The sequence below is a fragment of the Heteronotia binoei genome, chromosome 21 (assembly GCF_032191835.1).
Source record: "Heteronotia binoei isolate CCM8104 ecotype False Entrance Well chromosome 21, APGP_CSIRO_Hbin_v1, whole genome shotgun sequence".
Classification (NCBI taxonomy): Eukaryota; Metazoa; Chordata; class Lepidosauria; order Squamata; family Gekkonidae; genus Heteronotia; species Heteronotia binoei.
This window is the reverse complement of record NC_083243.1, coordinates 166,046,296-166,118,384: the sequence shown is the minus strand read 5'-3', so window position 1 is coordinate 166,118,384 and position 72,089 is coordinate 166,046,296. Positions and strand designations below refer to the sequence as shown.

Sequence of the window (72,089 nt, the reverse complement as noted above, 5' to 3'; positions counted from 1 at the left end):
AAAAACAAACCAAAAATGAAGCAAATGAAATGCTAAGGAAGATACCCTGCTTATTTTCCAGTTTGGGCAAGGTGCAATCAAACAAACTAGTTTGGAACAAACAACGAATTGGTCCATTTTGAGCAAGAATCATGATTTGTGGTTTGGTTTGTGCCCATGCCTATTCAGGACAGACAACAGGAAAAGTACCTCTTTACTCAATGACTACTGGTCATGGAGTCCAGAAGTGACATCAACACATCACCAGAGATACTCTAGCATTTGGACAAAATCTCTATGGTTTTACCATAGACTTTTAGTGGAATGCTAGTGGAATGCTAGTATGTCCTGTGTTACTTTTGGTAGACAGTTTGGTGTAGTGGTTAAGAGCACAAACTTTTTTCTGGGAGAACTGGGTTTGATTCCCCACTCCTTCATTTGCAGCTGCCAGAATGGCCTTGTGTCAGCCATAGCTATCTCAGAGCTACTTTTGTGAGAGCAAAAGGTGTCTGTTGTAGGGGTGGGGAAAGGTAAAGAAGACTGTAAGCCGCTTGGAGTCTCTGCAATTCAGTGTGTAGGGTGGGATATAAATCCAATATCTTCTTCTTCTTCTACTAATGTAGGAGCACCGGCACAATACCAGTGCAGTAGGCCTATCCCACCCTCAGTTTCTCCTGCTAGTGCCTTGGGAAAGGGAATCAAAGGGAGGCCTCCTGCTATAGTGGATGGCCTAGCATCTCTACTGCACATGTAGGTTCAGTTCTCTTGCAGCCATGTTCCCTTTTGCTAGTCAGAAACCTGACAGGTTAATAATTAAAGGGCCAAACATTAAAAACAAACTGTAAAATAGATCATAAACCAACACACATGTATTTATTGTAGAAAGCTAAAAGCATTTAAGGGCCCATCATAAGCCTCTATTATATGTACAATCATAAAACCACAATGGGAACCCACTCAACTTGACCTGACGCGTTTCGACCTAGACTGGTCTTCTTCAGAGGTCAGAAAGGTAAGTACACATATTGGCTCATAGTACAGAATAGAATAAAACTATAGAACAATGCTGGACCACAAGGAAATTTCTGTAATATAAAAAAGGAAAATTATGAATTTGTAAAAATTATTTCAACATGCTGTTTAAGGATAATATTCAGAATTAGTTAATTACTTACAATGAAGTGACGAAGGCTTAAAGATTAATTGCAAGTAATTAACTAATATCATGTTGGTTTCTTGCAGGGGATCTTCAAAGTGTCATCGCAGGGCTCTAAGCAACTCTCTGGTGGAATCAGGGCAGGGGAGCGGACTTCGAATAGAGTTATGAACCAGTCCGCTGCCGCTCCGCTCCAAGCAGCTCCCACTATAGGTCACTTTCGACTCCTCCATCATAAAGTTGCATGGCCACATACTGAGGTGGCCCCTCACCAGCACCATAATGTACCCCAGCTTCGCCGGATCCCCATCGAACTTTGCTTCATGGACCCTTGACCCTCCGGGCACTTGTACCGGTTCCTCTGGCACCTCTGGTACTGGGGGAGGAGGTGGTTGGTCACCCCCACCGGTACTTCTCCCCCTGGCACTTCTCCGCCTGGAGCGGCCAGTGGGTCTCATCCAGGAGGCGCCCCAGCAACATCTTGTAGTTGATGAACGAGGCCTCTCATCTCCTGCACCAGGAACTCATTCATCGCCAGCGTCTTGTCTCGCAGTTGCCAGCTTTGCGACACTAGCTCTTCATGAATTCAGTCACCTGAACTTTCGCTTGTCCCACTCCTGCAGGAGTGCTCCACGTCTTCACCCTCGTCGACGAACCCCCATGAGTGGAAGGCTCTGTATAGGCCGGAGGGTCTAGGCCTGAAGGGGGCCCCCCATAGGTGTCTCCAACAATACTCTTCCGGAGACCCCTGGACCTGCACTCCTTTTTCCTGACCGTAACAGAGGAGGGAACTAGTTTCAGTCCCTCTGCTTTCGGTTCCTCCTCTACTGGTTTAGCAGGTTCTTCCTTAGCTTTGTCCTCATCTCCTGACATCTTCGGGGATGGATAGGCAGCTAAGGTAGTAGGTGAGTGTTATCTTAGCAATATGTCAAGACCTTGAGTCAAGGAATAACAGTCCAATAATTCAGCAGTTTATTCCATAAGCATCATAAGACAGTACACCATCTTTGCTAAGAATGACGTCTTAGCTCAATGACTCTCCTTTTAACCCCTCACCCCAACCGTTATAATTCAAGTGCAAAGGCGTGGCAAAGCAAAGCAACAACAACTTCTGGCGGGACCCCCTCCCACCCCAAGTCTTAGAGTCCAGGTGTTTATCTGTGCTTGTTAGCGTCTGACCTTGGGCTGGTGGAAACAGCGTCAATAATAAGTTCCTCAGATAGGCGTGCTGAGCAAGATGAGCTGAGCAGGAATGTACCCAAGCTAAATGATAATGTTACAGCACAAAAAAGCATGGCAAGAGGAATACAGAGAGGATCACCAGGTTGGGAATGATTTATATTATTTATTTTTCAAATGTGTTTCTAAAAACTGTTATATCTATTGATCACTGGGGAGGGACTTTGAGACTTTGTATACAAAATTGTAACAGGTTATGTAAAGCTGGTTCTTTTTCGCTTTTAATTAAACCTTGTATTCAAGTCCTGTGTTCTTAAGTATATTATTGTACACACTATAGAATAAATATATTTCAGAGGGATTCATTCCCACCACTAGCTCCTATTTATCATAATAGCTGCAAAGCTTCTAAGATTCCAGCAGTGATCAGGAAGATTTCATTGCTTGGGGATCCTCCTACTCCCCCTTGCTAGGACAGAACTCTGCAGATAATTGAAGATACCCCTCAGTACTCTTTAGGCACGCCAGCAGACCTGGAAATCCCCCAGAATTATAGCTAATTTCCAGACTACACAGATCAGTTCCTTTGGAGAAAATGGATGTTTTGGAGGGTGCACTCGGTGCAATTATATCCCTCTGAGGTCCCTCTCCTGACAAGATTCCATGCCCAAATTGCCAGGAGTTTCCTAACCTGGATCTGGCACCTCTACTCCCCATCCTCTGGCAGTGGCCAGGGGGAAACTGGCAACCCTAGTCCCCTTCTGGTGTGAGACATATGTTGAAGACAGCTGACATGGTCAGCTACAGGTTATGGGTACTGATCCTTATATACAAACTCCAAGGAAACAGAGACACAGAATAGACCAAACATTCATCCAAGACCATCAGTCATGTTGAATACAAGCCAAATGAATGGGGTTGCCAGTTTTTTTGTTCAAGCAAGGCTCCTCTGCCTTTGAACGCTACACTAACAGTCTAAAACCACAGGTAGGGCTCTAATGCATATTTGTACATGAGACCATTATGTGGGCAGCCCAAATACTGAACTCAGATTCGTAAAATTTGTTACCACCTACAGATTCTAATTGTCTGCTGTAGGCCAGCCAATAACTCTTTCAAATGTAGTTTACATAAGTATGGGAGACAGGGGAAATGATCCTTCCTTTCCACTTTTCTCCCTTAGTTGGTAGAGCTGAGAAGTAGGTGTGTGGGGTAAAATAATCCAGAGAGTCTCTCACAATGAAAGAACAAAAATTGGGGGGGGGGGGGATTATTCTAGGTACACACAAATTAAGCTAATGAGGAAATTTAAGAGATGAAAATAAAGGATACAGAAGGCAAGGGGACTAAAATACAGTTCATTGTTACCAGACACTTGCAAGACTTCACCTTTCTCACTGCAGGCATCTGAAAGAGATTATGGCTAAAGAGTGACAAGGAGTCCCATATTTCAAGGGGTCCTTCAGAAGTAGTACATTTCTTTTGATCCAATCAGAAAGTGAGGTGCTCATTGAAACTTTCTGCCAAAAATGATCTGGACAATAAAGCAGTTCTCCAGGATCATGTGGGTTTTGCAGGTGGGCCCAATAGTCCAGAATGCGAGGGAAGAGGGTGGGGTGTAGGTGGAAACTAATGGATGTCAGACCAGAAATAATTCTCCATTGGTCCAAGCTTGCCAGATGATTTCATTCCCAGAAGATTAGCAAATTCATCACAAGTTGATTGGGGTTCTGTTCTTTCTTCTTGGGGCCAAGATGTAACAAATATTTTACTAACCTAAAGAGCATAACTGGATGGCACTGTCCAGGTGTGATGATAGCAAAATGCAGACATCATCACTGCCACAGCATAGGCTCCCAGATGGTCTCTAGCCTATGATTTGTTGGACAGTCTACATATTCTCTACCTTCACTGTAACTGTTGACCCAGATCCATGTAGATGTATACTCTAAATCAATTTTCTTCAACACCATTTAGAACCTTTGATGTGTTTTACAGGGCTTCCTTCATTCTTATTGCCAAAGTTACTCTGTTCTTGATGGTCAAAATCATAAATGAAATAGTTCATTATATTCAACATACAAAGTCTCTTTCCTCAATAGAGCTACATTGCATATGATGGCATAGGTAGTGATGCTATACTACTTCATGCCTACCAAATTTGGGCTGTGAAGAACACTGATAATTAGTAGTAATGCTGTGTAAATTTGTACTCCCTGTGCTTAGAGTGCGAGTCCTGCTGGCTTGTAATGCTTGGCTTCAATACAGAGGAAAGCATTATGAGCTCTACATCAGTACATTCTGATCCTGCCCTTCCTACAAAGAGCTCAGGAAGTAAACATGGTTTTCTCTTTTCCACTGCGTATTTATATAAGCCAGATAAAATCTCGGACCTAAACTATGTATCCTGTAATATGTGAAAATATGTTTGTACTGTTTCCTAAAACATAAAAGAGTGGCTGCCTTTCTGGCACATTCTTGAAGGCAATTCCACAGTCTGGAATCAACTGATCCCCACCCCCATCATTCTCTCCCTCCCTCCCTCTAGCACTTTGAATGCTGCCACAGAGTATCTCAGGTACCACAGAAATGTGGTTTAATGGCATCTGAGTATATCCTGTGGAGAAATGCCTTCCACTCAAAACCCAAATTTATAGTTCAATAACTGAGTTTACATTGTAGTCATGTACATGATGGGCTTAGGCTCATTATTAGGGTGTTCACCTTTGACATCAAGATTTTAGAAAACATTATTTTACATGCATGTGTGTTTTCCTATAACTGAGCTTGGAGAGAAGTAATACATCCCAAGGCCAATAGAAAAGTGGTGTGATGTGACAAGTGTCCAATACAGATAGTGATGCTATACTCCTTAAATTCTCAACCAGGTGCATAAGATTAATAGGAGAACAACCCACTGCTAACAATAAGTAAGAAGAGATAAATGTGCCATAAGAAAACATGCTTTTAAAAGAAAAATACCTTCAACACAGTGAGAGGCCTGGCTCCAAAGGCAGCTTAGGCACAAGATAAAGAGTAGTACACCACTAACTTCTCAGACTTAGAATGATCTTCTGCAAATGTCATTACAATTCCACCCCTTGGCGTCCACAGTTTCTCCACTGTGCCCCATTACTCTTTCCCCGTATGCCATATCAATGTTTGAACTTTAATATACAGGCATTTAACTCTAACATATAAAATACAAATCAATAAAACCAATACTGTAACTGCTATAAGGAATATTAGCACAGGGTTCCATGCTACTTTGAGGAAGTTTCTCATAGTTGGGCTCTATCTAGAGAGGATATCCCACCAATGATGTATAGTAAGATCTTCCATGTATTGTATAGCCTTGCCTAATTCAACATTTTCCTGTTGGATCTTCAGCATCATTCCTTTGTCATTTCTAGACAGTTTGTTCTATTAAGCCTGAACTCAATCACTGTCCTATAAAGCTTGAGCTACAGATATAATCAAAGCCTAAGGGAAATGTGATGTTCATTGGATGTTCATATTCAATGGACATGTGGGGGTATGAAGCTGGAAACATTACATTCATACATTGGTGGCTAGGATGTGTCTCCATATCCACAGTACACTACATCTAAAGATACAACACAAATGCAGCCTCACCCATTATTAATTACTCAGGGTGCATCATTATTCAGTGGGGTTGACACACATGTAGCACACCTAAAATTATACCTCAAATGGGGATGCAGCATGAGGCAAAGCCTTTGATTAAAACCCTCCAAATGCCCTGTTTTTCCAGACTTATTCTATTCTGTTCCCCAAATTTTTTGAGTTAACTGTCCTGCATGAACTTCTACTTATGATACATTTGTAATCTAACCACAGCCATACTACTGAACTCTTAGCTGTGCTCCAAGGCTCTGTCTCTGGGCTCCAAATACTACTCTGACCCATTCCAGTACTCAGATACAGGAGTGTCCCTATAGGAAGAGTTGGAGAATATAGACTACTTTTACATGGTGGTAATTCTCTATGTAGCTCTGTTAAATAGACCTTGCTGTCAATAAATCCAGTATTGATTCTGGGGAAAGGTCTCATTAATCAAATATCACTTTAGTATGAGGCTCTCAAACATCTCTGAGACCATTTTACCATATTCATAGAAATTCAGATTATTTTCCAGATAAATCTAAACTGAGAATAAATTTAAATTAATAAAATAATCTGTTATTGCCAAAATATTGACAATAAATTATACCTTGAACCATTCTGCTGTTTCTCTGTCATACCTTATCTAATTTCTAAATTACATCACCGTGACAGTACCTCCAGGTTTATCACTATGCTATCCTAATAGATTTATACCCTTCTAAGTCTATTAAAATCAACTAGCGCATGAAGGTGTAGCTTTGTTTGACACTGTTAGACATCTCCAGACTTAAGACTCTCCAGGCGGGGAGCCACATAAACAAACAGGGTTTAAAAGGGGACTGTATATTGTTAAAAAGCTATCATGAAGGTAGAATGCCAGCAGGGGGGTGGGGGCTTTCCAGTGTTTTGCATTGAGTGTCACATGTATGACTATCTGCCCACAGGACAGAAGTCTTAGGTGCGTGCTCGATGCAAGGAGCTCCTGGTCCTCAGGGAACGAGTTTGTACCCTTGAGACCGAGGTGACTGACCTGAAGAAGCAGAGACAGTCAGTTAGGCACTCAGAGAAGACTCTCAGGGACGTGTTAGATGAGCCCCGCTCTGAATGTGGCAGCCCCATTGCTGCCAGGGAGCATGAGGGTAGAGAGGGAACAGGGCACCAGGCTGAGGATAAGGGGAATGTGCCCTCAGAAGGGACCTCTTCTTCAGTTGCTGAGCGGAAATCCTTTCGTGCCAAGGAACCATCCCTGGGCAGGGAGAGAGGGGGGGGTCTTGGTAGTTGGTGATTCGATCCTTAGGCAAGTAGACAGCTGGGTGGCAAAACCGCGTACTGACCGTATGGTAACTTGCCTGCCTGGTGCGAAGGTAGCGGACATTACGCGTGTAGTAGATAGGCTGATAGACAGTGCTGGGGAGGAGCCAGTGGTCATGGTGCATGTTGGCACCAACGATGTGGGGAAATGCAGTTGTGAGGTCCTGGAGGAAAAATTTAGGCTGCTAGGCAGGAGACTTAAGGCCAGGACCTCCAAGGTAGCCTTCACAGAAGTCCTACCTGTTCCACGTGCAGGGCTGGAGAGACAGGCACAAATTAGAAGTCTCAATGTATGGATGAGACGATGGTGTAAGGAGGAAGGGTTTAAGTTTGTTAGGCACTGGGATGCTTTCTGGAACAAGCGGGAGCTGTACAAAAAAGATGGTCTCCATTTGTCCCCGGATGGAACCAGGCTGCTGGCGCTTAAAATCAAAAAGGTGGCAGAGCAGTTTTTAAACGAAATCTTGGGGGAAAGCCAGCAGTAGATAAAATGTCTCTGGTTCGGGAGGACTCATCTCAAAGAGATGAAGGGTTAGCTGTTACTTTTCTACCGGGTAATGGATCAGTTGTCCACTGAGATGGTGACAACAGAATGGACTGCCTGCCAGAGTCTCGAGGCGGCAGGAGGAAGGTGGCAGGCCTAGCTTGTCTGGGAAATTATAGATGTTTGTACACAAATGCTAGAAGTCTTCAAAGTAAAATTGGTGAGTTGGAATGTTTAGTGTTGGGAAAAAACATACATTGTGGGAATTTCAGAAACTTGGTGGAATGAGGAGAATCAGTGGGACACAGTGGGCGTTTTCGCCCTCACCTTCAGCCGGCGCGACCCCCCCTCTTCACCGCGCAGGATCTGCGCGGATTTCGCACTAAACGCCGCGGAGCAGCCTTTTGCGCCGGAAACTCCCGGCGCAAAAGCCGCTCAAACGGAAACTGCTTTTTGGCGGTTTCCGTTTGAGCGGCTTTTGCGCCGGGAGTTTCCGGCGCAAAAGGCTGCTCCGCGGCTTTTAGTGCGAAATCCGCGCAGATCCTGCGCGGTGAAGAGGGGGGTCGCGCTGGCTGAAGGTGAGTGCGAAAACGCCCAGTGATTCCTGGATATATCGGAAGGATAGGGAGGGAAGGGTTGGAGGTGGGGTGGCTCTGTATGTCAGAGAGGCATACGGTCCAGTAAGACTGAGGTCAGAGAATTAGATTCCCTTCTAGAAATGCTTTGGGTTGAAATAGAGGACCCAAAAGGAAATTTAACTATGGGAGTTTGTTATCGCCCACCAAATCAAAAGATAGAGGACGACTATAATATGATGGAAGGCTTAAAGATAGTGACTAGACGTAAAAACTGTGTCATCATAGGTGATTTTAACTACCCGCAGATTGATTGGGTCAATATGTGTTCTGGTCGAGAGAAAGAGATTGAGTTTCTAGATGCTCTCAATGACTGTGCTATGGAGCAGATGGTCTCTGAACCTACCAGGGTTGGGGTGATCCTGGATTTGGTCCTAAGTAATGCCCAAGACTTGGTGAGAGATGTAAAAGGGGTTGCACTGCTTGGGAGCAGTGACCATAACGTTATTGATTTCACCATTTGTATAAATAGAGAGTTGCCCCAAAAGACCAGCAGAACTATGTTTAACTTTAAAAGGGGTAAATTCTCTGAGATGAGGAGGCATGTGAAGAGGAAACTGAAAGGAAAGGTAAATACAGTCAAAACCCTTGGGGAAACTTGGAGGCTATTTAAAACTACAATCCTAGAAGCTCAGATAAAATATATACCACAAGTTAGGAAAGGCACAAACAGGTATAAGAAAAGGCCTGCATGGTTAACAAACAAAGTAATGGAAGCTGTAAAAGGTAAGAAGGACTCCTTTAAGCGGTGGAAAGCTAGTCCAAGTTAGATTAATAAAAGGGAACACAGGCAGTGGCAAATCAAATTCAAGACTGTGATCAGGCAGGCAAAAAGGGACTATGAGGAGCATATTGCAAAAAACATAAAGACCAACAATAAAAATTTCTTCAAATATATTAGAAGCAGGAAACCAGCCAGGGAGGAAGTGGGGCCCTTGGATGACCAAGGGGTCAAAGGATTACTAAAGCAGGATACAGAAATGGCTGAGAAGCTGAATGCATTTTTGCCTCCGTCTTCACTGTGGAAGATGAGAAGTGTTTGCCTGCTCCAGAACCATTTATATTGGAAGGGGTGTTGAAAGACCTGAGTCAGATTGAGGTGACAAGAGAGGAGGTCCTACAACTGATAGACGAATTAAAAACTAATAAGTCACAAGGTCCGGATGGCATACATCCGAGAGTTCTGTAAGAACTCAAAGTTGAACTTGTGGATCTTCTGACAAAAATATGTAATCTTTCATTGAAATCTGCCTCCATTCCTGAGGACTGGAAGGTAGCAAATGTCACCCCCATCTTTAAAAAGGGTTCCAGAGGAGATCCGGGAAACTCTAGGTTAGTCAGTCTGACTTCAATACCGGGAAAGTTGGTAGAAACCATTATCAGGCACAGAATGAGTAGGCACATTGATGAACACGAGTTATTGAGGAAGACTCAGCATGGGTTCTGTAAGGGAAGATCTTGCCTCACTAACCTGTTACATTTCTTTGAGGGGGTGAACAAACATGTGGACAAAGAAGATCTGATAGATATAGTTTACCTTGACTTCCAGAAAGCTTTTGATAAAGTTCCTCATCAAAGGCTCCTTAGTAAGCTCGAGAGTCATGGAGTAAAAGGATAGGTCCTCTTGTGGATCAAAAACTGGCTAATTACTAGGAAGCAGAGAGTGAGTATAAATGGGCAGTCTTTGCAGTGGAGTGCCGCAGGGCTCAGTACTGGGTCCCATGCTCTTTATCTTGTTCATAAATGATTTGGAGTTGAGAGTAAGCAGTGAAGTGACCAAGTTTGAAGATGACACTAAATTGTTCAGGGTGGTGAGAACCAGAGAGGATTCTGAGGAACTCCAAAGTGATCTATTGAGGCTGGGTGAGTGGGCATCAACGTGGCAGATGAGGTTCAATGTGGTCAAGTGCAAAGTAATGCACATTGGGCCAAGAATCCCAGCTACAAATACAAGTTGATGGGGTGTGAACTGGCAGAGACTGACCAAGAGAGAGATCTTGGGGTTGTGGTAGATAACTCACTGAAAATGTCAAGACAGTGTGTGATTGCAATAAAAAAAGCCAATGCCATGCTGGGAATTATTAGGAAGGGAACTGAAAACAAATCAGCCAGTATCATAATGCCCCTGTATAAATCGATGGTGCGGTCTCATTTGGAATACTGTGTGCAATTCTGGTCACCGCACCTCAAAAAGGATATTATAGCATTGGAAAAAGTGCAGAAAAGGGCAACTAGAATGTTTAAAGGTTTGGAACACTTTCCCTATGAAGAAAGGTTAAAACGCTTGGGGCTCTTTAGCTTTGAGAAACGTCGCCTGAGGGGTGACATGATAGAGGTTTACAAGATTATGCATGGGATGGAGAAGGTAGAGTAAGAAGTACTCTTCTCCCTTTCTCACAATACAAGAACTCATGGGCATTCAATGAAATTGATGAGCAGTCGGGTTAGAACGGATAAAAGGAGGTACTTCTTCACCCAAAGGGTGATTAACATGTGGAATTCACTGCCACAGGACGTGGTGGCAGCTACAAGCATAGCCAGCTTCAAGAGGGGGTTAGATAAAAATATGGAGCAGAGGTCCATCAGTGGCTATTAGCCACAGTGTGTGTGGCTATATATATATAAATTTTATATATATAAATATATACATATATAAATTTTGGCCACTGTGTGACACAGAGTGTTGGACTGGATGGGCCATTGGCCTGATCCAACATGGCTTCTCTTATGTTCTTATGTTCTTATCTAATATTTCTGAAAGGTGTTTCTTGTCTGTACATTTTGTCTAATGACATTATTCTCATATTTAAGAATGCAGGTTAAAACTTGAAAACATTACTAGTCATTAGTATGGATTAATTTAGTCCCAAATGTGTAGCCAAATTTTCAGCCTGTAACTGGGACAATAGTGTGAGTAACGAAAAGCTACAGAGATGGAATTTAACAGAGCCCCAGTCCTTCTTAAATCCAGAAGCATTGTAGTTCTCTTTTTGCTTCTGTTGTAAAGAAACCTCTAATGGTGAACTGCCAAATCAGAAAGCAATGCTGGAGTGTAACATGAGATCTCCTGAATTTAGAATTCAAGAATCTCCACCCAAGACTCAAATCGGTACTTGGATAAGGAATCAAAGGCTCAAAGACTATAGCTAAGAAAAATGATTTCCACCTGCAAAGAGGCCTACAGGTCAAAAAGTGATTTGCTAGGTTAAGATCTGTACAGAGCCAATCACCTAAAGACCCTCCGGTGAGTATCTGGAAACAAGAAAAAGATTTGTGGTTAAACTGATCAAGATGTCTATGAGGGTCTTCTGCATCTGGAGAACTGGGGAATATGATATGCAAAGTAATAGTTTAGAACAGAAACCGCTTCTTGAAGCAATATGCAAAGACAGTCTGGGGGAAGATTGAATAGGGCTGATTAGGAATTTCCAAAATCTTACTTAAGCCTTTGTTTCACTTGTACAAATAAAAGCCTGTTTCTATGTTCTGCAACCACAGTAGGAGCAAAGCTAGGGATGACCATGGGTGCTGGCTTTCTCTTTGCTGGATCTGCAGAAAAGCAGTATGTGAGCATAATTGCTTCTGGAGTATGGTTGGTGTTTAGGAATGGGCATGAACCTAAAAACAAACCATGGTCCAAGCATGAACTGGGCCAGTTCATGGTTTGTTTTGAACTGGGTTGTTTGGTAGTGTCATTCCCAAGTCCAAAAACAAACTGCCTTTTTTCTGTGGAGGTTTAGGTGGTTGGTTTTTGTGGTTCATTCTCCAGACAGCCTGGCTCCAATTCAATCAATTCCTAGGCAATACTGGGGATGGACTCGTGGAGAACTCTAGAAACCCAAAGCAGTTATCCATAGCTTGATTGGCAACTCCCATTCTACAATATGGGAGCAGCAGATTATATACCAGTATAACACCACACCCCCACTCAGCTGCTTTCACTTTGCAGCATGAAGAGAGAAGAGTTAGATGTTCTGAGAGCAGAAGAATTGTTTTTTGTGTGGCTGATTTAGAGGAGGCTTTGAGGGACACCTCCCCTCCCCACACAGTGGGACAATTTTTTAAACACCTCTCCTGGTTGGAAAGGTGTTCCTTGCTATGGTTTCAGGGACCAAACCTAAACCTAAAGCTGAGCTTTCCTGGTGGCATCTGCTTTGGGGGGCTATAACTTGGACATCCCAAATCCAGTCTTCATCAAACTTGGAAGGTGGATGGAGGAGAGCCTCCATCCAAGATAATGCATGGGATGGAGAAAGTAGAGAAAGAAGTACTTTTCTCCCTTTCTCACAATACAAGAACTCGTGGGGATTCAATGAAATTGCTGAGCAGTCAGGTTAAAATAGATAAAAGGAAGTACTTCTTCACCCAAAGGGTGATTAACATGTGGAATTCATCTACGAGACCCAAACAGAGAAGAATTCTGGACATTTAAGGAGCTTCAAGACAAGTATAATCTTGAATCTAACCAATGGCTACATTATTACCAAATAAAGATGGCGCTGACGCAGCTGCTGGGTCCGGATGCCTTGGCTGCCCCTGATCCACCATCCCTTTTAGCTGTATTAAGGCGGACATGGCAGCAAGATAATCCAGTGCAAGCCCTGTACACGTACTTTCGATATGGGACGCAACAACAACAGTTAATTGAAGAATTACGGGTAAAATGGGCAGATGAACTGAACCTTAGTATTCTACCATTCCAATGGTTCACAATCAACAGGGCGATCCGAAAAGTTTCTAAAGATCAACGCTTGATATTAATTCAGCAAAAAATTCATTTCCGTATTTACTGGACACCTGTTCGACTACACAAATTTAACCTCTTGACTTCACCAGCACGTTGGCGATGCCAGGGAGGTGAAGCGGGGCTAAGCCACATGATTTGGTCATGCCCGGTGCTGCTTGATTTCTGGGGCGATATACTCAGGTGGATAAACCGCGTATTGGGAGGTCAGCACAGATTCACAGCCATGCAAGTTCTTTTAAACTACTTCCCGTCAGCATGGGTGTTGTCTCGCCCACAGCGATATTGGGGATTTCGGGCACTGATGACGGCAAAGAGGATAATCATGCAGATGTGGAGAACGGAATTTTCAGGAACCGTAGCGCAATGGCTGGAGGACATGCTGCGATTGGCGGTGGATGAAAGGCTGGTCTACCGACGAATGATGCAACAACAACAATTCGAGGACATTTGGGCACCGTTTTTGGCGGCTGTCAATAATTTACAGGGTCCGGGATGTGAATTTGAACATAGTTCCCTCTAGGCTGTGGGGGCCAAGGTGGTCCAGAGAGCTATATCAAGTATTAGGCATACAATAGGCAGAGATAGATAAGTATGGGCAACAAGGGTGACGGGTCACAGGGTGCTGGATGAGTGGATAATTGTGAACTACGTAATTTTTTGTTTGTTTAATTGTTAAATATTTATTATTACTATGGATCTGTTACATATACTAATTTCAATAAATGATGAATATATAAGGAAAAAAAAAAAACATGTGGAATTCACTGCCACAGGAGGTGGTGGCAGCTACAAGCATAGATAGCTTCAAGAGAGGGTTAGATAAAAATATGGAGCAGAGGTCCATCAGTGGCTATTAGCCACAGTGTGTGTGTGTGTGTATAAATTTTGGCCACTGTGTGACACAGAGTGTTGGACTGGATGGGCCATTGACCTGATCTCTTATGTTCTTATGTATTTCTTGTACAAATAATCAAAACTCTGAGACTTTACATTTTGTAGCATGTTCTGTTTTTTAAAACCATTTCCCCCATTAAATAAAGGAAATTTTAACACTATTGTGTCAATTTATGTATAACTGGAGTATAATACATATATGACATTTAAAAGAAGAAATGAATGGGAGCACAGACTACAAAAGTGGGTGGACAAAAATACTTGAACAACAACATACAAAAGAAAGGAGAAATAAAAGCAGCGGATTTGTACATCTCTAGTGAGTATAGATATTCTGCATGTGCATATTTGCATGTTCTAGAAATTTAGAGATGTGGGAGAGGGACATGCTATTATTAGGAGGAGATATGTTAATAGAAGCAGAATGAGAGGAATAAGGGAAAGGGTCCAATAATCAGCATTTTGTCCTTTGTTCTGGGTCTTCTCTCTATCAGCAACATCCCAATAGCTATTTCAGAGTGCCATATATTTGAAAGTGCTACAGAATGCCAAGTCAGTCCACACGACAGCACGGACCATTCAGATTTCAATCCTAAATAAGGGGGCTAGCCTGGCATGGATCATGGAGATCTGGTTGAAGAGAATAAAGGAGCTGATATCTCCTAATTATGTTCATCAGGATGGTGCAGTGAGAAGGCAAGAAAAGGCAAAAGCAAATAAGTGCCAGGGTCTGTTTCACTTCTATTCTTCCCTCCAGGTATTAGGTTGGTCAGAATTCCAGTTTTGAGTTGATAAACCTTGTTTTCTGTACAGAATGAATTAGAGGTTCTGCTATGGTACTGCCCACCTCCCAAACAATGTCCCTAACAGAACTATTAAAGGTGGTCTCTGTTATTGCAATCCCCAAGATTTCCTGTTCTTTTGGACTTCAATATCCATACTAAGGGCCCTTGACTGGAAAGGCTCAGAACTTCATGACTGGCCCAGAACATTGCAGTATACAGGGAATGATCTACTAGTCATTCTCCTGTGCAAATCATATTGAATTTATATTCTTCAAAATGACATGTGAAAATTTGTGTTCCTTTTCTAGTTGTGTTCTCTTTTCTAGTTGCTTAGCTTTCAATCTTGAAGTGGTTGAACCTAAGAAAGTATTCATTGCATTGTGCAGCATTTAGGCCCTTTCTGTACCTACATTCCCCTCGCTTTCACTGTGTATCACTATTGGGTCCCCTCCCCGCATTCCCCTGAACATTCCAATTGCATTTTGTTTTTCTTTCTGCATGGATTTCCTTGCCTTCAGCTCTGAGCCTGCTTGTAGTCTGCTTCCCGCCCCCAGGTCTTCAGGAAATTTGGAAAGTAATTGTCTTTGTCTGAATTGTTTGCAGGAGTGGCCAGTTAGCTCAGTTTGTTAGGATGCAGTGCAAGGTTGCAAGGTGGTTGGTTTGATACCCCACTTAAGCAATTGTGGGGGGAAATTGTTTTAATTGACTCTGATCACAAACATTTCAAACATGAAGATAATGCTGTGGAACCTGCAGGTAGCAGCATCCTGTTTTTTTAAAAAAATGTCTGGTCCAGCTCAACACCTGGTTTCCCCCTTTTGTCATCTCATTTCCAAATAACACTGGGGGGAGGGATTCAAGCAGCAAAGCACTGACGTCTCCACCTCCCCCACCTTGTGAATCACTTCCACCAAGATGCTGCACAGCAGTCTCCCCCACTGCCTCTCTGGTCAAGTGGTTGGCATCAACGTGGATTCAAGCATGTTCTCAAGGCATCTCATTTGACATGACCGACATAATCATAGGATAAACTTCCAGTTTTTGTTTTATATACACCATAACAGAGGTTGCATTATGGCTAAAAAGTGTGTTTCTTGTACTCATTTCAATGTCCATTTTTGTAGGGAAAAATATTAGAATGTTTGTCAAATCTTAGGGTTCAACAAAATTCTCACAGGGGGTTTGAACAAGGAGCCCAGGAGCAATTATTTGTAGGGGGGCAGGTTAAGAAAGAAAGAGCACAATAAAATTAAGAGGTTCTGGAGCTCCACTCCTGTGAGCTCCTGCCCAAAATGAGGCCTGCCTAGCACAAAGTCATCTTATATCCTCCTGTAAACAAAGGCCAACTTACAGATTGGCTACACCGGTCTTCTCCTTTGACATTCTGATTACCTTTTTTATTAATTGGAACTGGCAATTATATCACTGATATCATGATGATCTTCTTATCCCTTTACTACATGCTTCAACAAAGAGTGCAACTAGTTCTCTTAAGACCTAGCTAACTTAAAAGGTTTGAGGACTCCCATTAAAAAAAATAGAGTGGCGTTTGAAAAAAGGTCCGGCCCCTTCCCAGCCGAGCCAGCGTGCTGGCTATTAGGCTGGGGGCCGTTTTTGCGCCCGCGAAAGGAGGGAGGGGCAGAGACATCACCCGACATACGGGTGTCTGCCCAGGCGCGGAGCTGGGGCTATATAAGCCCCGGCTCCCGCCCTCCTACGCACTTTGGAATTGGCTCTCTGTGAGAGAGCCTCGTGCGTGGGAGCTGCGGCAGGAGTGAGGCCTGGGCAGCTCGGGACGTCGCGTGCGGCTCAGCAGAGGCTTCGGGCGGCGGCGGTTCCGACGATCAGCTGATCGGCGCGGCGGGGCGTTGCGCAGCGAGGCGCTTGCGGCGGCTAAGTCTCAGGGCTTTGGGAGGTGGCCGGGGCTGGTCGGGTCGGCGTGGAGCTTCCCAAATTAGGGTGCCTTGGGGTGCAGAGCCTGGGGGGAGTTGTGTTTGCATTCCTCCCTTCGCCCGAATCAGGGCAGAGCGCAGCGGCAGCTGGCAGGGTGCGCAGGCGACTGGCCATTATTAGGCAGCAGCCTTCCCCCGTGGTTTTCTGGGCCACCTAGGTTCTTTAATTTTCCTCCCGGAGGGCGAGTGGGCCACTGATTTGCTTGTTTTGGGGGGTGGTGAAGCACCCCCCCCCCTGTTGGCTGTTCTTTGGGTGCATCGTATCTGGCTACCCCATTTCACTGCTTGGTGCTGGGGCTTGTTTCAAACCCCCCCCCCCCTCTCTCTCTCAGCACCTTCCCCTTCCCTCCTTCCCCTGGGGGTTTGGGAGTGTGTAGGGAGGGTGCCTGCTCTTTGGTTTGTGCCCTGTTAGTCTGGGTCCCAACCCTTTAACTATACTCCATTTCCTTCACATTAGTGGAGTTGGGTGGGGCTGAGAGGGGCTTCTGGGTGGCCGGTGGGCGTCAGCCTTTGTTGTTGGCTTTTCCCAGTACAAATGGCACCGAAGAAAGGGCAGGGGAAGTCTAAGGGCAAGCAGCCCGCCCGCCCACCCCGGGGGCGGGGCCAGCAAGGAGCCCCAGCCGAGGAGCGGGATCAGAGTGAGCAGGTCCGACTCGCTATTATGAGTCAGTTGGATGCCCTTGAACAAGATCGTGTTGCCAGGGGTGCCCCCATTTGGGAGGGGCGTCGCCGTGCCACCGGCCGGTCGGCGCGGCTGACTTTCGAGTCAGAGTTGCTCGCACGGCTGTCTGCTTTGCAGGGTGGGCCGTCGGAGCCTGAAGAGCCGCTGGAACCCGATCAAGAGGAGGACCCCGGCGAGGGCCCATCGGGCATGCCATCGGGTGACGGTGCATCTGGCAGTGGGGGGCCGCAGCCCCCTGGAGGTTCGGGCGTCCTACCGGGTGATGGTGGTAAGCCCTTTATTCTGCCTGTTCAAGGATGGCCTTGGGGTCCCATTCAGCCGACACCCCACCAGCAGGGGGCGAGTGGGGTGGGGTGGGGGGCCCGCGTTGGTAGGAGCCAGTGAGCAGTTGGGCCCCGCCCAGCCATGGGCTTGGGGTTTGCATACCCCTGGTTTGCTTTCCAGTCCGGTTCTTACCCCTACTGGTCAGCAGGTGGGCGCTGTGGCGCCTCCTGCAGCCCCCCCTCCCCTGCCCACACCTGGCATTTTGCCTTGGGGTGGTCAGCAGTGGGCACAACTGCAGGGGACATGGCCTGCAGCTCAAGGGGGCGGGTGGTTCTATCCCCCGAACCCCTACGCTAGTATCCCCTTTCATGCTCTCCCTTATGGCGACACTTCCTTGCCATTGGGGGACCATTTGACGGCTGCCACGCGCGAGAAAATTCTCCGCGGGGAGTATGTGGATGTGTTTAGTCTCCTGTTTAGAGAGCTCGAGAAGAAAAGTAAGGACGAGCTCGACGACAGGGAGAAGGAAAAGCTAAAACGCAGGAAGGTCGATAGGGCCTGGGCAAACTGGTTGCCCGGCTTCCTGATCTATGCCGGTGTTATAGCAAGAGCCCAGCCGGCTAGGGCAGCGGCCCTCTTTCAGTACATTGATATAGTTTATAGGGCCTATACGGACTTCGTCGGTGCAGCATGGCTGCAATACGACGAGGCTTTCCGGATGAGGGCCGCAGTCAACCCTGGAATGCCGTGGGACCAGATAAATCAGCAGCTGTGGTTGCAGCTGATGGCCCCGGCCAGACCAAATGCTGGTGATAGGTCCGACAGTGGCCATTTGGTACAGAGATCGCAGCAACAACAGACTACCGCAGGTGCCCGCGTTTCCGCGGGCCAGCCGGTTCAAACCCGGTTGGTGTGCTGGGAGTTTGCTTACAAGGGCGCGTGCCCCCGGAAGCCCTGCAAATTCCGTCACGAATGCCCGTTGTGTAGTGGGGCCCACGCTTTGTCGGCCTGCAGTAGATCGAAGCCTGGGGGGGGTGGCAAGCGCCCCGGTGGAGGCGGCGGGGGTCCGCAGCCACCTGGAAAAGGGGCCCAGCCCCATCCGCCTTCCGGCTCTCAGTAGGTTATTGGCGGCATACCCGTGTAGGGCTGATGCTGTATATTTGCAGGACGGGTTTACTCTGGGGTTTCGGATTCCTTACAGGGGGCTTAGGGCCCCCTTTTTGGCACCCAACCTAAGATCGGTTGTGGGGTTGGAGCACGTGGTCCGGGTTAAAATTGCCAAAGAATGCCAGGAGGGCAGGGTTCTAGGACCCTTTGATGCACCGCCGGTCCCCACATTGAGGGTATCCCCGTTGGGGGTGGTGCCCAAGAAGGCAGCGGGAGAGTACCGGATCATTCACCACCTGTCTTATCCTAGGGGAGCTTCGGTGAACGATGCTATCCCCGAGGAGCTTTGTTCGGTGCGCTACACCTCCTTTGACCAAGCGGTCAAAGTAGTTCGTGGCTGCGGGGTTGGGGCTGAGTTGGCGAAATGCGACATTAAGTCGGCATTCCGTCTCTTGCCTGTCCACCCCGATGACTTTGAGTTATTGGGCTTTTCATTTGACGGGAAATTCTATATGGACCGGGCATTGCCGATGGGCTGCTCCATTTCCTGTGCAGCGTTTGAGCGATTCAGTTCCTTTTTGGAATGGGCGCTCAGGGACAGGACGGGGGTTAACGACACGGCGCATTACCTTGACGACTACCTTTTCGTCGGCCCAGCAGGGTCTGGTCAGTGCGCCAGGTTGTTAAGCTCCTTCCAGGATTTAGCCCTTGAACTGGGCGTGCCACTGGCGCACGAGAAAACCGAGGGTCCCAGCACGGTCCTTACCTTTTTAGGTATTGAGCTGGATACGCTCCAGCAGACATCACGGTTACCGGAAAATAAGGTCTCCGACCTTAAGAACCGGTTGGCTGCCTTGAGGGGGCAGCGGAAGGTTTCCCTGTTAGAGCTGCAGCAGGTAGTGGGCCACCTTAACTTTGCTTGCAAAGTGGTGGCCCCTGGCAGGGCCTTTTTGCGGCGCTTTTGCGATGCTATGGGCCAGCTGCGCCTCCCTCACCATAGGACTCGGGTCACTGCTGGAATGAGAGCGGACCTAGAGGTTTGGGAGGAGTTTCTGCAATCCTTCAATGGTGTTTCGTTCTGGAGGGACGACATGAAGATTGAAGCCGAGCTTCAGATTTCTTCGGATGCGTCCGGTGCCAGTGGATTTGGAGTATACTTCAGGGGCCATTGGTGTGCTGAGCAGTGGCCCGCTGAATGGTTGGATAGCGGGCTTTGTAGAGATCTTACGTTTTTGGAATTTTTTCCCATTTTAGTGGCTGTTTGCCTTTGGGGAAAGCAGCTTGCCAACCATTCAGTTTTGTTTTGGTGTGATAACATGGCCGTAGTACATGTTATCAATTCCTTGACTTCTAAATCGGCCGCGGTCATGAACTTGGTTAGGTTTTTTACCCTGCGTTGCCTCCGGTTGAATGTTTTATTCCTGGCTAGGCACGTACCGGGCGTATGTAATGGTGTGGCGGATGCTCTGTCTCGCCAACAGATGGAGCGTTTCCGGCAGTTGGCCCCAGAGGCAGATCCATGTCCGGCGGAAATGCCCGCGGAACTCTGGAGGCTTGGGAGAAGGAAGCCGGTAGGGCCATTCAGTTGGCGCTAGCCCCTAGTACAAGGAGGGCATATGCCAGGGCGACCGCTCAGTTTGGTGAATTCAGGAGTGCGGTGGCACTCCCGGATTGTTGGCCGATTCCGGTGGCGCACATCATGCAATTTTGCGTGCACCAAAAGGAAAGAGGCTTGGGGTTAAAAACTATAAGGGGACAACTGGCAGCATTGGCCTTTGACAGTAAGGCCCGCGGCCTCCCGGAATTCACGGGTGACTTTAGAGTCAAGAAAATGCTTGAGGGCTGGGCTCGGGAGCGGGTACGGCAGGTAGATGACAGACAGCCCATCTCCCCGTCCGTCCTCAGTGGTTTGTTTGGGGGATGGCCCAGTGTTTGCTCCTCCCCATTCGAGGCTGCATTGTTCCACGCTGCCTCGCTGTTGGCCTTCTTTGGGGCCCTGCGCGTGAGTGAGCTGGTAGTGCAGTCAAGGGCTGACACTTCTGGGAGGGCGCTCCAATCCGGAGATGTAAAAATTACTAATAGCCAGCTAGTTCTGACGATTCGCCGGTCCAAGACTGATCAGAGGCAGAGGGGGACCATCATCACGATCGGCATGTGTGCATCGCAGGAATTATGTCCGGTCAGGGCTGTTCGTCGCTACGTGCAGCTCAGGGGCGAGGCCCAAGGTCCTTTTCTTAGGCATGATGATGGCTCCCCTCTTACCAAATATCAGTTCTGGTCGGTCACAAGCAAGGCCCTAGTTCGATTAGGTCTCGCTGGCGTCAAATTTGGGACGCATTCCTTCCGGATCGGGGCGGCCTCCACAGCCGCTTCTATGGGCTACACGCCATCTGCCATTCGGCATATTGGCCGATGGCGGTCGGCGGCTTATAAGTCTTATGTGCGCCCCCTGGTCACCTAGTTGGTAGGTGGGAGGGGGGTTGGTTGTTTGCATTGTGTATGTTATGCTGACAGTTGTTTGTTCTTTCAGGTGCTGTGGCTCGTGGTGAGAGAAGGCGTGTTCTCATCTGCGGGCACAGCATGGTTTTCTGGGCGGCCCACTTCGCCAGACGGTCTCCTGTGGGCACCCAGCTTGGCCTCAGTGCGTGGGCTACTGTGGAATGGCTGGGTCGTCGGGGACTGCGCTGGCCCGGGATCATGCCACTGTTGTTCAGGGAGCGTAAGGCGTTACCTCCGCACATTCTTGTCGTTCACTTGGGAGGGAACGACTTGGGGTTGCTGCGTGGGAAGGCCCTTTCCCAGCAGGCTTTGGCCGACCTCCGCGAAATTCGGCGCAGGTGGCCGGGGGTCCTACTAGTGTGGTCGGCAATTTTGCCGCGCAGGGTCTGGAGGTACGCCTTTTCGCCGGGCGGAATCGAACGGGCCAGACGTAAGGCCAACAGGGCCATCCAGAAGGCCATGGAGGGGGGATTGGGAATTTTCCTCCCGCATCCGGCCATACGGGTCAATCAAGCTGACCTGTATCGGCCGGATGGTGTTCATTTATCTGATTTGGGTAACCGGGCCTTTTTGGATGAAATTCGGCAGGGGGTGCGGCTGGCTCTGGGCCACCCGTTGGGGCGCTAATGCCTAAGCAGAGGCTTGGCATTGGCGGTGGCTGGATGAGGTTTGGCCACGGGGTTTCCCAGGGGAGCACCTATGGCCTAGCACCGTCGGTGCGGTGGTCTGCAGGAACCGTAGATGGGCTAAACGGCTCAGTACGGTGATGCAGATCACAGGGAGCCTCACCTGGGTGGATCTTTCCATGGGGATTGATGCCAGCCCGGTGGGTGATGGCTGGAGGCCTGGCCGCTCAGTTACAACCCGAATACGGCGGGTTTGTGCTGGGGGCAGGGTGGCTCGCCCTTTCGGCAAGGCGGGGTCCAGGTGTTGACCCCAGGGCTTGTCTGGTTTGGTTTTACCCCCCCCTGCCAGTTACAGTTGTTAATTCTTAAATAAAGCGGCCCGGTTTAAAACCCAACACTTGTGTCTGCCTCTTCTTTCCGACTGCGGGTGCAAGGTCCGGCCCCTTCCCAGCCGAGCCAGCGTGCTGGCTATTAGGCTGGGGGCCGTTTTTGCGCCCGCGAAAGGAGGGAGGGGCAGAGACATCACCCGACATACGGGTGTCTGCCCAGGCGCGGAGCTGGGGCTATATAAGCCCCGGCTCCCGCCCTCCTACGCACTTTGGAATTGGCTCTCTGCCCGCCCCCCCTTCCCATTGGCAGTACAGGCTTACGCCGGTCGCCTTTTTGGGGCCAGGTAGGAATTTTTTCACTTCCACACAATTGGCGTCTGTGGGGGTGTTTTTCGCCTACCTTGTACTGCCTAGTAGGTTAGGTTTGGTTAATGGTATTAGTTTGGTCGCAGGCTGGATGAGGTTTGGCCACGGGGTTTCCCAGGGGAGCACCTATGGCCTAGCACCGTCGGTGCGGTGGTCTGCAGGAACCGTAGATGGGCTAAACGGCTCAGTACGGTGATGCAGATCACAGGGAGCCTCACCTGGGTGGATCTTTCCATGGGGATTGATGCCAGCCCGGTGGGTGATGGCTGGAGGCCTGGCCGCTCAGTTACAACCCGAATACGGCGGGTTTGTGCTGGGGGCAGGGTGGCTCGCCCTTTCGGCAAGGCGGGGTCCAGGTGTTGACCCCAGGGCTTGTCTGGTTTGGTTTTACCCCCCCCTGCCAGTTACAGTTGTTAATTCTTAAATAAAGCGGCCCGGTTTAAAACCCAACACTTGTGTCTGCCTCTTCTTTCCGACTGCGGGTGCAATGTGTGTGTGTGTAGATGTGATTAATTTCCCTGGTATCTGCTCATAATCAACGTAAGTTATTTTGCCTTCCTTCTCCCATAACAAGACCTTAGTATGGTTACATACAAGGAGTATACATAACAAGCACTGTTTCTATTTGGTTGGCATCTCCTCCTATTAAACTTGCCAGTTCCAATTAATAAAAAAGGTGATATAAGATGTTGTGACTATGGGGACTATGGGGAAGGATTTTGAAGGAGAATGGAGAAACGGGGTAAAGATATGGTTTTCTCTATCCCACATTAATGTGAAAACATTAAAGATCTGCCTATTCATCTCGTTTCCACCTCTGTTATTGAGTCTCCTGATTGGAGGAAAAGGGGGACTCTGATACATACAACATTGCTGCTGCTCTCCCCCCTCCTGCTTTTTTGTTGGGGTCTTTTGGACCCCAAAACTTCAGGATTTCTGAAAAATCCCAGCTCTGAATACTTTACCAGTATTGGGATCTGGGTTACATAAGAACATAAGAGAAGCCATGTTGGATCATTGACATCAGGAGGTACCCCAGTGGGGCCAGGACACTAGAAGCCCTCCCTCCTGATGCCACTTGGGTTTTTTGGCCACTGTGTGACAGAATGTTGGATTGGATGGGCCCCTCCCCCAGCACCAAGAATGCAGAGCATCACTTGTCCCAGACAGAGAGTTCCATCTATTGTTCTTGTTCAGTTGCACAGTCGGGTTCGACTCTTTGCAACTCCATGGACAAAGTCACGCCAGGCCCTCCTGTATTCCACCATCCTCTGAAGTCTACTCAAATTCATGTTTGTTTCATCAGTAATGCTGTCCAGCCATCTTTGGGATTGGAATATAAACTGATCTTTTCCAATCCTGTGGCCACTGTTGCGTTTTCCACATTTGTTGATGTAATGTGTGCATCACTTTAACAGCATCATCTTTTAGGACTTTGAATAGCTCAACTGGGATACCATCATCTCCACTCACTTTGTTGTTTGTAATGCTTTCTAAGGCCCATTTGACTTCATACTCCAGGATGTCTGGCTCAAGGTCAGTGATTTCACTGTCATGGTTGTCAAGGACATTGAGATCCTTCTTGTATAATTCTTCTGTGTATTCTTGCCACCTCTTCCTGATCTCTTCTGCTTCAAGCTAGTCCCTACTGTTTTTGTCTATCATGGCCATCTTTGCACAAAATATACCCTTGATTTCTCCAATTTTCTTGAAAAGATCTCTTGTCCTTCCAATTCTATTATTTTCCTCTATTGCTTTGCATTATTCCTTCAGGAAAGCCTCCTTATCTCTCCTTGCTGTTCTTTGAAAATCTGCATTCAGTTGAGTGAATTTTTCCTTTTCACCTTTGCCTTTCACTTTCCTTCTTTCCTCAGCTATTTGTAAAGCCTCATCTGACAGCCACTTTGCTTTCTTACATTTGTTTTTCTTTGAGATGGTGCTGATTGCTGCCTTCTGTACAATGTCAGGAACCTCTGCCATAGTTCTTCCGGCACTCTGTATATCAACTCAAGTTCCTTAAACCTATTCTTCACCTCTACTGTATATTCATAAGGGATGTGATCAAGGTCAAACCTGAATGGCCTGATGGCTTCCCCAGTTTTCTTGGGTTTAAGCCTGAATTTTGCAATGAGTAGTTCATGATCTGAGCTGCAGTCAGCTCCAGGTCTTGTTTTTGCTGACTGTAAGGAGCTTCTCCATCTTTGACTGCAGAGTATATAATCAATCTGATTTCTGTGTTGCCCATCAGGTGATGTCCATGTGTAGAGTCGCTTTTTAGGTTGTTGGAAGAGGGTGTTCGCTATGACCAACTTGTTCTCTTGACAGAACTCTATTAGCCTTTGCCCGGTTTCATTTTGTTCTCCAAGGCCAAACTTGTCAGTTGTTCTGGTTACCTTTTGACTTCCTACTTTGGCATTCCAGTCCCCTATGATGAGGAGGACATCTTTTTTTGGTGTTAATTCTAGAAGGTGCTGTAGATCTTCATAGAACTGGTCCACTTTATCCTCTTCTGCATCAGTGGTTGGGGCATAGACTTACTGTGATTTTGAATGGTTTGCCTTGGATACGGACCGAGATCATTCTATCATTTTTGAGATTGCATCCCATTACTGCCTTCCGCACTCTCTTGTTAACTATAAAGGCCACACCATTTCTTCTACGGGCCTCTTGCCCACAATAATAGATGAAGTGATCCTCTGAGTTAACCCTAACCCATTCTCATCCTTTTTGGTTCCATCTATACCCTGTGGCTAATAGCCACTGATGGACCTCTGCTCCATGTTTATCCAATTCCCTATTAAAGCCATATATGCATGTAGCTAACACCACTTCTGTAGGGAAAGATGGAAGCAGAAAGAAGGGTGTTTTTTCATGAATCCTGAAACATTTTTACATCTAACTGACCTGAACCAAAAAATACCAAGAAAAAATATCGCACACCCCTAGTCAGAAGCCTATACACACATGTGACCAGGCTAATTATTATTGGTACTGTTCTGCCAAGTGTATACTAGGGTCCATAATTTGATCACATGCCTCATAAATGCGTGCAGATTCTTAGAAATAAATAGGCATTGGTTTAAAGTTACAATGTTTTTAAAAGAAAAAGAATAACAGCAATGGGAATGACTGAACTGTAGAGTTGGAAATATACACTCACACACTATGTAAATGTTCTACAGTTCCTTACTCCTACTAAATCCTAACCTAAACAAATGTTACTAATGTAATGAGAATCTAAAGAGAAATGGGTGGGGGAGAAATACTTGCCCAGCAATTGAAGTCCAGGGAGTTTCATCAAGCAAGTAGGTGAAAGTGGAGTGGAAGACCAAAGCACGGCCTTTGAATCCACCACCCTCCCCGTTTACCCAGACGAATCTGCAATCTTTTAAAACTTGCATAATACCTTTTCCCAGAGATAGCTATTTAAAAAGTTAAGCATCGGTGCTGTTGCCATTCTTACATGCTGTTGCATTGTTACATTAATGAAGGGGGAAATGCTATGGAATTCGGGGGTGGGGGGAGATGGAGATAACCAGACCCATTTATCCACAAATGCCATTTTCATGATCTGCAACATTAGCCTAGAGAAAAATGGGCGTTGCTTTCTAAAACATGCCTATTAAATATATGTATCCCACCCCCAAGTTTGAACTCACAAGCTTTACATTAGGAGACTGGCATGCTAACCACTACACTAACAGAGGCTTTGTACAAAAAGTTTTTAAATAAGGCACTCCCTCCCCCTCCCGACTTGGCTCTTGAAATAGCTATCTCTGAAAAAAGGTATTTGGTTCGTTTAAGGAAGCTTATTTAGGGGATTAGATGTTTAGAGTCAGCTAGATAAATGGGCACCACCATGTTGTATGACGGGAGGCTGAAAACAGGGAGCAGAGATGTATGATGGGAGGGAGGAGAGTGGCTACAACCCAAGCTTAATGTGGGATATGAGAAGCAGGGCAACTGCTGGCAAATGGCATTATAGTGGATCCCCTGCAGCAGATCCAAAGCAACAGACCCATCTTAAAATCACCAGTAAATGAAGGCATGACCATAATGTGGAAACGGTCTTTTAATATTGGTTTGCTTCTAGTGGTGTGTGTTTTGTTAGTAAATCATTTAATTAGTTGGTCTTTGTCCTTTTTCCTTTAGGAATATTGTTCTGGAATAAAACCTTCATAGGCATAGATGAAAAATCCCTTGTTTTCTCTTCTGGAGAATCTTAAACAGCTAATTCCCCCTCTCTGGTTTCACTTCAAGAAACATGCTGTGGTGGGATTCCCTTCTGACCCCAGATTAAAGAACTGCATACCCTTCTTATAATATAGTGGATTCTAGGCATTGAAGAGGCGAGGTAGTAGTGAATAACAGCTCTTTATTTGGTATAGCATGGTAGATGGCTGCACAGTAAAGACTGATGGACTGGGCCAACGGACCAACTATATACAACTCAGGGTTCCTGCGCAAGCACATTATCGGGTCATTCAAACCGGCAGGGGGTTGTGATTGGTGCAGGGCAGCAGAGATTTGGATCCTTCTGCCCATTGTTTCCAAGTCCCCAAGCTCAATCAGAATGGCTCCAGTGAGCCAGGCAGGAACACCCAATTAGTCCTCTATTGAGTCCACATACACAACACTTCTACTATTCCAAATTCCAGGTGAGGCCATATTAAGAAATAAAATGAAAGGGATGTATATCCCTTCTGGAGGACTTCTAGAAGCAGATCCAGTTACAGGTTTTAGTAGGCCTCAAGAGAGAAACCATAACCAGGCCCTCTTTCTCCCTTTGAGTCCCTGTTGGGAAGAAAGACAGGGTGCAATGAATTAAATAAACCAATATATCAAAAGAAACTTGAGAGGTAAATCAGAAAAAGCAATAGTGATTTGGACAAGATTACACAGTAAACCTAGATTAAGGCTGAGTAATTAAAATTTTAAAATGTAGCCTTAAAGGATCATGTCTAACACTATCATCAAGGGGTTTTCATTAATCACTTTTCAATTACAATATAGGACATGTTATAGACAAATCAGAACAAAGGCTGGTAATTACTGGACTATGGTTTGTTACAACAAGGAAAATAATCTGACACATTAGTACAAAGGCTGGTAATTACTGGACTATGGTTTGTTACAACAAGGGAAATAATCTGATTGCATGGTGTTTTGTTCACACTTAGACTGTAAAAGTTAGATCTCATGGGCCATGCTAATTCATTAAAAAGAATTAGAAAGAAGCAATAAATGCCCTGTTCATTAGGACTAAAAGTTACAACTAGATTTTGAATTTTATTTTAAAAATTAATTTCCTCAGGATTTCATCATAGATCTGCAATTTAAAGTTACCACACAATGTAATCTCAGATTGTGGTAATCTCGGAAGTGCAATGTGTTATAAAATCTCAGTGCATAAATCTTGGGGTTTCATCAAGTAGTGCCAAGCCAACTCAGCTTTGTGTTAGCTTTTCGTTATCAAAAGTATCAGCAGTGGTACCTGAATTCCTGGTCTTTATCAGCCCAGGCTGAACATGCCAGGCCCCAAAGTAGAATGACAATCCCTGAGAGTAGCAGAAGTGTTCTGGAGTTAGTGATAGGTCCCAGAGTGGAATGACAGACCCTGGGTGCAGGAGAAGTGTTTGCTGCCTGGAATGACAGCTCCCAGCGTGTAATGATGACCCCTGGGATTAATGAAAGTATTCTGGGACTGGAATGAAATACCTTACACTGATGTCAATCTCGGAGCCATCATCCCACCCTAGGAGCTGTCAGTCCATTCCCAGAACACTTCTACTAATCTTGGGGCTGTCATTCCACTCTGGGATCTGTCATTCTAGCCCCCAAATACTTCTCTTACTTCCAGGGAGCTGTCATTTCATACTGGGATCTGTCATTTAAGTCATGGGTGACTTCTGCTACTGCCAAAGGCTGTCATTCCACCCAGGGGCTATCAATCCAGCTCCAGAAAACTCATGCTACTCCCAGAGACCATCATTTCACTCTGCCGGAAGAGGGAGGCAGGAAGGGATAGAAGGGCACTGGGAAGGAAGCAGCCCACCCCCCTTCAGCTGATTCCTCTAAACTCCTTCTTTCACTAGCAAGAAGTCACCACTGTGAGTTAGCCCTCTGGAAGCTCTCATTGGTCAGCAAGCAACCACCTAAACCTCCCTGTGGCACCAGTTGTGGGTGAAGAGATCCCACCTATGTACTTGTGCTGATCTGAAAGCCTGTTTGTGGGTAATATGGTCCTTTACAGGAAGCAGTGCTTATTTAACCTTTGGTTACATTTTGCATTGTATTAGAAGAAGCACTGCATTCAATACATCTGAAATACTGTTATTTTAACAGTGCTATTCCAAGCAGGTCTCCTCAGGATCCTACTCAGAGAATTCTGCTCCCAATAAAAGTGTTACAGAGCAAGCCTAAACAGAGTTATACCCTCCTAAACCTATTGACATCAGTGCTTTACTCTGTTTAGGATTGCACTGCAAATAGCTTAGATAATAACGTTTTTTATGTTCCCTTCCAAGTACCAAAAGCAAAGAGGGATATTGGAGTATGACTGAAAGAGGACTATTTTGTGCTCAACACATTTTGTATGTCTAGGGGGAACTTGAGCCAAGACACCTGTAGATGACCTCATTCTGGATCAGAGTTCATTTGTAGCAGACCAGCTCCCTCACTGCAATCTACTTAAATCCAGCCACTGATACAAGCTTTTGTATATTCATGTGACACTTAAGAGTCTTAGACACGCATCAGATGCTGAGGTCAGTGAACAGCAGACATCTACTGATGTAGTATCATGGCTCTTGCTTAGTGCATAGCTCCAAACAACAGATGGATATAATGTGCTTTCAATAGCCTATTGAGACACACTTTAAAATGTGACAGTCTAAGTTTTGGAAACAAAAAGCATGTGTAGGCATGCATAACTCTGGCAGTGCTGATGGGGAAATGAAGCAGAAGGGAGGAGCAGGAAATGGACAAAGTGGTGCTGAAAGCGGTTGCATGGAGCTAAGAGCAGGTAGGGCTGCTGCAACAAGACTGTATAAAGCTGTCAGCCTGAATGGAAAGGTGTTGCTCCACTCTTCTTTTAGATAGAGTGGCAGCACAAGGCTTGGTTGCAAGACTCAATTCTAGCTTTAGAATGTCTCCACAGTCTGGCAGCAGCTTCCTAAGGCCAGAACCTGGTTCAGGTGTCTCACAGCTTTTCACCTGGGAAGAGATAGGACTACACTCAGGTCAGAAGAACTCCAAGCAAGAGAAATGGCTGGTCATCAACAGGAAAGTCTATGACATCAGCCAATTCCATTGGAGACACCCTGGGGGCACTCGTGTCATCAGCCATTACGCAGGACAGGATGCCACGGTAGGATTTTATTGTGGGGTCCAGAGCAGGTGGGAAGGAATAGAAATCTATGGCAGAGTAGGAGAAGGACAAGGTGGTGCTGAAAGCAATCGCCTGGAGCAACAGATGCCCCCAGTTCAGTCTTGCATCTTGAATTATTCTCGAGTAACAGGGCTGGGAAAGACTTCTGCCTAAAATCCTGAAGAACCATAGCCAATCTAAGCAGGCAAGGTTAAATAAGCCAATATTCTGACTCAGTAAAAAGCAGTGTGGAGTCATAGGGCTGAATTATACAGTTGAAAAAGTAGAAGGAGATAGAGCATGAGGTTCTGCCCCATATCCCTCCCAGCAACCCCTTATATGCCCTGAAAATCTACCTCTGGGCAGGGGACCTTCATAAAATACTCAAGGCTTTTGGGTTAGCTCCCCTGGTTGCTGGGGTAAGAAGTAGAAAATCTTCTTGTGTGAACTAGTTATGTTTGTAAAATCATAGGATATATGTCCACTTGGAGATTTACTATTGCCTTGCTCTCACTTATTTATTTACTTGTTTGATTTATATCCTGCCCTCCTTGCCAAGGCAGGCTCAGGGCGGTTCACAGATTAGAGGTCACACAGTCACATTTGTGTGACCAAATAAAATGAAACAACAATAAAAACATCAAACATAAAAACAATTTCTAAAAACATCTTCTTGTGCTGGTGTCATGATTTCAGACAGCGTTCTGAATGGTGGTTAGCCATTCTAAGAGATCTTAGGATCGCGATAGCATGGAGAGGTAGACCCTTGGTAATGGTTTTATGGGCCAATCCTGCTGCTGCAGATGTTGTCTTTATGAAAATGCATGGCAGAAGAGTGCCATTTTGCAGGCCCTGCGGAACTGTGGAAACTCTCACAGGGCTCTGATCTCTTCCGGCAGTTCATCCCACCAGCTAGGGGCAGCAACGGAAAAGGCCCTGGCGCTCATTGAATTGAGCCTCGCTTCTCTGATGCTGGGAACTGTCAACAGGTTTTGAGACCTGGACCGAAGTGCTCGCTGGGGCATATGCAGGGAAAGGTGGTCCCTAAGGTATGCAGGGCCCTGACCATATAGGGCTTTAAAGGTAATAGCCAGCACCTTGAAATGAATCTGGTACACTATCAGTAGCCAATGCAGCACTTTCAGCACAGGCTGAATGTGCTCTCGTAGAGGAATTAGTAAGTCTTTTTTTGGGCTGTGACTGAATGATCCTATATACAAATAATTCCCTGCACATTGATATCTCAGGGAGAATATGAGACTGCAACCTATCTCTCTGACATGTAATAATCTAGGTATCTGATATGTAGATTTTGTGTTTGGAAAAGCCTTAAACCATGTGAGACCTTCTTGCAGTCTGAAATGATAGAGCCCTCAGAGACAGGTTTGATCCTGTGAAAATCAGCTGCTTCACATATGCCGCCTAAGCCACTTCTCCGCCTTCTCCCATGGTCTGAGTATGAGTGAAAAACTAAAAAGCAGTTTTATATGTGCTTAAATCAGGTTTTCGAATTGATTGGTAACTATGGATAGGACTTGCGATAATGGATTTCAATTAAAGGCAGGAAGGTACTGGCTGGAAATTAGGGAGGGGGGACTTTTTAACAATAAGAGTTTTTCAACAGTAGAATCAGCTACCTGGGGAGGTGGTGAGCTTCCTCTCATTGGCAGTCTTTAAGCAATGGCTGGACAAACATTTGTTTAGGGATGCTCAAGGCTGATCCTGCATTGAGCAGGAGGTTGGACTAGATTTCTGCATGACCCCTTCCAACTCTGTGATTCTATGATTCATGCAGGAACCTTAATTTACAATAGTAACCTTTCTGTGATTTACTATGCTTGTACAATTTGGGCCAAATTATTCCCTAAATTTCCATGATGTTCTGTCCTCTAGTCATAAAGACACATTGAGACAGAAAAGCCTGTCCTTGAGCATGGAGAGAAATCTGGACTGTGCACGGGTAAATGCCAAGGTTTTAAGTTGTCTAGCTATATACAGAGTTATGGAGAGACAGCAAAATGCAGTAGTTAGAGTATTCAACTTGGATTTACAGACACATGGTTTTGAATTCCTACTTGGGTCACAAAGTCATCTGAGTGACCTTGGACAGTCATTTGCCCTCAGCTAGCAGGGATACATCCTTTTTTGGTTTTCGTTTTGCTAGAGTTACTCTAAAGCATCTGTACAATACATGCTATAAAAATAAATCAATGTGTTCTCTGTATTCTTGATGCTGGCAGATGATAAATAATGAATGGATGAATTGACAATTAATTTTCAAATGCATGCACTTCCTGTATATTCTTTCATGTTGCCAATGATTTCAGCAACAGTATTTACTAAAATGAAAGGCATAAGCTATGTGTTGATTCTGCAGAATGTGGGAGCACATACAGCCAGGGCTGCGTGAACTGCACTGGCTGCCAGTTATTTACCGGATTCGTTACAAAGTGCTGGTCATTACCTTTAAAGCCCTATATGGCCGAGGACCTGCCTACCTTAGGGACCGTCTCTCCCCACACGAACCCCAGAGAGCACTGAGGTCAGCAGGGAAGAACCTGATGACCATCCCCGGGCCAAAAGAGATAAAACTCCAAAGTACCCGCATTCGGGCTTTCTCTGTTATGGCTCCACAATTATGGAATCAACTTCCAGAAGAAATGCGGGCCCTGCGGGACTTTGAACGGTTCCACAGGGCCTGCAAGACCATCTTGTTTCAAATGGCCTTCACTGATTAGAACTGCTAAGTAAAAGTTTGCCATCTAGGTAATAGCACAAAATACTAATTTTACTGTTTTTAGAATTTCAATTGATTTTAATTAATTGTACCTAAAATGTTATATTGTATAATGTATATTGAATTCTTGTTGTTAGCCGCCCTGAGCCTGCTTCGGCGGGGAGGGCGGGATACAAATAAAAGGTGATTGATTGAAAGGTGATGTTTCATTGATCATTTCAGTAATTGGTATCTCTGGGCTTTTGTTCTGCAGCAGTATTTCTGGAGCTGGTTTCAACCAATCAGGACAGTAAAGTTAAAAGCATGTAATATCACACGATTAATCTAAATAAAATCATGATCCATTTCAAAACAGCTTCTGAAAAGAATAACAGGTTAATATTTGTGCTTCATACTTAAATTTCCCCTAGAAATTATCTTGTCATGGAACATGTGGTATTTGTGTATCACTTCTCATCTTATCAGCCTTCCAGTAACACCTTATAGACTAACAACAAATTATCAGTTTTAGTTTCCATTAGTCGGAAGAAGATAAGAAGTGCCCTGCTGGATCGGCATCCTGTCACACACAGCATCCTGTCTCACACAGTGGCCAATCAGTTCCTCTGGATGTCCAACAACAGGGCATAGAGGCTGAGACCTTTCCCTGATGTGGCCTCCTAGCTCTGGGATTTAGAGGTCTAGTGCCTATAATTGTGGATGTTCCCCTCAGTCACCATTGCTATTAACCATAGATAATATAACCTCCATGAATCTCTCTTCTAAACTGAAAAGTCCCAGTCTCTTCAGCATAGGGAAGGTGCTCCAGTCCCCTAATCATCCTGGTTGCCCACTTCTTGAGTCAGAGCTCAATTTGCTCCATTACAACCAGGCACCCACACAGGAAAAACAACAACAACAACACGCTTTGGCATAGTATTTGGATACTAGAATTTTCCTAAGTGGCTAAATTTGTGCCTCTCTATATCAGGATGAGTTTTCATGAGAAAATTCTGCTGTGTAAAGAACAGTGATATTAAAACTGATAGTAACAAGCCAGAATCTTATTGTTCTTGTATGTTGACAGGAATAATGCAATAACACTATCTGATAGGCCCCTTAACTACATCAGATAACAGGTTACACCAACTAGTTTTGTTTCACTGCATTTGTAAAAGTTATGTGGAATGAAAGAAGCCAGTCTTGTTGGACTATCAGACTACTTCCACTTGGAAGTTTTTCTCTGCCTCGGCTTCCAAACTGAAGTGCTTTGTTCTGGAACTTCCATACTATGTTGCGCTGTAAAAGTCCCATGTCCAGGTTTCCCCTGTTCTCAAAGCACTCTCTCTTTCAAACCTGCTTTACTTCAATTTACATGGAAAGAATACAATACAACCATTTATATTCACTCTAGATTAAGAGACAACTTTAATTGCCCTGTAGATAGTCCTATGTAGAATATGGAGAACAGATATACAGGCAGAAAAAGAGATAGAAATATATAAATATATTTGATGGCATGTAGCTAATAAGAATATGTGCCCCTCCATGCAGTGAGGCCACAGAGTCCTATACCATGCTAGTTTCTGCAAAGCTGGGGAAAACAAGTTTGAAGAAAATACATTAAAAAATTTAAAATAATGGAAGGTTTTAAAAAATTCAACACATAAAATGCAATGTCTGCCTACATGGAACATCACTGAAAGAACAACAAAGTTCCTCACTGCATGGGATCTCACAATCTCAGTCATTTGTGGTTGCCGGGACAACCAACTACAATGACAGGGCCACTGCAGTCTGTTGAAGGGACTCTATTGATTTACTACTTTCTACAAAACATCATGAGCCAGGTGACTTGCTTAATGTTATTCAGCCCAAAACAGAAGAGTGGATTTATACCCCACCACTACCCAAAGGACTCTCAGAGCAGTTTACAATCTCTCTTTCCTTCCCCTCCCCACAATAGACACTCTGTGAGGTAGGTGGAGTCAAGAGAACTCTCCCATAACTGCTCTTGAACAGAACACCTCTGTGATAACTTGTGACTGACTCGATGTCACTTCAGCAGGTGCATGTGGAGAAGTGAGGAATCAAATGGACTCTCCCATTTGAGAGTCTGTGCACTTAACCACTACACCAAACTAGATGTCTAAAGGAGGAGGCTTTGCTGTTGAGAGGGATTGCTTCAGCTATCCAGAATGCTGAGGGGAAAAATGTGGGACAGAACCAACAGTGAGGGGTATGGGGGCTTTGCGATTCTAATTTTACCCACATACATGTACCACTAAACTTACTGCCAGCATTAGGGCAACCCATAGAAAAAGGAACCTTAAAATTACTCTCTTGCTCCAATGAACACCATAAGTGTTGCTGAAAAAAACTTTTATGACTGAGAGCAAATTTCTTTGGCTCCCATGTCTACCACACCAGTTGAGTTGTTACCCAAAAAGGCAGTCTCGTAAATAGTTTGGGGAATTTGCAAAGAAGACAGAGCAATAGGCGGGTTACTGGGATTCTCCAACTATGTATACCAGGATTTGTCCTCATGAAAATAACCAGGCAGATATTCAACTAGTAGGGTTTTTATTAAAAGAAAATGGAAATAAACAAAAATGCATACACACATTGAGACACACAGAACTAAGAAAACAGGGAGGAAGGGGAGAGATTTTAAGGAAAGGATAATTACTGAACTTGAAGAGGTCAGCGGAAGCAGCAGTCAATGAGCAAAATGGCCAGCATTTTGGTAAGAGAAAGGGTAGACCCACAGACAAGGGGTGGGGGGTGGGGTGGAGGATCCAAGAACACACACATACAACTGGGTCAGCTGGGTGGCATATTTATAGGTCAAAACATATCCTTAGGAAAGGATGATGTGCTTGCTAGAAAACAATGACTTAATAGTTTTAGACAAAAAGGTAAGAGATGCTTGATGGCTCCAAAAGTACCGGATGGAAAGGGCAACTGGAAAGGTGAAAAGATTTAAGTGTTGATTAATTGCCATTTAATTGAGGAGTAATGAGTGAAGGGAAGTGAGGCTGTGGTGTTGATGGGATCATGTTGAGTGAATCAATAGGTCCTGGGCAACCTAGTGTTCTGAAGCCATGTTTTTCTTCAGGGCAAGGAGGGGGTATTAGCCAGGCAGCCACTCTTGACTTGAGTTTTAAAATTGTTTCCCCAGGCAAATGCCTGGCTGGCATATATCTTGATCCATTTTGGCTAGAGCAGTGCCCAGCACATCAAATATTGGGGTGATATTAAGAGGGGTATTTTCTCTCTCTCTCTGCCTGGAAATTGTCCCTCTGCAGGAGGAGGGATCTGACTGCTAACACAGTGGCCTTCTTCTCCCTTTCATAATACCTTCCCTTTTTATATTTTCAGGATGCCTTCACAGCTTTCCACAAGGATGAGGACCTAGTACAGAAATACTTGCATTCACTACTAATTGGAGAGCTGGCACCTGATCAACCTAACTGTGAGCCCATCAAAAATGTGAGTTTTCCCCAGGACAATCTCCTCCCCCCCCCCTCAAAAAGTTTGATGGCATATGTGACAAGACAGTAAATGGCAATTGCCATCATTCTTATAGCACATTGCACTTGAATCTTAGTAGCTGGCTCCTGTAGAACCCGAGCGCAGGTTCCTTTGTCCTCATCCTTTAGCCTCTATGTTCTATGTGGCTGTGTGTGCATTAAGTACTGTAAAGTCACTTCCAATTTATAGTAACCCTATAACAAATACAATTTGTTATAGGCTTACTATACAAATACAATTTATAGTCCCACTAGTAGTGGGACTATAACAAATACAATTTATAGTCCCACTAGTAGTTAATCCCAGAGTTGTTATTTTAAACATGTGCCTGCCTGATTCTAAGAGCATTTACACTCAAAATGAACCATCTGATGAATATCTTGCTATACCTCTGCAGACTCTTCCCACTTGGGCTCCAGATTCCGTCTCAGAATGCCAATAGCTGATTGATTCCCTACCCACGGGTAAAGCGCCAGGGGAAGATATGGTACCCCTAGAGACATTTAAGTCAAATCCACAGTGGTGGTACTCAGTTTTGGCCAGACTCTTTACTGAAATTGACCTCACCTGCACTCTTCCCTCTAATTGGAAACAAAGTATTATAATTCCTATTTATTAAAAAGGTAATCGGCAAGACCCTGCAAACTACCATTCAATCAGTCTTTTGGATATTTCTTCTAAACTATATACATGCCATCTACTACTTCAAATGGAAGAATGGGCAGAATCAATAAATCTTTTTCATCCCAAACAAGCAGGCTTCCTTAAGGGCCATAGCACCATTGATCATTGCCTGGCCCTGAAGGCCCTGATCCATTAATACTCTAATAATAATAAAAGTCACTTATATGTTGCCTTTGTTGACCTCACATCAACCTTTGATTCCATTGAGCAATCAAGACTCTGGTCTAAACTTGCCAAAGCAGACATTGGCAGAAGGCTCCTTAGAATTTTGAGGGAAGTACATACTAATCTCTCAGTCAGGGTAAGAGTTGACACATATGGTTGTCTCATGGATTCCATTCCCTTGAGAAAGGGGGTCAAACAAGGATGTTTACCAGCTCCATTTTTGTTTAATTTCTATATTAATGATTTTGTTCAAGTTATGAATTCCAAGGACTTTTTCTCTTCCTCTCTAGTTGGTCAGAAAATCCCTGTTCTGTTGTATGCAGATGACATGGCAATTATGTCATTCACCCAGGTAGGACTTAGAAGGATGTTAGTTAAGCTGGCTGATTGCTGTGACAGAAAAGAAATGAAAATTAATTACAGTAAAACAAAAATTGTAGTTCTTGGTAATAATAGCCCAAAACATAGCTGGTCCATTAACGGTCATGACATAGAGCAATGCTCTTTTAAAAAATATCTTGGTATAGCTTTCCAGGGGTCTCAGACCTGGCAAACCCATCTTTATGTCACTCTTTTAACTGTACAACATACTATGGGAGCTATTTTAATTTTTTTCTTTTTTAAGGGTGGTCAGTTAATACCTCCAGTCCTAAAGGTTTTCCAGGGAAAGGTGGTGTCACAGCTTCTGCATGGAGTAGAAATCTGGGAGTAGAATGAGAAAATACTCATCCAGCTAGAAGTTATCCAAAATACCGTTTTAAGGAAAATTTTGGGCCTTCCCCAAGGTACCCCTGCTCCACACCTGAGACTAGAAGTAGGTTTGCCCTCAATCATCTCTAGAGCCCACTTGATACTATTAAAATACTATAAGAAGCTTAGTAGTATTCCAATCCACTACCTGGTGAAACACAGTTTTCAGTACTTCAGCAATAGGAATGTGTTTCTCCCATTTTACAAATGTACTCTTTACCCTCTTTAAAGTCGGTAATAGGCTGGGACCCAAGTAAACTGCGGGACTGGATTTTGAAAAGGACACCCTTTGTGACATCAATTTGATCCATCAATCTAAATTCTCTGTCTGATATCCCCAGTTCAAGAAAAATAAATCCTTTTCCTGCTATTTAGCTGACCTCTCAAACGACCCTCTAAGAAAAGTATGTACCCAAGCCTGTTTCCAAACCATGCCATCCTTGTACCTACAGGGTAGATTTCAAAAAATACCTGCAGACGAGCATCTTTGTTCCTGTGCTACCAATCAGATAGAAGATATTGCTCATTGTATTCTATCCTGTCCATTCTATGGGCCCATTCGAAATAAATTGCTGAATCAATTTCTCACAAAGTTTAAATCAGAAGAGGAATGTATTAAATTTTTATTGGCTGATGCCATTCAAGGTGTTACCCTTAAGGTGTCTACTTTAATCTTTTTAGCAACAAAAAGAATGAAGGAGATAACCACAGCCACCCATAGAAGAATTTATAGTCAAGTTATAGTCTCATTCCATCATGTTGTTTTATTATTTATGTTTTAAATCTTGTTCATAGTTCTGTATTTTACCATGTATTTTTTTAATGTTTTAATTTTTATGGCTAGAAGTAAACTGTATACTTTGGGGGGGGGGGGTTGCTGGGTTGTTATGGCCTATGGCTACAACAATAAAATACTTTGAACCTAGGGTGGCAACACCCCTTCCCTCCCCCCCCTCTCTGGGGCAGCAGTGGTGGAGGTGGCATTGACTGCAGTAGTGGGAGGGCACACAAGTGTAGTGTCCTTCCTGCCTTCTTTCCTTTTCCCCTCCCCTCTCTCCCTCCCCCTCCTGGATTTTTCCTACCAGCTGTTTCTCTCCTTCCCCAGGCACTGATTTTCCCCTGGCTCCTTCTCAGTCTGGGGCTGCAAGTGGAGGAGAGTCTATTGCAGGGACAGAGTAACAAGCCCTTGGATGGGGAGGGATGGGGGAGGGATGCGAAGTGTCCAGATTCCTTTCCCAGAAGAACCCAGGCTCTGCCTCTCCTTCCCCACCCAGGATTGTTGTTCAAACTCCCCCAGTCCAGACGGGCCCATTCCAGGCCCGGACCTATGGGGAGGCCTGGGGTGAGGGGGGAGGCAGGCCGCTATATGTAAAAACCCCTTCCCTCTGTAGGGTCCCTCCATTCCCAGGCTATTTCTCTCCCCCTCCACCATGAGAGAAAGAGAGAGCAAAAGAGAGAGACAGTGACAGTGGGAGAGAGTGGGAGAACGAGAGGAGGCAGTGAAAGCAAAAGCGAGAGAGAGAGCAGGAGAGAGCAATAGCGAGAGAGAGAATGGAAGAGAGAAAGAGAGCGACAGTGAGTGAGAGAGCATGCGAGAGAGTGACAGCAAGAGTGACAGAGAGAGAACAAGAGATTTAGTGATGGTGAGTGTGAGAGAGAGCACAAGAGAGTGACAGTGAAAGAGAAAGCATGAGAGGCAAGAGCGACAGCAAAAGCAAGTGAGAGAGTGACAGCAAGAGAGAGAGCAGGAGAGAGAGAGTGACAGTGAGAGAGATCAACAGCGAGAGAGAGCATGAGAGAGAGCGGAAGTAAAAGCGACAGTGACAGAGAGTGAGTGATGACTGAGAGAGAGAGCATGAGAGAGAGTGACAGCAAGAGTGACAGAGAACACAAGAGACAGAGAGAAACAGCAAATGAGAGAGAGAGCATGAGAGAGCAACAGCGACAACGAGAGAGAAAGCATGAGAGGAGAGAGTGACAGCAAAAGCAAGCAAGAGAGAGAGAGCAGGAGAGAGCAACAGAGAGAGTGAGAGTGAGTGTGTGAGAGAGAGAGAGCTGGGGCCAGGCGGCTGGCCACTGGAAGAAGCAACCAAGGGAATGGGGCATTCCCCTGTATCTAACTGTGATGCTGGAAGAAGCAACCAAGCCCCATGCCCCCCCATCCAAAATTTTAACCCCTGCCCCCCCAAAAAAATTCTGCTATGGGGCTGGCGCTTTCTGGTCACATTTGGGGTCTAGTGTTTTCTCTTTGAGGGGGCACAGATAAAGTGATTGATCTGATACTCATCTGTTTCAAAAGGAGGCTCCTCCTCCGGCAATGTCCAGTCTCGTTCGCCCTCTTGAGTTTGGGGATCAGGGTAGGGTTGCCAAGTCTAACTCAGAAAAGATCTTGGGGGGTGGGGGGTGGAGTGACACCAGTGTTAATGGCGGATGCATGAGTGGAGTGCTCCGATTCCTGCGGCCCTGTTCCCTGCCCGCCTAATCACCTGATCACTCCAAATAGCTCCAGAACATAGGAAAATCCAGGGGGAGTGAAATTGGCATCCTCCCAGAAGACAGAGTGATCGGTTTGAGCTTATTTTGGGGGAGAAACCCCGCACGGTGCAATGGTGGTGGCACAAACAGCCTCAACAGATATGGTGGCCTCCCAGGAATTCTTCCAAGCCACCTTAAAAACGTCCCTTCAAACCATGGAAGAATCAATGCTTGACAAACTTTCTACATAAATTGAAGTTATGCTGCAACCAATTAATGACCAACTACAAGACCTTACAAAATCTCTCTCACAAATGGCACTAACAGCAGACACAGCCTTGAACCTAAGCATGGCTTTACAAGAGGAAAACCAACAGCAATATGATTGCATTTTACAAGTGGAAGCCCTGGTAAGACAAAACAACCTTAAACTTTGGGGTTTTGCTGACGGAGTGGAAGCTTCTACTGGCCTAATTGACTTTGACCACATGGCTCACCCAGATTTTAAATTTAGCAGATGATTTCCCTCTGGTCATACACAAAGCCTACTGTAGTGGGAATGCTAACAATCCTAACAGAAAGCTTCCTAGAGACATTTTGATCACACTGCCAGACCCTTGCATTAAAACAATGCTTTTAAAATCTGCCAGAGAGAGAGAATATCTAATATAACAAGAATATCTAATATATCATATATCTTTCCTGACCTTCCTCAAGATGTGTTGACTTTAAGGAAAGCACTCAAACCAATCTGCATTAAACTCCAACAGGCTAACATTAAATATAGATGGACAATGCTTTATAAATTTCAAGTGAGGCATCTGGGTAAGCAATACACTACCACCAATTTAAACACTGAAATGACTATGCTTAGATCCCTCAACTTGGAAGTTCCTACTGATCTGGCAAAGAAATCAATGAAGAGGAAGTTCTCACTCACTCCAGAGAAGCTAAGTAAGATTCCAATCCTCAACAAGACTTAATGTTTTAGGACTCTACACCTGATGAGAACTACACCTGAGGCAGAACTTAACACCTGATGAAGACAACGTAAGAATGGATCTAAAGTTACAGAACTTAACATCTGATGAAGAATTCCTGAAATATAATGACTGAGTATAAGTGGGCCAGGACAGGGTCAGGGAGAGGGAGAGGGAGCTTACGTTCTCCATTCCTTGTCTCCACTAAAGTGACAAAACCACTGTAATTGTAGATTTATAGATTTAATAGGTATAGATTTAAAGACCAGCTTAAGTTAGAATTTTAGAATTTAGATTAGGCATTAGGATAGGTATTTTGAATTCAAGTTGTATAGAAGCAGTAGATTTGTTAGATATAATAGGTATAAGTGTAGACTTGGAGATAAGGTTAAAATAGAACTTTAGAATTAAGATTAGGTATTAGGAAGATAGAGATATAAAATAAGTATTTCACTGTTATAGCATAAGTAGGTAGATAGCCACTAGAGGTTAGAGAACAAGTTAACAAGAAGTTAAAATATTGGTGTTTACAAAATGAATTATTTGAAATTTATGACATATAACATGTGTGGGTTAAATAACAAAATTAAATAAAAATGTATACTAACCCAAATCATGAAGGATAAACCATATTATTCCTTCAGGAAACACATTTAAAATCTAAAGACTTCCCAGCTCTTAAGACTAATTGATTTCCAACTCAAATCACAGCTCCTGGAAATTCAAAATCAAGAGGAGTAGCCATTTTGATTGCTAGGCACCTAGTGATGAATTACCTAGTGATGAAACAACCCCTTTTGCCCCCATCCTCCCGACTTAGTATTTCAAGGAAGTCTCCCATCCTAGTACTAACAAGAGTTGACCCTGCTTAGCTTCTGAGATTTGACGAGCTCAGGCTTGCCTGGCTTATCCAGGTCAGTCATCTCCTACCTTTTGATGGAGGAAATGGGTTGACTGTGGCAAGGGGGAGGTGGCTGAGAGCTCTTGATTTAAACAGGGGAAAGCACATAGGTTAGGGAGGAAAAGAGTCCACAGAGTCCTGAATACTAACTACGCTATGTGTGCTCAGAATGCCAAGAAATGTAGTTGACAGGTGCATACTTTAAGGGTAATGTGTGCCATTCAAGGCATGAGAGGGTAAAGTGAGAAGGGTGGGAGGGAGATTCAGGAAAATTTGGAGAGACATCACGCTCTCTCAGCCACAAAAACTGCAGCTGCAGCCAGATAGGCGAATCTGGGGGCGTGGCTGGAAGAGTTTGTAGATTCACATGGGTTTGGGGAAGGATCAAGAAATCTTGCAGTAGCATCAGTGACATCATCAGGAATGTCATATTTGTCTTTTTAAAAAGTGAACTGTTTTCTATGTTTTCAGAATATAGCTTGGTTTACTGAGTCAATTGCCAACTGAATCTAGGAGATAACTGATCAGTAGACTTCATTACTATTATAGCTTACTGGGAATAGAAGGTATTCAGAAGTACAGTTTGGTGTAGTGGTTAAGCGCACGGATTCTGGGAGAACTGGGTTTGATTCCCCACTCCTTCACTTGCAGCTGCTGGAATGGCCTTGAGTCAGCCATAGCTCTCATAGGAGCTGTCCTTGAAAGGGCAGCTGCTGTAAGAGCTCACTCAGCCCACTTACTTCACAGGGTGTCTGTTGGGGGTGGGGAGGTAAAGGAGATTGTGACCGCTCTGGGACTCTGAGATTCAGAGTATAGGGCAGGATATAGAGCCGATATTATCATCATCTTCTTCTTCTTCTGCTTCATATGCCTGGAAATAGGAGAAGTTAACTTTTGTCACTTTTCACAGGAAATGCTGGTAAATGACTTTCGGGAACTCTACAGCACTGTGAAAAAGATGGGACTCCTGAAATCCAGTAATCTCTTCTTCGCTATCATATTTCTCCATGCTTTCCTGCTTGATATTGCCTCGTGGCTTACAATCTGGTTCTTTGGAAAGTCCTGGATACCTTTCCTTGTTGGCGTAGCACTGTTCACCATAGCCCAGGTAATACATCTGTTTCCACAGTTATAGTGGGTTTTCAGACTGTTCTTTGGGACTTTTCTGTTCCCGTTTACTGTGATATGGTCGATAAAGTTACCCACAAGTTATTTGACAAAGTGAATGCAAACTCATTGTCCCTTTCAGAGTTCTGGGAATAGCACCAATACTAATTGAGCATCATGTACTCAAAATTGTTATAAATGTTCAGGGAGTAATTGGTGATTTGAGTTTCCCAGATGTTCCATATAAGAATAGAAATTTTCTCAGAAAAAGCAGCTGGTATAGCTGTGATACCCTCTCAGAATTTACACTGAGAAGTCCATTTTGCTAAATTATTAGCCTCTCTGGAGCTTCTATTTTTAATTGCTTTTTGGAAATACCAGCAGTATATACATACATTCGTACATACGTAGAGAACCAGGGTGTCAAGCTCATTGCCTCTTTTTGTAAATATGCTGAGAGGAACAGAAATTCAGCTAAGTGAGGTTACTCTCCATGGTAGAAAGGTTCTCCTTTCACCACAGGGAGGTCAAGGGACTCTGGGTCCTCCTTTTCCTGCCATTTGATCCTGCTCTTAGACTGATATCAAGTGCTTGCTACTCAGTGGGACCCCATTGTTACCTAGGTAGAGTTGCCAACTTGCCTGGAGGGGGGGAAATATCCTTTTTATCAGAAGCTTACTGTTTAGAAATGGGCAGCTGGACTGTTTTTTAATGGTATGGAGGTAAATAACATCACTGGTCATATAACATCCCATTAAGCCACTGTTGAAAGGAGAGAATGTTTTTTTTTCTGCAGGTTAGTTATGATGTTAGTTCTGTAGCTAGGGTTTAAAGATGGACAGTGGACCTGGAAAAGTTGGAGATCTCTAACCCAGAGGAGTTAACCCAAATAGCTGAGCCGCCCTGAGCCCGCTTCGGCGGGGGAGGGCGGGATATAAGAATAAAATAATAATAATAATAATAATAATAATAATAATAATAATAATAATTATTATTATTATTATTATTATTATTATTATTATTAATCTGAATGAATAAATTATTGCACTCTAAATAAATGCTTTTGGCAAATCAAATTCTCATACTCATATGTGTTATACTTGTGTATGTGCTTGAATGTGATATGTAGTTCCTATCTAACACCTCCTAGGTAATTATAACCAGGACCAGAACTATTTTTTTTTTTGTGGGGGGATAAAATCAAAAAATGGCACCCCCTTATGGGTCATTCTATGTTATGGTTCCATAGAATACAATGGACTCCATACCCAATTTGGCGCCCCCCCTCTGTCAGCGCCTGGGGCAAGCACCCCCCCCTCTGCCCCACCCCTAGATCCGGCCCTGATTATAACCACCGTTTATACTTTATAGAAACTAGTTCAATGAATTATCAGATAAAGATATTTATCCAACAGGTAGTGATTGTGAATACTGTTTTATTTGGATTGTGGCTATTTGAAAAGCAACCATTATGTCTTTAAACATACTAAAGCTAAACTAGGTGAAGGAAAAGGAGGGCCCATAACGCTACTCCAGTATTTAAGAGCTTCCATTTCTTTGATCCAGTGCATCCTAATTAATGCATATTAAGCTTGAGTCAAGCCTTTGTATTTTTCACGATGATACACAAACTGAGGTCATGTTGCCTATTTAGAAACACAGTTTGTTCTTTCTCTATTCATAATTTCCTGTGAAGCTGTCTTTTCTATGATGAAGATTTACATGGTTCTACGTAGTTTTCTTCATTAACATTTGAGCACCTAGACAATAATCTGGTGTGCAAGATAATTGGTTCTGCTTTTCTTAGTTAATGATAGTTGTTGTTTTGCCATCAAGTCACAGCTGACTTATGGCAATCCTGTAGGACTTAAGGCAAGAGAAATTCAAAGATGGTTTGCCATTGCCTGCCTCTGCATCACAACCCTGGTATTCCTTGGTGGTCTCCCATCCAAATACTAGCCAGGTTCAACATTGCTTAGCTACTGAGATCTGAAGAAATCAGGCTATCCTAGGCTATCCAGGCCAGAATGGTAGCTATAGGGGATACTTTGGGTAAGTATTGAGGCGGATACTTACCCAAAGTATATAGGGGATCGAGGTGGCTCAGCAGCGCTGCTGTTACTAGACCTGTCGGCTGTGTTTGATACAGTTGACCACCAGCTACTGTTTGATCCTGGATCAGTTCACTCCACTCAGCTTGGGGGAAGTCGACAAAGTCCTCTGCACTGTACGTTGCACCACCTGCAACTTGGACCTGTGTCCGTCCTGGCTGATACGTGTTTGCCAGATGGACTTGCGAGCCCCGCTGCAGGAGATTATCAACAGGTCCTTGAGTGAAAGAACCTTTCCCATGCCCCTTAAGGAGGTGGTGGTCCATCCTCTCCTTAAAAACCATCATTGGACCTGACCACATAGGCAAACGATTGGCCGATGTCAAACCTGCCCTTTTTGGGTAAAGTTATTGAGAGGGCAGTGGCAGTACAGTTACAGGGGGTTTGGGATGATGCTTTCGTATTGGACCCATTTCAGTCTGGCTTTCGGCCGGGTCATGGGACGGAGATGGTACTGGTCGCCCTCATGGATGATCTCTTGAGACATCTGGATTGAGGTGTCTCAGCAGTGCTGCTGTTACTAGACCTGTCGGCTGCATTTGATACAGTTGACCACCAGCTACTGTTTCGCCACCTTGCCAACGTGGGGATCTAGGGGTCTGCCCTTCAGTGGCTTACCTCCTTTCTCCAAGGCAGGGGACAAAGGGTGGCTTTAGCAGAGAAATTGTCCCAGAGACACCCACTTGTATGCGGTGTTTCTCAGGGGGCAGTTCTCTCCCCAATGTTATTTAATATCTACATGTGCCCCCTTGCCCAGATAGTCCAGAGATATGGGCTGGGTTGCCACCAATATGTGGATGACACCTAGCTCTATCTATTGATGGAGGGCCAGTCCAGCTGCACCCTGGGAGATCTGGTCCTGGCTTTACAAGCCGTAGTCAAATGGCTCAAGCAGAGCAGACTGAAGCTGAATCCAGCAAAGACAGAGGTCCTGTGCCTAAGTTGTGGTGGCCTGGGTAGAGAGATTCCTCTGTCAGCCTTTGATGGGACACTGTTGGTGCCAGCTTCGAAGGTCAAGAGCTTAGGGGTGCTCCTGGAACCGTCATTGGTGATGGAGGCCCAGGTGGCAGCCACTGCCAAATCCGCATTTTATCATCTTAGACAGATAAGGCAGTTGGCCCCATACCTAGAGCACAATGACTTGGCAACAGTGATCCATGCGACGATCACCTCAAGAATCGACTACTGTAATGCCCTCTGCATGGAGCTGCCCCTAACTCAAATCTGGAGGCTGCTACTAGTGCACAATGCAATAGCCAGGTTGTTAATGGAGCTGCCTGTACAGGTGCACATTTAACCTGTGCTGGAAAAATTGCACTGGTTGCCTGTGGAGTTCCAGATTTGCTTCAGGGTGTTGCTTATAACCTTTAAAGTCCTATATGGCCTGGGACCTTCCTACCTTCAGGACCACCTCTCCCCATATGTGCCCCAGAGAGCACTCCGCTCGGGGTCTCAAAACCTCCTTAAGATCCTCGGACTGAAAGAGGCTCGACTTTCCATCACCAGAGCAAGAGCGTTTTCAGTAATAGCCCCTGCTCTGTGGAATGCCCTCCCTGAAAACATCAGGGCCCTGTGGGACTTGCCACAGTTCCACAGGGCCTGTAAAACCGAATTATTCAAACTCGCTTTTAACAGCTGAAGGGAGGTAGCTATTACTCCACGGTATCGATAATCCCACTGAACCATTATAGCTGAATTAAGAACATCAAAGAAATCAGAAATGCACATCTTGGACTTATTGATTGTAAATTGTATGATTGTTTTTATTGTGTAACTTGTTTTTAATGTTTTATGTGGTTTAAATTGTTGTTAGCTGCCCTGAGCCTGCCATATATAAATGATCAAATAAATAAATTAAACCAATGCATGGAAAACTTCACATAATTATCTTTTTTTTTGGGGGGGGGGGGGGGGTATTGCTTCCAGATCCAGTATGGATTTTTCCAGCATGATCTTGGACATATTTCAGTCTTTCAGAAGCCCAAGTGGAATAGACTGTTTCATTTCATTTTGGTAGAAGTATTTAAGGTAAAAAATGATTGTAGTTCGTTTATTTGAATGCTGAATATGACATTAAAATAGCAGTATCCTCTCTTCATTCAACATGGGCACAAGAAGGCAAGAAGATAATGATATTAATACCAACAGCGTTTACATAGCTGATGCCAACAAACTATTTTAAATAATTATCTCACTAATCAAGTGAGGATTAGACTAGGACCAGGAAGAATCAGGCTTAAATCTGTTGGGATTTGCAAGTTCCCTGCCTGAAGCCATGAAAGCATTAACTGTTTGTTTATGCATGCTGATATCTTAGCTAGTTTTAGAGACCCAAGGTAGAGCCTGCACATATTTACCTACAGAGCTAGGTAACAAAATGCATAATTAGTTTGTATTGGGGTTCTCCAATTGGGTAATCAATACATTGAAGTTGGACTGGGGAGTAGGCTTTGGGTTTATTGCTCTTTGTCCTTTTCTCTCCAGTTTTCCTCACATGAGGTTTAGAAGTCTCAGGGAAAAGATGTAGGTTCCTGTATTGTTTGTTATTTTCAGCTCCCAGTAAAACCCTCTCTTATTAGTAAGTAAAGTTTCTGTTTTAAAACTAATACATTTGTCTTGCTGCATTTTTCTATCTCTGCTACCTTTGCATATCTAACAAAATCCCTACTTGTCATGAAACTTACTGGGTGAACTTGAGCCAGTTCCTCTCTCATTCTAACCAACCTCACAGGGGTGTTGAGAGGATAAACATCGGAGGGGAGCATTGTTGTGCCAACCTGAGTTTTTGGGAAGAAGGGTAGGATAAAAATGCACTAAAAACACGAAGTGGAGTGGTCTTTCACTGCTGCTATGAAGTGTGGCTTAGCCAAGTGCTAATTTGGCATGCCACCCTCTTGCTTGTTTGAAAAGGTATTGTAGCAGCACTTACATATTGTGTTGTGCTACATTCCTTTAAATATGATTTGAGTGGTCTATTCTTGAGAACAGGGCCAGCTCGCATTTGCCTAGGGTGCCGGCAGGGCAGGGGCACCAAATTCAGCCTTCCTCCCCTGCCCCCTAGGCAAATGCTTGGTTTACCTGCTACCCAGCCTCCTCCTCCCTCCCTTCCCTGCCAGGTCTATTTCAATGCCTGGGAACCAGCGGTCGGTCCACTCCGAGGCTATTTAAAGGCGCCCTCCTGCTGATCAGCTGATTGATGGGTAAAACTGCACAGGAGGCTCCTGGCTCCTATACTGGCCTTCTGCATGCTCACTATCAGTGCTGCGTTGAGGGGGCAGGCCAGCAGCAGTGGGAAGGACGAGCAAGCCGCTGAAAAAGCAGCCGCTGCTGCCTCCTCCCCACTTCCTTCCCAATCCAGATTTTTCAATTGAACTGTAGTAGTTGACAGCTTCGTTACTAAAGTGAAGGATCTGTGCAAATTCATGGAGAATTACTGTTTTAACCAGGGAGGAACATGCAGTTGGTGGAGACACATGCATAACCAGCATCATGCCAAACCTAACTGTTTTCGCAAGGATCCTGATCTCAACATGCACCCTTTCCTGTTTACCCTGGGGAAGACACTCTCTGAAGAGGTGAGAAGACAGCCAAGCAGAAAAAAGAATGGGGGTGGGAGGGGGGGAGAAAAACATAAGTACTGAATGACAGCAGTTTGAGAAAAAGTGATAAAAGAGAAGAAATATGAACTCTTATCTCTAACAGGAAGCTTTTCTACTCTCTTTGCATTAATGTGGATACACTACAATGTCAATTCCTTCCAGTTCTCTACATCTTCCTACACATGTATAACAATTTTGAGTGCATGTACTCGAGGCTGCTTCCACATGGCATTTGCAACAGCCACAGAGCACGTTATAGAATCAGGAAAGGAGCTCCAGAGTCACCTAGTCCAGGGGTCCCCATCCACTGGTCATGGACTGGTACTGGTTCATGGCCTGCTAGCAACTGGGCTGCAGAGCAAAGCAGTACAGCTCCACCAGGACCCAGGAGGACGAAAGAGGCAACACGGCCTCACTCCAAAGCTTCCTCCCCTTGCAGGGGAGGCAGCCTTGGAGTGAGGCCATATCACCTCTTTCATCATTGCGCTGGATCCCAGGCCAGCGCAAGGGGCAGCACTGCTGGGACCGTAGCCTACCCCTCATTTATAGACCCTCACTGATCAGCTGATTGGCAGGGGTCTTTAAATGGGAGGGGGAGGCATATTGGCCTTCTGCCACCTGGCCACCTAGCAGGGAGGCAGCAGAAACAGCCCCAGTCTCCTCCCCATTTAAGGACCCCCATGGGGGGAGAGACAGGGCACAGGCGGGGGGGGGGGAGCCAGAGGTGGCAATCCCCCCCTCCCCCGCAGTCCATGGAAAAATTGTCTGCCACGGAACTGTTCCCTGGAGCCAAAAGGTTGGGGCCACTGATCTAATCCAACCCACTGCACAATGCAGGAAAGTACTTTCCCCACATGCACCCCAGTGCCCCCTGCTCCAAGCCCAGATGTCAAAAAAAAAAAAAAAGCCTTCTCCAGGATCTGTGGCCAAACTGGCCTGGAGCAAAATTGCTGCCTGATCCCAAAGTGGTGAACAGCATTTCCCTTGGCATGTAAGAGGGGGCCAAGAGAACCTGGATGTAACCAGAAAAACTGTAACATAGTTAAGTCCTAAAAAGAGTTGAGTTGGTGAAAATGGAAAGTTGTTGTTTTGATTAAATTTATGGATCACCCAATCCCTGCTATAGGAGGGCTCTGGGTAATTCACAACATGTGCAAATAATTACAATAAAACAATTATAATAAAGACATAGCTAAAAACATGACAGGATTAGAACAATATAAAACAGATGGTGAATAATATATCAATTCAGATTGCAGACTGACGGCCACTCCAAGGGCGGGGGGGTGGGGGGGAGAAGGGGAGGAGTGAGCTGAAACAAATTAACAGTTCTGACTGAAAAGCCAAGCCAGTGCATCCCAGATGGTAACAGCATGTTTGATACAGACACTGTTTTAGTTTTCTGAGGTACTTTCTTGAACCAGTTTCCAGAAGAGAAATGTGTAAACTGACAAAATGTAGCAAGCATAGTACAGGAGTTAAAATCTGGGATGTTCCCTTAACCTCACTCTTTGCCCCCATCCAGGATAGTTTAGCAATTAGGGATGGGCACAGACCCAAACCCGAGCCAATGTCCAGGCTGGACTTTGTCCAATCCAGAGTTCATGAGCCAAGGTTCAGCAGCCTTTCCCCAAACACTCACCAAGCTTTTCTGCTCAGTTTGGCTCGTGTGTTTGTAGGGTTGCCAAGTCCAATTCAAGAAATATCTGGGGACTTGGGGGTGGAGCCAGGAGACATTGGGTGGAGCCAGGAGCAAGGGTGTGACAAGCATAATTTAACTCCAAGGGAGTTCTGGCCATCACATTTAAAGGCACAGCACACCTTTTAAAATGTCTTCCCTCCATAGTAAATAATGAAGGATGGGGCACCTTCTTTTGAAGCTCATAGAATTGGACCCCCTGGTCCAATTGTTTTGAAACTTGGGGGGTATTTTGGGGAGAGGCACTAGATGCTACACTGAAAATTAGGTGCCTCTATCTCAAAAAACAGACCCCCAGACCCCTGATACCCACGGCTCAATTCCAAATCATTTTTCAGAGAGAATAATAGAGTGCTCTGTAGACATTTCCCTAACCTCCACTTTCTGATGACCTTAAAGCGGGGGGAGGACCTCCAAACCTGGGGATTGGCAACCCTCTCTCTCTCTCTCTCTCTCTCACACACACACACACACACTTACTGGATCTGGTTCCTCCACAATGACATCTGAAAAGAAAAGGGGCTATGCTGCGTTCTCTCTCTCTCTCTCTCTCACACACACACACACACACTCTTAACTTGTCCTGAAATGAAAGCAAAACAAACCGAGGGGCTGTGCTGCTGACCCTTCCCGATGAAGTACTTCCTGCTCAACTTTAAAGGCACACATACACATTTTGAAATGGACCTGTTTGCAGGTTTCTAAACCTGCCCGAGATCTAGAGGTGCATCATGGCTGTGGGAGCGGGGCTTCCCCAGCCGGCCAGCTGGCTGGGGGTGGGGGAATCTGTAAAACCGGGGGATTCTCCACTGGGACCTGGGGATTGGGAAGCCTGTGTGTTTGGCACACCACTTCTGGGTGGCTTCAAGCCCTTCCTGTCGTGGCCATATCATCTGTAAGAGATGCAAGTGCATCACCAACATGCTCACATCACTTTTGGGTAATGCAGACATGTCAGGGGCAAGGCCATCTGAAAATAATGCAAGTGTATTGGGGGGCCAACATACTTGCATTACGTCTGGATGATGTGGGCATGAGGAGGTGGGGCCCAATGACACCCTAACCTGTTCAGTTTGGGTGGGTTTTTTCTTCAGGGGTTTGGTCTGCAGTTCAGTCAGGGGCTGCCTGGTTTGCAAGCCCCAGACTGAACTGGGTTTTCCCAGTCTGTGCACATGCCTATCAACAATTATTGATGATTTTATCCTAAATGTAGAGAAAGGATGCAGGTAATTCTGACATGGGGTGCTGTTAATATATCCCCAGCTTAATTGTTCTTTTCTGCTGTTCATTTGCAGCTTGGGAAAAAGAAAAAGAAATACATGCCTTACAAATACCAGCACACCTATTTTACCTGTGAGTATGTCTGCCATTTTCCAGTGGTTACATTCAGTTAAGGCTATGCCCCTGGACAGGGCTTTTTTTTTGTAGAAAAAAACCAGCAGGAACTCATTTGCATCAGGCCACACCCCCTGATGCTGAGCCAGCCTGAACTGCATTCCTGCTCAAAAAAGGCCCTGCCTCTGGGATGATGAGACCAATGGCATTGGGCTGTTTTAAAGTACAGAATGTGTGACTGGACATTTTAAAATATATATCCTCCAATATAGACTATCATTATTTGCGGGGGGGGGGAGGTTGGGGGGGGGTTTACAGTGCTAGGCATATACTAATTTTTGTGTTCTTCTTGCTTCCCCTCCCATTATAGGCTTAGCCCCGATGATATTTGTTGTCTTTATGCAGCTGACAGTATTCCGCTTCACAATCCTTAGGAAAAAATGGATGGTAAGTAATCTGAAAAACAAGAAGTTGCAATGCTTTCATCTAAAAATGCAAATATTACAGCTCCATGCTAAGAAACCAGTACTGGAGCATCACCAGTGCCCATGTGGCACAAGCTCCACCGATTGACATGTCAGTCAGGGACCATAGCTAGATCCCACTAAGATGGTGACTAGAATGAAGCCCATGCCAGGCCCTCCTGTATTCCACCATCCCCTGAAGTCTGCTCAAATTCATGTTTGTTACATCAGTATCGTTGTCCAGCCATCTTATCTTTTGCCGTCCCCTTCTTCTTTTGCCTTCTGTCTTTCCCAGCATCAGGATCTTCTCCAGTGAGTGCTCCTTTCTCATTTGGTGGCCAAAGTATTTGAGCTTCAGCATCTGACCTTCCACGGAAACGTCAGGGTTGATTTCCCTAAGGACTGACTGATTGGATCTTCTTGCAGTCCAAGGGACTCGCAAGATTCTTCTCCAAAAGCATCTTTTTTTCTGCGCTCAGCCTTCCTTATGGCCACATAGCCACACATTACTACTGGGAATACCATTGCTTTGACTATACAGACTTTTGTTGGCAGAGTGATGTCTCTACTTTTTATTATACTGCCCAGGTTTGCCATAGCTGTCCTCCCAAGGAGCAAATGTCTTTTAATGTCATGCCTACAGTCCCATCTGCAGTAATTTTGGATCCCAGAAATGTGAAGACTGTCATGACTTCCATGTCTTCCCCTTCTATTTGCCAAGGAGTGATGGGGCTGGATGCCATGATGTTAGTTTTTTTGATGTTGAGTTTCAAGCCGACTTTTGTGGTCTCCTCTTTCAGCCTCAACAAAAGGTTTTTTAGGTCCACTTCATTTTCTGCCATTAGAGTGGTGTCATCTGCGTATCTAAGGTTGTTGATGTTTTTCCCGGCAATCTTAGTTCTGGCTTGTGCTTCATCCAGGCCAGCATTCCACATGATGTACTCTGCATATAAATTAAATAAGCAGGGTGACAATATACATCCTTGTCGAACTCCTTTTCCTATTCTAAACCAATCAGTTGTTCCATATCCCATTCTGACAGTTGCTTCTTGACCCTTATACAGGTTTCTCAAGAGACATGTGAGGTGGTCTGGTACTCCCATCTCTTTAAGAACTTGCCACAGTTTGTTGTGATCCACACAATCAAAGGCTTCAGTGTAGTCAATGAAGCAGAAATAGACATTTTTCTGATACTCCTGTGCTTTCTCCATAATCCAGCGAATGTTGACAATTTGATCTCTAGTTCCTCTGCCTCTCCAAAACCCAGCTTGAACTTCTGGTAGTTCCCAATCTACATACTGCTGAAGCCTAGCTTGTAGGATCTTTAACATGACCTTTCTGGCATATGAAATGAGTGCAATGGTGCAATAGTTTGAACATTCCTTGGCATTACTCTTCTTTGGGATTGGAATATAAACTGACCTTTTCCAATCCTGTGGCCACTGTTGTGTTTTCCAAATTTGCTGACATAATGCGTGCATCACTTTAACAGCATCCTCTTTTGAATAGCTGACCTGGGATACCATCATCTCCGCTCGCTTTGTTGTTAGTAATGCTTTCTAAGGCCCATTTGATTTTGCACTCCAGGATGTCTGGCTCAAGATCAGTGATTTCACCATCATGGTTGTCAAGGACATTGAGATCTTTCTTGTATAATTCTTCTTGCACTTCTTCCTAATCATTTCTGCTTCTGTTAGGTCCCTACCATTTTTGTTCTTTATCATGGCCATCTTTGCATGAAATGTTCCCTTGATTTCTCCAATTTTCTTGAAGAGATCTCTTGTCCTTCCCATTCTATTATTTCCCTCTATTGCTTTGCATTGTTCCTTCAGGAAGGCCTCCTTATTTCTCCTTGCTGTTCTCTGGAAATCTGCATTCAGTTGGGTGAATCTTTCCTTTTCACCTTTGCCTTTCACTTTCCTTCTTTCCTCAACTATTTGTAAAGCCTCATCAGACAGTCACTTTGCTTGCTTGCATTTCTTTTTCTTTGGGATGGTGCTGATTGCTGCCTTCTGTACAATGTCACGAACCTCTGTCCATAGTTCTTCCAGCACTCTGTCTGTCAACTCTAATTCCTTAAACCTATTCTTCACCTCATTATCCACAAGTATGCCACATTAACATTTGGCAGGTCCCCAGAGTTAGGAGTTGCACACTTGATCATAAGACACAAAGAATGTCTAGATTTGGACAGAACATTCCCAGGTATGTATTGGTATGGTATGGAAGAAAGTAATGGGACCCAGAATGTCATAAGTTCAAACTGTGCTCTCAGAATTCTGAACTTGTCTTGAAGTGGCAGCTACATTCTATGGTGACAGAGATTTCCCAAAAGTCACAATGAATCAGATAATTTACCACAGTCATCATCATGCCTTAGGATGCATTTACAGAACCTGGTTGAATATGAAGTAGATATGTCTACATGGTTTTTGAAAAATGTGCTTCTTTTGTCGTTGAAAGCCATATGACCATCCCATCTCAAGCAAAATAGGTCTACAAAAAAAATGAGCGAACTTTGGAGAAGGTAGACCTTACTAGTGGGTAGGAGAAAAAAGGAACAAGGTGCAAGATCAAGAGTTTTATTAGATCTTCTAGATCCCTATACATTTTACTATATGCTTCATCAGAGGATCTTGCATCAAAACTTTTCTGGTTCCCACCTTGAACAATCGGATGATCCCCTAACAAAACATATAACTAAAACCTATAGAAATCTAGATCTAATGAAACTCTCAACCTTATTCCTTTTTTCTCTATCCCATCTCAAACATACGTTTGCTAGTGCTACCATAATAGCTTCTTGTTTCTTTATACCCCACTTACTTCCCCAATGGAAACCCAATATGGCTTACATCGTTTTTCCCTCTTTCATTTTATCCTAACAATAACTTTAATAAATAAATAAACTTTTTATTTATATCCCGCCCTCCCCGCCGAGGCAGGCTCAGGGCGGCTCACAACATATAAATACAATATACAGTAAAACCATAATACGCAATAATTAAAATTAAATAAAACCATCATTAAATCAACTTATATTAAAAAATTAACATTATGGTGCTATAACTCAGATCTTCTATAAAATTCAGTGGCTAAAACATTTCCAGCGAATCTATCTTGGCTCAGCATTAAGTGAAGGCCATTTTAAAGAGGAAGGTCTTGCAGGCCCTGCAGAATTGGTCCAAACACTGCAGGGCCTGCATTTCCTCTTGGAGCTGGTTCCACAGTAGTTTAGCTGCAATAGAGAAGGCCCGTTCCCAAGTAGTCTTCAATCTGGCCTCCCTTGGCCCAGGGATATTCAGCTGGTTCTTTCCAGCTGACCTCAGCGCTCTCTGGGGTTCATATGGGGAACCCTTTGTGAGGTAGAGTATGCCAAGTGGGATCGACTGGATGAAGGTCACCCAGTGAGCTCTCACGCAGAGTGGAGATGTGAACCTGAGTTATCCAGATCCTAGAACAGCACTCTAAAAACTATACTATGCTAGTTCTCTTTTTCAATAGATATTATTTAATTCTGCCTCGCCCCCCCCCCTTCTTTCTCCTTCTCCCAAAATACTAGAGGATATCCAATGAAGCTGATGGACAATAGTTCAGGATGGACAAAAAATATTTTTTTTTTTACACAGAGAGTGATTAAAATGTGGAATTTGCTGCCAGAAGGATGTAGTGATAGCCACAGGAATAAACAGCTTTAAAGGGTATGAGATAGATTAATGTAGGAAAAATCTATCAGTGGCTACTAGCCATGTTGACTGAGGGGAACTTCCACCTTCAGAGGCAATAAACATCTGAATTCCAGAGCCAGAAGGTCACATCAGGGGAAGATCTCACCCACTGTGCCCTTTTGTTGGCCCTCCAGGGGCCACTGCATGAGACAGGATGATGAACTAGATGGACTATTGGTCTGATTCAGCAGGGCTGTTTTGATCTTATGCTTGACTCTGCATTTACAGACATAACTGTAACACCATCTAACATTACTTGCCACAGAGCAAAGCAGGAGTCAAGTGGCACCTTTAAGACCAACAAAGTTTTATTCAGAATGTAAACTTTCGTGTGCTAGAAGCACACTTCATCAGAGTGCTTACATTCTGAATAAAACTTTGTTGGTCTTAAAGGTGCAACTTTGTTCTACTGCTTCAGACCAACACGGCTGCCCACCTGGATCTAATTACCGTACTTGCCATAGAACACCTAGGTACATTGATCAAAGACCAAGATATCTTTATTCTGATCATCTGTTTAATTCACCTTAGTAAATTAGGAAATATCTGTCTAGGAAGCAGTTGGAAGGTGTCTCTGGATCATTTCAGTGTATCCCATAGTCGAAAAGATTTCTGCTAGACAATTTATTTTACTTTGAGCAGCTTCTACGCATACTTTCAGCACTGCCCCTTCCCCAAAAAGAACTTGCCTTTTTTTAGCCACAAAACCAGAACAAAAACATTTTCCCAACTTTGCTTAGCACAGAAGATGAGGCAGATGATCTGGCCAGTTGACTCCTTGCCATAGTAACATCAAGACTGAACTACTGTAATGCCCGTTGCATGAGTCTCCCCTCAACATCAACTCAGAGAACACTGCAGCTTGGTTACGATTCTGCAATCACTCCATTGCTGCCCGTCAATTACTGAGCTCAGTTCAAGGTACTGGCTGTCACATACAAAATCCCATATGACCCTAGATCCTTGTATCTGCAATGTGACCTTTTCACCTACTTCCTCCCACTGCACTTTCATTCATCTGAGCACGGCCTTCTGCAGGAGGCTGCAAATGGGCAAGATCAAAAACTGCCCATACATGTGCTGTCTTTGTCATGGCCCCAGCCTGTGGAATGGCCTGCCTGAGGGATTCAAAAAAGCTTCCATCTGTCTGGCATTTCACAAACTCTGTAAAATAAAATCGTTCAGGAGAGAAAAAGGGCTACATCATAACAGTTTGGTACTAGAAAAAATGTTGAGTTTCTGCTTATATAATACCATGTTCTGCATTGTTTAACATGTCCAGGAAAATACACTGGGTTTCTGCTTATAATACCATGCACTTCATTGTTTAACCTGTAATGTATAATAGTTATGATTGTTCAGCTAACAGCGTTGTTTCGATTTCTGCAATTCTAGTCTTATTCATTCTTGATTAGATGTATCATGCTATTGATTGCATTGATTTTTAGATTAGATAGATTAGATAATTTCATTTGTATCCCGCCCTCCCCGCTGAAGCAGGCTCAGGGCGGCTAACAACATCATACAAATTTCAATTATACAAAGAAAGCAAAAAACACAAAATTACATTTAAGCATTAAAATTCTGATTAGGTTTAAAAATTAGTTAATTAAGTTAATAAAAGTGCTAATACTGTTCTTTTAGGATGGCGGTTATCATTAGCAATTTCTTTCTTCGTCAGCGAAAGCCAGTTGGAAGAGGAAGGTCTTGCAGGCCCTGCGGAATTGTTCAAGGTCCCGCAGGGCCCGCATTTCCTCTGGAAGTTGGTTCCATAGGCTCGGGGCTACAGAGGAGAAGGCCCGGTTACGGGTACATTGCAGCTTCACCTCTCTCGGTCCGGGAGTAGTCAACAAGCTGACCTCAGTGCTCTCTGGGGTTCATATGGGGAGAGACGGTCCCTAAGGTAGACAGGTCCTCGACCATATAGGGCTTTAAAGGTAATGACCAGCACTTTGTAACGAACCTGATATATAACTGGCAGCCAGTGCAGCTCGCGCAGTCCAGGCTGTATGTGCTCCCATTTAGGAAGCCCCAGCAACAGTCTAGCTGCTGTATTCTGCACCAGCTGCAGCTTCCGGGTTTGGTACAGAGGCAGCCCCGTGTAGAGGGCATTACAGTAATCCAGTCTCGAGGTGACCGTTGCGTGAAGTACCGTTGCCAGATCTTGGCGCTCTAGGAAGGGGGCCAACTGCCTTGCCCGCCTTAGGTGGAAAAAGGCTGACTTGGCGGTGGCTGCAATCTGGGCCTCCATTGATAATGAAGGCTCCAGTAAAACTCCCAGACTCCTAACCCGGTGCGCCGCTTTCAGCGGCGCCCCGTCGAAGACCGGAAGAGGTATTTCCCCTTCCCGAGCGCCCCGACCCAGACAAAGGACTTCTGTCTTCGCTGGATTCAATTTCAGCCCGCTCTCCCTCAACCAAGTTGCCATGTCCTGCAAGGCCCGGTCTAAATTCTCAGGGACGCAGTCAGGCCGGCCGTCCATCAGCAGATAGAGCTGGGTGTCATCTGCATATTGATGGCACCCAAATCCGTATCTCCTGGCAATCTGGGCAAGAGGGCAATCTGGGCAATTTTTATTGTATAATCCTCCTTGAGTCTCAGTGAGAAAGGTGTGGACTAAAATAAAAGTAAATAAATATTAAATCATCCTCCCCTGTCTCACAACATGTTTCTTGAAAGATTGTACTCAAAGCATTTTTGGTCATTGAATTAAATGAAATGTGTGGATTCTCAGACCTCCTTCTCCCTCATCCAGTGCAAATTTCTCATTGTATCCGCTTGTACCTCCCCGCCCCCCCTCCACCATGTCACTAACAGATTTTTTGCTGGCTTTTTTCCAGTAGTAGGTATATCACTATATCATAACACTATAGCAATATGCCTATTACCTTTTTAAAAGGCCAACAAAAAAGGCATGGGAATGGCAGTCACAGGGAGATACCACAGACAATACCCTGTGTGGGCCTCTGTTGCTGCTATAAATTCCTCTTCATTCACAGCAGCAATGAGAGCACTATAGGGAATCGTGACTACATGGAAGCAGCATTGGCTGTACATTTCTGCAGAAAATCCACTCGGTCTTTCAGATGTAGGCTTGTCCGATCTCATTTGTTACTGGTCCTCTTTTTTGGCACCTTCATTCCCCTTTTTCACCAGATACAATTCTCCGGTGTTCCCATACATTATTGTTGCTTTACTCTACATAATATTCTGTTATGGGTTTTATAATCTCCATAGTTGCTCCATACAGTTCAGTGATGTGAAGTTGCAGCAACCTTTTCTGCTTCCTTCTGCCCTAATGCTGTTCTTTTTGGCAGGAGCTCATTTTCATTATACTCTACAACATCCGTGTCTGTCTCATGTATGTTCCTATAATGGGATTTAAGAGTTTCATGGCATACTACTGGCTGGCCAGGTAATAATCATTATGCAGAACTCTCTTCCAGCTTCTGTTCTTATGCGGATCTCATAAATAAAGATAAGGCAATCAGACATGAAAGCACAACTTGAAATGAACACATGACATAGAAAAATATAAGGCATAAAGAATCATGCTGTAGGAGCTTATTCATCTATTAGAAAGAAAACTTTCTGTTCTTTTACACAGACTGTCCAGTGCTTTTTGCAGCTTCAGCTCTAACTGTACCATCTAGAATTTTTGTTTTTAAATTGTCATTAGGTTGCAGTTTTAAGAATAAACCATGTCTAAATCTGATTTCCAATAGTGATGAAAAGTGTATGTGAGGGTTATAGTAATTCACTTGATTGTCCTGAACTTGTTTTTGTTTATTCTGTGACACCATCCATATACGTTATTATATATACCCTCTTAGTGTAATAATGATAATTGCTATTAACAATTAATATCTGAAGCAAAAAACTTCAGAAAGTGTGAATGGGGATGGGCTAGATTTATACTGCAGAGATCCAGAAATAATGTTAACTTGTAAATAGCATGTAATTCTAAATTGCTGTAGCAACTTAAAAGACTGTCTGGGCTTATTTGATCATTTGGAAGGTGAACTTTGAGTTCATAAAACATGGCCTAGTTTGGGAAGATATGAATAAGGTAGATGTTATAATAATCAATATATTCATGTGGCAATTGTTTTTGATTTTGGTTTTGTCTCTCTGTGTTTTGTTTTGTTTTGTTTTGTCTGTGCAGGTTCCTAGAAAGCAATTGGTTTCTCTGGGTCTCACAAATGAACCACATTCCTATGAATATTGACTATGACAAGAATTTAGACTGGGTCTCTGCTCAGGTGAGATAATGCCTCTATCTTTTTTTAATCTAATAATTTGATTCATAAAGGTATTGGGAATGTGAGCTCATAACACAGCGCTAGATCATGCTACTTTTGTTACATTCTTCCAGAAGAATTTAATCCATGGTTTAAAAAGTAAAGGTAGTCCTCTGTGCTAGCACCAGTCGTTTCCAACTGTGGGATGATGTTGCTTTCACAATGTTTTTATGGCAGACTTTTTTATGGGGTGGTTTGCCACTGCCTTCCCCAGTCATCTACACTTTCCCCCCAGCAAGCTGGGTACTCATTTTACCGACCTTGGAAGGATGGAAGGCTGTGTCAACCTCAAGCCACCTATCTGAGCCCAGCTTCCACCGGGATCAAACACAGGTCGTGAGCAGAGTTTAGGACTGCAGTGCTTCAGCTTTACGACTCTGCACCATGGTTACATAGTCATGTTTTCATTTAATTCACTTATATCCTGCCTGTACTCCCCAAAGGGGACCCAAAGTGATTTGCATCATTCTCCTCTCTTCCATTTTAGTTTCACAACAATAATCCTGTGAGGTAGGTTAGATAGAAAGGGAATGACGGGTGCATGGTCTTTGAGCGATTTTCCATGACATAAAGGGATAGTTGGGTACAAGGGATTAGGCCTTTGTTTTTCAGACCCCTGTCTGCTGCTAACCAGCTGGCCACTGGGGGAAATCCCACCCCCAAACACAACATGCTTATGTCATGCAGAAGTGATGTCATCACATCAGTGACATCACAAAAATTGTATGGTTTGAGGGTGATTTTACCATAGAGTTTTGCCCAAAAGCCAGAATGTCACTGTGCCATGCTACCATCGTAATGATGTCACTTCCATGTGACATCAGCATGTCAAGGCAGTCTGCCCCAACTCCCCAAAACTCTCTCCCCATGGTGCGATCATTGGACATTACTACCCTATAATGGGAGCTTTAACCTGAGCTTCATGACTTGCTAACTACTACATTACACTGGCTCTCTGTGAAAAAAAATAGTATAGAGTCAGTTAAGAACGTAAGAGAAGCCATGTTGGATCAGGCCAATGAACCATCTAATCCAACACTCTGTGTCACACAATGGCCAAAGCTCAGGTGCCATCAGAAGATCCACCAGCAGAGCCAGAACTCCAGAAGCCTTCCCACTGTTGCCCCCCCCCCCCCAGCACCAAGAATACAGAGCATCACTGCCCTGGCCCAGACATAGTGTTCCATCCATACCTTTCAGCTAATAGACACTGATCGAATTCTGCTCAGTTGGACCTCTGATGGACCTCAGCTGATAGTGTTGCCAGCTCATTGTTTTTTGGTGAAACACAGAGTGTCACCCTGATGTGGTGGCATCACTTTTGGGGTTGTACTGGAAGTGACAGCAAATGCCAATTTTTAATTGCTCCATTTTGTTTCCGTTGCTCCACCAAGCAGCATTGGGAGTGGTGGGGCCCAGGGTGGGAGGTCTCCTACTGTAGTAGGAGATCTGGCAAGGCTATCAGTTGTTCGTGCTGTAAGCTGACAGTCATTCCCCTAATCACATGTAAGTCTCCCAGGTCTCTTAGATTGGTAGGAGACCTAGGTAAACACACAGGAAACCACCGCAGATGGGTTTAACAACCTTACTTGTAAGTGAATAAGTCTTAAAACTGCTTGTATCTTTTCCAAAACCAGATTCTATTAAATCAATAGAATAAATCAAAAGAGCATACTATACTCCTTATATATTAAACACATATTCCATATCATAACTCATTTACCAAACACCTTCTGAAAATTCTTATAGTTACAGTCCCAAGGATTTGTATGTAGCACATCCTGCAGTCATCACTCCAAAATTCATATATCCAGCACAAAGTCCGGTTGCCAACTTCTTATTTTTAAAGGGTGATGTTGTCAGGTTGCACTTGTAGACTACAAAGTAGCTGTATTTCTTCCACAAAAAATGGGCAGCAACATGAATCCTAGGTTGACTTCATGTTTCTATATATTCTTCTTCTGGCTGCAATTATGATCAGAACCAGTGCTTCATAAATATTCTTACTATGGCTTACACAAAGCTCTCAGTCATTCATCCCATCACTTCAGTTCTCTAGTGACTCAATGTCACTTCCAGCAAATACTGGAAGTGGTGTTGTATCACCAATGTAACATGGAGGAGACACTCTAGGATGTGGATGAAAATCCTAGAGCATCTCCTTATCACCATGCTGGCAAGATGACATCACTTCCAAGTATTTGCTGCAACTAACATTGTGCTGCAAGCATAGTGCCATTTTTTAAAAAAATCCTTCCTGTAGGTTAGCAGGTAACATAAAGTAGAAATGGGAGCTGTCCTATTAAAATGTGAACACTGGTTTCCCTGTCCTAGGACTGACACTGAAGTCTGTGGGTCTCAAGGCAGCCGTACCTAACTAACCTGCAGGTTTACATGTCCCAGAGACCTCCAAACCTCAGGCTTAGGCCAGGGACACTGGTGGAAAAAGCAGGAGCCAATCACTATTAAAGATGTAGAGCTTTGACAGAGAACATAAAAGGCCCTGCATATGAAAGGAGTGAGTTTACTCTTTGAAGCTGGCTACTATTGGAGGAAGATCTTTCCTCAGCCCAAGGCATGGAGTCTGGGTCTTCCATTCCGCTCCCCATGCTGGCACTGCCTGATACCACCCAACTGGGTAGGGATGCGAAGAAATGACTGGGGCTATGGTCTTGAAGTGATGTCACTGCACTGGGCCGTGCTCTAGCATTCAGCCAAAACTCTATGGTTACAGTGACAAGTCATATAACTTCCAGACCATGCCAGAAATGACATAATTGCATTTCTACAAAACAAATGGGGACCATGGCGGAATAAGTAGAACTGAAATAAAGGCACCACACCGTGAAATAACTTACAAACTATTAAACCAATATATACAAATCATATGTGTATTAAGAGGAATATTTCTGATGGAACTCTGCTCATCAGATCCCTTCTGATGGAACTCTGCTCATCAGATCCCTTCTGATGGAACTCTGATGGAATATGAAAATTTATATTCTCATATTCAACATATTGAGGAATAGTATAGAGATACAATATTCATCAATAAGTGACTGTAATCTTCTATTTAGACAAATATCTAAATATTTCAGCTTTAGAGCTGTATAGGACCCATAATCCAGCTGAACAACTGAGAATTCTTTAGCAGCAGATAGCAGATGGAAACTTGGAGTAAATGACAGCGTTCCAGTTACTTATCTAACACTGAGAGGCAACTTTGTATTTCCAATACTTTGGTGAATACACTTGTGAATCCAATAGCAACAGTTGAGGTCTAACAGAGTGAAATTAACCAACAGGTAAAAACAACAATGACCCTTGAAAAAGGATGTGGTCAGAAATGGAAAGAACAGAACCATCCATCCATCCATTGGGTTGGAACTGGTTGTTTAGTTGGATTATGGGTTTTATACAGCTATAAAGCTGAAATACTTAGAAATTAGTCTAAACAGAGGACAACAGTCACTTATTGATGAATGCTGTATTCTCTATACTGTTTATTATTTCTCAATATGGTGGATATGAATTTTGTATTTTTGTATATTCAGAAATATTCTTATTAATGCACATATGATTTATATCACTGCATTTCTGTAAACATTGCAATTTTGCTAGCAAGACACCCCTTGCAAGATAAGTCCCCCAATGAATGTCTCCATGCCCCACAGATTTAAACTGCAGGATTTTATACCAGACATACAGCAATGTAATATTAAATTGACCTCTAGAGGGAGGAAAACACATGTGAAAAGGTCCCCCTCCCCCCCCCCAAAAAAAAACCCCCAACAGAGACACACAAGCAACAAAACTGAGAATGTGGAAGAGTGTTGTGTCTTACTTCATCTATTGGTACACTACTTGTTTATTAAAGTAGTATTTTTTGTTCATTGACTTCCTTCATCCTCATATTTGGCCACACAGAAAGGCATCATATGGCAAGCTGCTTCAGGAACCTTCTGAGGCATTAGAACCATCTCCCAAGAACCATTGATATAGAAAATACACTCTGATCTCGAAGCCGGCAAAAGACATGCCTAAGACTTCTCTTGGTCAACTTGTGGACCATTTTGACCTAGTTATCATGAGGGATGTTGACAGGATCCTGGGATCTGAGAAATCCACCATGTGTGTACTGTTCCAGTCCAGTAGCAACTTAAAGACCAACAGGATTTCCAGGGTATAAAGCTTTTGAGAATCAAAGCTTCATTCATTAGATATGCATCTAACAAAGGGAGTTTTAACTTTTAAAAGCTTATACCCTGGAAATCAGACTGGTCCCTAAGGTGCTACTGGACTTGAAACTTGCTCTTCTACTGCAGAACAACACAGCTTTCCACCTGAAACTATCTTCACTTGTGCACTGGATTCTTGCCCATCCTGGTTGCAAAATCAAGCAAGGACCACATTAATGAGTCCTGATGTACACAATAAATCGGTCAGTAACTCATGGCACCTTCCCTCAGCCACTCAAAGAGTCAATTGTCTGTCCACTACTTCAAAAAACCATCCCTACAGAAAAATGATGTGGTCAGTTATCACCAATTATTACCAGTAGTGGACCAACTCTAAGCCTTCCTGGATAACTCATGTGCTCTGGACTCTTTTCATTCTGGTTTCAGGACAGGTTATGGGACAGGAATGGCACTTGTGGCCTTAGTTGATTATCTCCATCAAAATGCAGCCAAAGGCTATGCTAGCTCCTACTGGAACTGACAGAGCCAGTTTGGTGTAGTGGTTAAATGTGCAGACCAATGTTCCCTCTAGGCTGAGTTAATGTGAGCTAGTTCACAATTTTTTAGTCTCTGGCTCACAACATTTTGTCTCAGCTGAAGAAAAATGGTCCTAGAGCACACTAATCTATGCAGTAGCTCACAACTTTAATGCCAGTAGCTCACAACTTTAATGCCAGAAGCTCACAAAGTAGAATTTTTTGCTCAGAAGACTCTGCAGCTTAGAAGGAACATTGGTGCAGACTCTTATCTGGGAGAACCAGGTTTGGTTCTCCACTCCTCAACCTGCACCTGCTGATGTGACCTTGAGTCAGTCACAAGTTCTTGCAGAGCTGTTCCTCTCAAAAGCAGTTTCTGTTAGAGCTCTCTCAGTTCCACTTGCCTCACAGGGTGTCTGTTGTAGGAAGGGGAAGGGAAAGGAGATTGTAAGCCACTCTGAGATCCTTTAGGTAGTGAAGGGTGGGATATAAATCCATTATCTTCTCTTCTCTTTTCATCCTTTGATATAGTAGATACTTGTAGTTACAATGAATCCCCCATTGCTGCTGAAGAAACAAGATAATGCAAGTGCAAAAAACATTGTCTTCCAACTCATTCTAACCTAGAAGATTGCCTTCTATCTTGAAACAGCTGATCTGACATCCTGGATCTATGACACAGTAACATCAGTACTAGACTATTGCAATGCACTCTACATAGGCCTCGCATAGAAGTCGGCTCTAAGATTCCAGCTGGTACAGAATACAACAGGTCACTTATTATCAGAAGCCAGAAGGAGTATGCATATTACTTCAAGTTTGTAGGCACACCATTGGCTGCCCATCAATTTCTGGGCATATTTCAAGTTATAGACCTTCAAATACAAGTCCTTTCATGTCTTGGAATCATCATATCTGTAGGTCTAACCCCCTGAACTATGAAAAACTGATTTGTTCATGAGCACTTTTAAAATACAGGTAATAGGGCTATACAGGAATGAAATGTTTCAGAAAGATGCTTTGGTAAAGAGACAAGGATTGTGGACTAAACTATTGTGTATAGTACATACTACCTGTTGCTGTGGATATGACTCTACTATGTAATTTCTTCATCATTTTTCATGTCATATTCATGCTCCCCCCCCTCCCTGGGCTTGGCTTCAGCTGTGCTTTCAAAAGCTGGCAATCCAAGCCCTGTTACATTGTTTTTTGATGTCTTGCTCCCATTGATTTAATTGTTTCACACTTTGTGAGCCACCTTGAGTCCCACTGAGTAACAGCCTAATCCAGAGACTTTGACATGCTGGAGCGTGGAGAGGGGAGAGGCATAGCTTGCCATGAGAGAGACGGTCGCCATGGCAATGGCACTGGCAAAACCATGGAAGGGAGGTGGAGGCAGCCGGAAGGGAGGGCCAGCCCACCCACCCCCAATTGGCCAGTCCTGGCACATGTGCTGTGGCTCATGACCATCAGGGATGGGGAGAGGCGGCCCAAGAGAGGCTGATAGCCATTCCCAACCCACCCCCGAACAGAGAACGGAGCCAATGATGGGCAGACCATCACAGGCAAAGGAGAGACGGCCCACCAATGCGGGGAGGGAACCGAGTGAGGCTGGGCATGCGCGCACGAGAAGTCTGGCTCGGTGGCTCGATGGAGGTGGGGGAGAGACAGGCCTGCATGGGACCACACAGAAGCCATCAATCCCCTCACACCCTCCCACTGTCAGAGACTCTGCCAATGGCAGGCAGACAAGCAGGAAGTACCAAGTGCAAGAGTTCGCTGTCATAGACAGTGGCTGGAATGTGTGTCTGGGAGTGAGCAGCCCAGCAGCAGACACCCCCCCACCCAAAGACCCCCCTGTGCTGCCCTGAAGCCCCCTGCCATGTGGACAGAACATCTCCCCCGGGGACCGCAGAACTCAGAGTGAGAGTGCATCAGCCGCAGAACTCTGAGTCCACTTCATCAGCCCCCCTTTAGTGCCCTGCGCACTCCCCTCCCCTGTCCAGCCATGCAGAGGGCAGTGTGGCACCATTCCCCCCCCCCAAAACCAAGTCTGCCCACCCTCCCAGGCATTCCCTCGTAGAGGCCACTGACGGGGGGAGGTGTGTTACCCAGGGAACGTGCAGCAGATGCCAAACAGGAGAGACAACAGAGGGCACAGCTCAGACTTTATTTTTCCAGAACAGAGTGCAACCGTTTCCCTGTCGCGCACTGGGCAGTCTTGCCGTGGGCAGGGCTCCATTCCGAGTGGAGGGCAAAAACAGCTGAGGGAGTGGGGGGGCAGTAGAGCGGCACATGTGGAAGCCTCTGTGTTGGAGTCCCACCTGCAAAACGGAGATAGAGATCAAGAACACCTGCAGGGGCGGGGCTGGAAGAGCAGGCTGCGTTTCAGCCAGGTGCTCTCTTAAAGGGACAGTCTCTGACCCACCTTCCTGCAACGGGGCATCTGCTCCCAAAAGACTTTCTGCCCCCCCCCCCATTGCTCTCTAAGTGAACTATAAATGACATTGTTTAAACATACTGACAGTGAAAGACATGCTTTAAAATAATCTTTTTAATTTTTTTTGTTTGTTTGTTTAGCTTGCAGCAACATGCAATGTGGATCAATCCATGTTCAACGATTGGTATACAGGGCACTTGAATTTCCAGATTGAGCATCAGTGAGTACAAGAAACAGAAAGATTTGGAATGGGAAAAGGCACTTCTCTGAATATTATGTCTGGGAGAAATTTTCCATGGAAATGTGGGATGACACACAATTTTAGTGTTAAGGGGTTTAAGATCTTGTGCAGAGATAGAATACTTTTGGCTCTTTCAGTGTCTGTAACACCCCCCGTCAATCCAACCTTTGTTCTCTCTCTGCAGCCTTTTCCCAACAATGCCTCGACACAATTATTGGAAGGTGGCTCCTCTGGTGAAATCCCTCTGCGCCAAACATGGGGTTCAGTACCATTGCAAGCCCCTGCTCACTGCCTTTGCAGATATATTGCGGTAAGTGTCAAGTACTTAAGTGGGAAGGAGGAGAAGGAGAGGGTTAGTGTTGCACAGGAAAATCAGGAAAGTGGTAGCGATGGGGCACGGAAGAGCCAGCCATTTTGATATTTACCAAGGAGTCTCCCTTTCCCTTTCTCTTGGCAGCTCTCTGAAGGAATCATCAGTACACTGGGAGGATGCCTATCTTCATGGCTAAGAAGAGACAGGGCCTCAGGAGGAAATCTTCTCACCAGGAATTCAGAATTCTCAATTTTTCTGAGGGAGGGCATGAGGCTGAAAGCAGCCCAGTTCCATACTTGTAATCTATATTAAATTATTTCAGTGTGAAATTATTTATATTTTGAAAAACTGCATGCCATCCACAATTAATCATATGGTTTTAAAAACATTTTTTCAATTGTAATTGTCTGATTTGCACTCAAAAAAAAGCAGACTCTGTATGAGGAGAGAAAAGATGTCATAAACTCTGTCACTGAGACAATTACAATTAATATTTCATTTGTTTATGAAAGGAAATACTTCCTCCCCGCCTCCGGCCCCTTATCCTCACAGCTTAGGCTGAATGTGTGACTGGTCCAAAGAACTGGAAGCCCCTTGGCCATCTTTTCATCCTGTTATGGACAAATTCAGCTGCCTCTCCCAGGAGGAGGTAGACAGGACACTTGCAGCTGTGAGGTCCACCACTTGCCTCCTCAATCCATGCCCACCTTGGTTGGTAAAGGCCTGTGGAGATGAGGTACTACTAACCCCTTTGTGTGAGTTTATCAACTTATCCCTGACATCAGGGGTTTTCCCGGGGGGCCTGAAAGACGCAGTGGTGCATGTACTCTTAAAGAAGCCATCTTTGGATCTGACAGTCTTGACCAACTACCACCCACTACTGAACCTTCTGTTCCTGGATTAGGTAGTTGAGAGAGCAGCCAGCAGGTTTTCCTGGATGATATCTCCATTCTGGATCCCTTCCAGTCTGGTTTTGGGCCCAGCCATGGATCGAGACATCTCTGGTCACCCTTACAGATGACCTCCAGAGGCAGCTGGATCAAGGCAGGTCAGTGCTGCTGTTGCTTCTTGATCTGACAGCAGTGTTTGACACAGTTAACCATGATCTTTTGACCCTAGGGTTGCCAGTTCCCAGTTGGGACCAAACCAAACATCAAAAAATGTAATTGTGACCAAAAAATTACTATGAATGAAATATAATAACCATATAGAACAGGCATACAATGAAATCATATACATAAGTCCATTCCAATAATCATTTCTGAAGAAGTTCATTCAAAGTCCATTCTCAAAAATTCATCCATTCACAGTGCAAAGTCCATACTTATAAAATCCCAAAAAAGCTGAGACAGGATTGTTGATTTGTGCTTCCTGTTTCAGTCATTTTGTCAGGCATGGGATTAACTGAAATTTCCTAAATCAATGAAGACCAAGGGGTTTTTTTACAAGATTCCCATGGGACAAAAGGTCTCCGTAATGTTTTCAAACCAGCATCTGCTCAGAAAGGCTCTGTGAATGGATGAATTTTTGAGAATGGACTTTGAATGAACTTCTTCAAAAATGATTATTAGAATGGACTTATGTATATGATTTCACTGTATGCCTGTTCTATATGGTTATTAATATATTTCATTCATAGTAATTTTTGGTCGCAGTTACATTTTTTGAGATTTGGTTTGGTTGCAACTCTCTCTGAATTTTTGGTGAAATTCCCAGTTGGGGGCAGGGGATCTTCTGGTTTTCAGGCTCTTCCCCCACTTCAGGGTTATCAGAAATTGGGGGGGGGGGCGGTTTTGAATGTCCATGAGGTACTCGATTATACCCTATGGAGACTGGTCCCCATAGGGTATAATGGAGAATCAATCTGTGGGTATCTGGGGCTCAAGAGGTGGGCTGTTTTTTGAAGTAGAGGCACCAAATTTTCAGCTTAGCATCTGGTGCCTCTCCTCAAAAAAAGCCCCCAAGTTTCAAAAAGCTTGGACCAGGGGATCCAATTCTATGAGCCCCAAAAGAAGGTGCCCCCATCCTCCATTATTTCCATGAAGGGAAGGCAAAACTAGCCCTGTGTTAAATTGCTACAACAACAAACAAACAGGATTGACTAAACTTCAGAACTTGACTGCCTGAGCAGCTTCATGATGCTACTTGGTGGGGACATAAGCCCTGCCAAGTTTACACCTATGCTTCATGCTGCCCTCTAACATCACAGCACAAACAACACATAGTCTTAACTATGCAGTTCAGGAATCGGTCAAACCAAAAGATAGTGTAGAATTTCCCCTTTTGCGCAGGCAACTTCATTTGCTAGTCTTGAGCTTCATGCATGGAGGCCAGGAGGGGGGCTTCACCTGAGAAGGAGAAGGAAATTCAGGACTGGAAAGCATAGCCTCTCATGTCCCTTTCGGTTTACCGAGGAATAAGAGCAAACCTTATGTTTTAAGATCCTACTATGTTCCGGACTGCAGGATCAGAGAGCCTGGGAGTAGAAAAGAAAAACAGTGTGTAGAGTGCTTTGCTTTTGGTGTATTTCTACCAAAGAAAACAGTTTTAAAAGGGGTGCAAGCATAGGAACAGGAAGTAAAGAAAGCCTGAGCCATTGTTCCAACTTCTTATAGTTTCCTATTGGCATTCATTTCGTTTGTTTCTTTCACCATTACCATAAACTTCAGAGGCTCCTCTACTTATTAATCGGGGTGTGCAAAAAACCCCAAACTTTTTTTGGATTCTGGTGTTCTGAAACTGAAAAATATTGGTATGATTTTGGGATTTGGGAAATAATCGGGATTGTTGAATTTATTTGGCTCCATTGTCCCCTATTGGTACCATCCCCACAGGGTATAAAGGAGAAGGGGGTGGGTGAATTCATACTCCTTCAAGTTCACTCATGGGCTGCATGGCTCGCAAAAGCCATTTAAAGAGTTCCGCATAGGATCAGCTGGGGATCTGATGGGCAGCCTGCCTTCAGAAAAGAGGGAGGGAAGATCTCGGATCTCCCCCCCACACTCCATTCTGCTGGCCCCAGGAGCTGCCACCAGCAGAAGGGAGGGAGGGAAGATCTCAGATGGTTTAGGATAAGTACCAAATGTAGTGTAAAGTGACTGCATGTTTTCACATTTTCTTTATATCCTTGCTCAGCCAGATGCTTGAGAAGACCATGTGTATTGTTTTTATTATCATTTATTGAAGTTTCTTATATTTTGAATGGTCGAAGTGTGATCTCTGTAACCACACTGCATCTATGCCTTCTTACTTACTAACAAACAAGAAAGGGAACAAAGGATAATTTTACCATCCCTGAACCTTGATAGCTTGAAACTGCAAAAGTGAGATAGATAATCACCACGCTAGCTTGTAGGAGTGAAGCAGGAGACACAGTAACCAGACAGAGCCTCTAAATGATATCACATGTACAGAGTACTAGATGTTCTCTTAGACTTGCTGGTGGCAATAGTTATTACCCAGTTTGGTTTTAGTGCCTCCTAGGAATAAAAGAAAGGGGTGATGTTGCCAAGTGAAGACTTGGGGTGATCATGAGATTTTCTGACCTCCCTGGACAAAAGAGAATTGAGCTTGTGATTCTGATCCTTTATTTGTAACAAAACCTTGTGAACATGTGATTTGAAATCAAATTTACTATGATTAAACTAATCATGTATTGTCACTTGAGTTCTCAGCAGATAGTTTGCTTGCAATTCAAACTGGATGCCATTTTGAACAGTTTTGCACCTGTGCAGTTGGCACCGTTCCATATAAGCAGTTTATACTGGCATGCTTAGATTAAGTATGCTGCGGGGTCATGGGAAGGTTAATAATAATAATAATAATAAATTTATTCTTGTAT

General features: G+C 44.5%; 1 protein-coding gene across 1 annotated transcript; it reads left to right on the top strand.

Annotated features, from left to right (window-relative positions):
- Nucleotides 1-29,769: 29,769 nt before the first annotated feature.
- On the top strand, nt 29,770-68,577 carry LOC132589241 (acyl-CoA (8-3)-desaturase-like). Its single transcript, XM_060261937.1, has 12 exons — nt 29,770-29,991; nt 36,089-36,199; nt 43,107-43,304; nt 47,341-47,442; nt 48,861-48,989; nt 52,008-52,065; nt 52,418-52,494; nt 59,557-59,654; nt 60,405-60,501; nt 67,835-67,914; nt 68,120-68,245; nt 68,393-68,577. Exons 1-12 carry the CDS (start codon nt 29,770-29,772, stop codon nt 68,442-68,444), a joined length of 1,350 nt encoding a protein of 449 aa, XP_060117920.1. The 3' UTR covers nt 68,445-68,577.
- The last annotated feature ends 3,512 nt before the right edge of the window (nt 68,578-72,089 follow it).

Bases quoted from the DNA above. Each gene is read 5' to 3' on its own strand.
- LOC132589241 (XM_060261937.1), top strand. From the start codon at position 29,770: ATGTCTCCACAGTCTGGCAGCAGCTTCCTAAGGCCAGAACCTGGTTCA. The intron at 36,200-43,106 runs GTGAGTTTTCCC...CACTTTTCACAG, and splicing joins ACTGTGAGCCCATCAAAAAT to GAAATGCTGGTAAATGACTT. The intron at 47,443-48,860 runs GTAAAAAATGAT...TGTTTTAACCAG, and splicing joins TTTTGGTAGAAGTATTTAAG to GGAGGAACATGCAGTTGGTG.